The sequence below is a fragment of the Procambarus clarkii genome, chromosome 4, assembly GCF_040958095.1.
Source record: "Procambarus clarkii isolate CNS0578487 chromosome 4, FALCON_Pclarkii_2.0, whole genome shotgun sequence".
Taxonomy (NCBI): domain Eukaryota; kingdom Metazoa; phylum Arthropoda; class Malacostraca; order Decapoda; family Cambaridae; genus Procambarus; species Procambarus clarkii.
In genome coordinates, this window is record NC_091153.1 from 39,793,201 (window position 1) to 39,855,700 (window position 62,500).

Consider the following 62,500-nt stretch of genomic DNA (forward strand, 5'->3'; position numbering starts at 1 on the left):
ATGGTGATGGCGGGGAGGCTGGCAGGCAGGCAGGCAGGCAGGCTGGCAGGCAGGCGGGCGGGCAGGCAGGCAGGCAGGCAGGCAGGCAGGCAGGCAGGCAGGGAGGCAGGCAGGCAGGCAGGCTGGCTGGCTGGCTGGCAGGCAGGCAGGCAGGCAGGCGGGCAGGCAGACGGGCAGGCGGGCGGGCAGGCGGGCGGGCAGGCAGGCAGGCAGGCAGGCGGGCAGGCAGGTGGGCAGGCGGGCGGGCAGGCAGGCAGGCAAGCGGGCTGGCGGGCATGCAGGCAGGCAGGCGGGCAGGCAGGCAGGCAGGCAGGCGGGCGAGCATGCAGGCAGGCGGGCGGGCAGGCAGGTGGGCGGGCGGGCAGGCAGGCGGGCGGGCGGGCAGGCAGGCAGGCAGGCAGGCGGGCGGGCGGGCAGGCGGGCAGGCAGGCAGGCAGGCGGATAGGCGGGCGGGCGGGCAGGCGGGCAGGCAGGCGGGCAGGCGGGCAGACAGGCGGGTAGGCAGGCGGGCAGACGGGTAGGCGGGGCAGACGGGTAGGCAGGCAGGCAGGCAGGCAGGCAGGCAGGCAGGCAGGCAGGCAGGCGGGCGGGCGGGCAGGCAGGCAGGCGGGCAGGCAGGCAGGCGGGTAGGCAGGCAGGCGGGCAGCCAGGCAGGCAGGCGGGCAGCCGGGCAGGCAGGCGGGCGGGCGGGCAGGCAGGCAGGCAGGCAGGCAGGCAGGCAGGTGGGCGGGCAGGTGGGCAGGCAGGCTGGCAGGCTGGCAGGCAGGCAGGCAGGCAGGTGCGTAGGCAGGCAGGCAGGCAGGTGCGTAGGCAGGCAGGCAGGCAGGCAGGCAGGTGCGTAGGCAGGCAGGCAGGCAGGTGCGTAAGCGGGCAGGCAGGCAGGCAGGCAGGCAGGCAGGTGCGTAAGCGGGCAGGCAGGCTGGCAGGCAGGCAGGCAGGCAGGTGCGTAGGCAGGCAGGCAGGCAGGTGCGTAAGCGGGCAGGCAGGCAGGCAGGTGCGTAGGCAGGCAGGCAGGCAGGTGCGTAGGCAGGCAGGCAGGCAGGTGCGTAAGCGGGCAGGCAGGCAGGCAGGTGCGTAGGCAGGCAGGCAGGCAGGCAGGTGCGTAAGCGGGCAGGCAGGCAGGCAGGTGCGTAGGCAGGCAGGCAGGCAGGCAGGTGCGTAAGCGGGCAGGCAGGCAGGCAGGCAGGCAGGCAGGTGCGTAGGCAGGCAGGCAGGCAGGCAGGCAGGCAGGTGCGTAGGCAGGCAGGCAGGCAGGCAGGCAGGCAGGTGCGTAAGCGGGCAGGCAGGCAGGCAGGCAGGCAGGTGCGTAAGCGGGCAGGCAGGCAGGCAGGTCAAAAACAAACAAACACACATGATATAGCAAACAAAGCCAAGACCGAACCATAGCTACTCCAGTCACATCAGAAGGAAAACAACAGTGAAAGAACAGGTATTGAAACTTCGAACAGGCGAGGACAGGTATACAGAGAATGACAGAGAGGTGTGTGAGGAACTCAACAAGAGGTTCCAGGAGGTCTTCACAATAGAACAGGGTGAGGTCACTGTGCTAGGAGAAAGGGAGGTAAACCAGGCGGCCTTGGAGGAGTTCGAAATTACGAGAGAGGAGGTCAAGAGACACCTGCTGGATCTGGATGTTAGAAAGGCTGTTGGTCCAGATGGGATCTCACCATGGGTACTGAAAGAGTGTGCAGAGGCACTTTGCTTGCCACTCTCCATAGTGTATAGTAAGTCACTAGAGACGGGAGACCTACCAGAAATATGGAAGACGGCGAATGTGGTCCCAATATACAAAAAGGGCGACAGACAAGAGGCACTGAACTACAGGCCAGTTTCCTTGACTTGTATACCATGCAAGGTGATGGAGAAGATCGTGAGAAAAAACCTGGTAACACATCTGGAGAGAAGGGACTTCGTGACAAATCGCCAACATGGGTTCAGGGAGGGTAAATCTTGCCTTACAGGCTTGATAGAATTCTACGATCAGGTGACACAGATTAAGCAAGAAAGAGAGGGCTGGGCGGACTGCATTTTCTTGGATTGTCGGAAAGCCTTTGACACAGTACCGCATAAGAGGCTGGTACATAAGCTGGAGAGACAGGCAGGTGTAGCTGGTTAGGTGCTCCAGTGGATAAGGGAGTATCTAAGCAATAGGAAGCAGAGAGTTACGGTGAGGGGTGAGACCTCAGATTGGCGTGAAGTCACCAGTGGAGTCCCACAGGGCTCTGTACTCGGTCCTATCTTGTTTCTGATATATGTAAATGATCTCCCGGAGGGTATCGATTCATTTCTCTCAATGTTTGCGGACGATGCTAAAATTATGAGAAGGATTAAAACAGAAGAGGACTGTTTGAGGCTTCAAGAAGACCTAGACAAGCTGAAGGAATGGTCGAACAAATGGTTGTTAGAGTTTAACCCAACCAAATGTAATGTAATGAAGATAGGTGTAGGGAGCAGGAGGCCAGATACAAGGTATCATCTGGGAGTGGAAATTCTTCAGGAGTCAGAGAAGGAAAAAGACTTGGGGGTTGATATCACGCCAGACCTGTCTCCTGCAGCACATATCAAGCGGATAACATCAGCGGCATATGCCATGCTGGCCAGCATACGAACGGCATTCAGAAACTTGTGTAAAGAATCATTCAGAACTTTGTATACCACATATGTCAGGCCAATCCTGGAGTATGCAGCCCCAGCATGGAGTCCATATCTAGTCAAGGATAAGACTAAACTGGAAAAGGTTCAAAGGTTTGCCACCAGACTAGTACCCGAGCTGAGAGGTATGAGCTACGAGGAGAGACTACGGGAATTAAACCTCACTTCGCAGGAAGACAGAAGAGTTAGGGGGGACATGATCACCACATTCAAGATTCTGAAGGGAATTGATAGGGTAGATAAAGACAGTCTATTTAACACAAGGGGAACACGCACAAGGGGACACAGGTGGAAACTGAGTGCCCAAATGAGCCACAGAGATATTAGAAAGAACTTTTTAAGTGTCAGAGTGGTTGACAAATGGAATGCATTAGGAAGTGATGTGGTGGAGGCTGACTCCATACACAGTTTCAAATGTAGATATGACAGAGCCCGATAGGCTCAGGAATCTGTACACCTGTTGATTGACGGTTGAGAGGCGGGACCAAAGAGCCAGAGCTCAACCCCCGCAAACACAACTAGGTGAGTACAACTAGGTGAGTACACACACACACACACACACACACACACAGAGGCTGAGAAGAGAGAGGGAGACTGACATTCAGGAGTCAAATACGAATCTTCACTCCACCTTTGCCCCTCTACACCCTTGTCTCTCCCTCTCCTTGTCCTTCCCTTCCTCTTCCCTCCTTCTCTCCGCCCGTCCCCTCCTTCTACCCTTCCCTACCTCTCCTACCCACCTCTCCTACCCACCTCCTTCACAACTGGAAAAACTGACACACTTCTCCTCTGGATTTAATTGGATTTAATTAAGTAAAACAGTTTCCGAGTGCGTTCTTGAGGGCCCTTGAATCCTCTTCAAGTCGGATGGAGGATAAAGCCGAGAATTTGACCTCCCTAATTCAGGATAATGTTGGTTCACTGGCCTTTTGGCAGTGAGTTTCCCTCCCCAAAAATACTTGACTTTTTTAATATTATATATTTTTAGGCGGTTCACCGTTTTTGCTTATTATTTTCCTGTTTTGAAATGTTTGTTCGTTTAATTAAGACCAACACGGAAGTCAGTTTCGGTCTGAGGAAGAGATTTATGTGATGAAAAATGTGAAAAAAGTTAGCGTTGGTGTAATTATTAGGAGCCTGTTTTATGCCGCTAGTCTAGACTATGTGAACGGTTACATTGTGTCAACAGCTAGCTATATGATACTATATATTTGACTGCTATATCTGTCATTATGATGAGTTATATATGTGTGGGATGGTATCCACATAAATTATATGCTAATTTCTTCACTTTGTGTAGATGCCAGGGGCCAGATCCACGAAGCAGTTACGCAAGTACTTACGAACTTGAGGCGAGATTCACGAAGCAGTTACGCAAGTACTTACGAACGTGTACATCATTCCTCAGTCTTTGACGGCTTTGGTTACATTTATTAAACAGTTTACAAGCATGAAAACTTGCCAATCAACTGTTGTTATTGTTATAAACAGCCTCCTGGTGCTTCGGAGCTCATTAACTGTTTAATAATTGTAAACAAAGCCGCCAAAGATTGAGAAAAGATGGACAGGTTCGTAAGTGCTTGCGTAACTGCTTCGTGAATCTGGCCCCAGGTTCGTAAGTACTTGCGTAACTGCTTTGTGAATCTGGCCTCAGGTTCGTAAGTGCTTGCGTAATTGCTTCGTGAATCTGGCCTCAGGTTATTTATAACTGCTGTTACGAGGCTCGTGTTGAGTCCAGTGAGATGGCTCAGGGCTTCCCATTCTCACAGCTCATTATGCCTTACCACACTATTTTTCTCTTCAAACAAGACCCGCCATCCGCTTTACAACCAGATCCCCATTTACTGCTGGGTGAACAGGGGCGAACAGTTAACAATTGGTGCCCAAACACACTCCCCTGCCCAGGGGTCGAACCTAAATAGCTCGCGAAGCGAAGGTTTGCAACTGACGCAGTATAGCAGCGTCACCTGCAACCAAAGTCTCCTATCATGGTGGTATTTTACACAAGAAGCATAGCCCGAGGTCAGCCTCATCCTCTGTAGTGGGCAGGTGGCAGCTATAGATGACAGACCTGCCAACCTTTCCGTGTTGTCCTCCCGTCAGCTCCAGAGGCAACAACTCTCATCGAAATTTCAATACAACATTTAGGGAGCTTGTGTTCGCGCTGTCAGGTCAACCGCACCCCACCAACGCCATCTGTTGACGAGAGAATCATGCATGACGGCAGCGTTTCCAGCATATGTCGGTCTCTGGCGGGTTTTCTGGGAAAAGTGATATTCTCTCCATGTTTACTTTGCCCTAAATCGTTATATCACGGTAAAATAACACCAAGAACATGACTGCTGGGTTGATCCTACATTAAGATTCAGCATCACCTTAGGATGAGGAAGATACAAATGGATCAAGATGAGGAACACCAAATACTTTGGTGTTCCCCATTTGGTGTTAAGTTTAAGGTTATTAAGGCCACCACAACGGCTTACTGACCAACCTGGAAGTAGACTTTATCTCTCAACAAAATAACCTCTCAGAGTGTATTCTCGCAGGAATGAGGATACACCTCTTGGTGTACAATTCCCTTGTCGTTCATGACTCAGGATGAGTGGAATTCAGTTGGAGGGGGAGATACAGAACACAATACAGAGATACAGGGTTTAACACGACCCCGGTGCGCAAAGATTTGCGCATCTTGGCTACAGTTTTTCATCAAATCCTCGTGCATGTTTGGGTCGCGCTCTCTCTGTAAGTATACGGACCCCTTGAATGGTCACCAAGCCAGTAAATCACTATTGGAATTCTATGACCCAACCAGGATTCGAACTTTATACACACACACATTATATATATAAATGAAAACTCACACCCCAGAAGTGACTCGAACCCATACTGCCAGGAGCACTGCTGGCGTACAGGATCCCTTAACCGCTCGACCAACACGACCGGTCAACCCATACTGCTTCTGGCAGTATGGGTTCGAGTCACTTCTGGGGTGTGAGTTTTCAGTTGCATATAGTCCTGGGGACCATTCAGGCTTGTTCGCGCGCGCGCGCACACACACACACACACACACACACACACACATAGGGGCCTCGTAGCCTGGTGGATAGCGCGCAGGACTCGTAATTCTGTGGCGCGGGTTCGATTCCCGCACGAGGCAGAAACAAATGGGCAAAGTTTCTTTCACCCTAAGTGCCCCTGTTACCTAGCAGTAAATAGGTACCTGGGAGTTAGTCAGCTGTCACGGGCTGCTTCCTGGGGTGTGTGTGTGTGTGGTGTGGGAAAAAAAAAAAAAAAAAAAAAGAGTAGTTAGTAAACAGTTGATTGACAGTTGAGAGGCGGGCCGAAAGAGCAAAGCTCAACCCCCGCAAAAACACAACTAGTAATATATATATATATATATATATATATATATATATATATATATATATATATATATATATATATATATATATATATATATATATATCGTACCTAGTAGCCAGAACGCACTTCTCAGCCTACTATACATGGCCCGATTTGCCTAATAAGCCAAGTTTTCATGAATTAATATATTTTCTCTAATTTTTTTCTTATGAAATGATAAAGCTACCCATTTCATTATGTATGAGGTCAATTTTTTTTTATTTGAGTTAAAATTAACGTAGATATATGACCGAACCTAACCAACCCTACCTAACCTAACCTAACCTATCTTTATAGGTTAGGTTAGGTTAGGTAGCCGAAAAACTTAGGTTAGGTTAGGTTAGGTAGTCGAAAAACAATTAATTCATGAAAACTTGGCTTATTAGGCAAATCAGGCCTTGTATAGTAGGCTGAGAAGTGCGTTCTGGCTACTAGGTACGACATATATATATATATGTCGTACCTAGTAGCCAGAACGCACTTCTCAGCGTAATATGCAAGACCAAATTTGCCTAATAAGCCAAGTTTTCCTCAATTAATATATTTTCTCTAATTTTTTTCTTATGAAATGATAAAGCTACCCATTTCATTATGTATGATGTCAATTTGTTTTTATTGGAGTTAAAATTAACGTAGATATATGACCAAACCTAACCAACCCTACCTAACCTAACCTAACCTATCTTTATAGGTTAGGTTAGGTTAGGTAGCCGAAAAAGTTAGGTTAGGTTAGGTTAGGTAGGTTAGGTAGTCGAAAAACAATTAATTCATGAAAACTTGGCTTACTAGGCAAATTTGGCCTTGCATAGTAGGCTGAGAAGTGAGTTCTGGCTACTAGGTACGACATATATATATATATATATATATATATATATATATATATATATATATATATATATATATATATATATGTCGTACCTAGTAGCCAGAACTCACTTTTTGGCCTACTATTCAAGGCCCGATTTGCCTAATAAGCCAAGTTTTCCTGAATTAATATATTTTCTCTAATTTTTTTCTTATGAAATGATAAAGCTACCCATTTCATTATGTATGAGGTCAATTTTTTTTTATTGGAGTTAAAATTAACGTAGATATATGACCGAATCTAACCAACCCTACCTAACCTAACCTAACCTATATTTATAGGTAAGGTTAGGTTAGGTAGCCAAAAAAAGCTAGGTTAGGTTAGGTTAGGTAGGTTAGGTAGACGAAAAAACATTAATTCATGAAAACTTGGCTTATTAGGCAAATCGGGCCTTGAATAGTAGGTTGAGAAGTGCGTTCTGGCTATTAGGTACGACATATATATATATATATATATATATATATATATATATATATATATATATGTCGTACCTAGTAGCCAGAACTCACTTCTCAGCCTACTATTCAAGGCCCGATTTGCCTAATAAGCCAAGTTTTCCGGAATTAATATATTTACTATAATTTTTTTCTTATGAAATGATAAAGCTACCCTTTTCACTATGTATGAGGTCAATTTTTTTTATTGGAGTTAAAATTAACGTAGATATATGACCGAACCTAACCAACCCTACCTAACCTAACCTAACCTATATATATAGGTAAGGTTAGGTTAGGTAGCCAAAAAAAGCTAGGTTAGGTTAGGTTAGGTAGGTTAGGCAGACGAAAAAACATTAATTCATGAAAACTTGGCTTATTAGGCAAATCGGGCCCTGCATAGTAGGCTGAGAAGTGCGTTCTGGCTACTAGGTACGACATATATATATATATATATATATATATATATATATATATATATATATATATATATATATATATATATATATATATATATATATATATATATATATCCCTCAAACGAGACAGCAGGAGGTACAATTTATATGATCAGTGCAGAAAGTTGTGTTAAACATGTATGTGATCCATTAGCCCAGAGCTGTGATTAGCGTACAAATCAACGAGGTGGCCTGACACCCCCCACGCCCCAGTGCCAGTTAACATATTAGTTGTGCAAACATTAACTTATTGATAATTCTGACGGCCGAAACGTAGGCTCTAAGCCACGGATGCGCACGCCGTGTTTCAGAACATTCTCGCTCTTACACTCTCATTCATTCTCTATGTAATCCCATGTACAAATAATGTTACTTGGTTCCATTTAGATATGCAAATGAGGAGCTAGAGCGTTGGTAGTTTGTTATCAAGTCTTGTCATCTACATGTGACACGGCCCTACATGTAAGTGACACGGCCCTACATGTCAGTGACACACCCCTACATGTTAGTGACACGGCCCTACATGTAAGTGACACTTCCCTACATGTCAGTGACACAGCCCTACATGTTAGTGACACGGCCCTACATGTCAGTGACACAACCCTACATGTCAGTGACACAGCCCTACATGTTAGTGACACGGCCCTACATGTCAGTGACACAACCCTACATATAAGTGACACGGCCCTACATGTCAGTGACACACCCCTACATGTAAGTGACACACCCCTACATGTAAGTGACACACCCCTACATGTAAGTGACACACCCCTACATGTAAGTGACACACCCCTACATGTAAGTGACACGGCCCTACATGCCAATGACACGGAATATCTCACGGAACAAAAGTTATTTTACCCTTGTCGTTTCACAGATGAATTTAGACTCGTATGTATGTGTGTTGTCCTATAGACAGGTGTTGCCGTTGTCCTATAGACAGGTGTTCCTGTTGTCCTATAGACAGGTGTTCCTGTTGTCCTAGACAGGTGTTCCTGTTGTCCTAGACAGGTGTTTCTGTTGTCCTAGACAGGTGTTGCCGTTGTCCTATAGACAGGTGTTGCCGTTGTCCTATAGACAGGTGTTGCCGTTGTCCTATAGACAGGTGTTGCCGTTGTCCTATAGACAGGTGTTCCTGTTGTCCTATAGACAGGTGTTGCCGTTGTCCATCAGGTCCTGTACACTGTAGTCACTGTTGGCGGTGTTTGTAATGACAGGTAGAGCAAGCCGTGACTGTCATGCCTCTTGTGTCATGCCATCTGTTTATTGTCGGTGTTGTGCTGTGTTGGGTCCTTGTGGCTCTGTGGCTCACAGTCCTGTCTATAGCTGCCTGGCGTGTCGTCTCGTGCCACAGATCTCTGTGTCTCGTCTCAGAGAAGGTGTGTGTGTGTGTGTGTGTGTGTGTGTGTGTGTGTGTGTGTGTGTGTGTGTGTGTGTGTGTGTGTGTGTGTGTGTGTGTGTGTGTGTGTGTGTGTGTGTGTGTGTGTGTGTGTGTGTGTGTGTGTGTGTGTGTGTGTGTGTGTGTGTGTGTGTGTATGTGTGTGCGAACATTTACACTCTGTGACTGTGTTGTAAACATTGAACAAGATTATATAGACTTGTTTACAAAACCAGAAATACATAATAAATAGAATGTGGGTATGATATGATATCTGTTATTACTCAGAAAGATAAACATTAGAGAAAACGGCTTTGAGGATTGCAGGTGGAACTGAAGCATCTAGTTTGAGACCGGGACACGCATCAACCACTTCCTTCAACAATGTGACTATAAACAGGAATCGCTAAGCCACTACAACTACATACAACTCGTTCAACTTATAACACCGTACTTCCCATGCACGCGACACCAATTGCCACCACTGACAGCTTGATAACTCCATCCCTCCGTCCCCCTGTGTTGATCCCGCCTCCGAAGACACCACAAGAGAGCCTCTGACAGGTTAATAAGATCCTTCAACTACTTTAAACAACAGAGACGAGCAACAGACATGTTTGTGTATAGAGGGGCCTCGTAGCCTGGTGGATAGCGCGCAGGACTCGTAATTCTGTGGCGCGGGTTCGATTCCCGCACGAGGCAGAAACAAATGGGCAAAGTTTCTTTCACCCTGAATGCCCCTGTTACCTAACAGTAAATAGGTACCTGGGAGTTAGTCAGCTGTCACGGGCTGCTTCCTGGGGGTGGAGGCCTGGTCGAGGACCGGGCCGCGGGGACACTAAAACCCCAAAATCCTCTCAAGATAACCTCAAGAAGAGGGAGAGAGAGAGAGAGAGGGAGAGAGAGAGAGAGAGAGAGGGAGAGAGAGAGAGAGGGAGAGAGGAAAATAAAAGTGAGCATCGCTGCCCCGACTCGAAGCGGATTCTAGGTGACTGTTGGCTGTCGACGGGCCAGAGGAACCACCTCGCGCGTGTCTGGGAGCGGTCGGCTCCCACGCCGATACATTCAGACCAATGAGGCGTAGCGACTCTGATAAGAAGGGCGGAAATCAGAGATATTTACCTGGTTATTTATGCTGCTTGAAGATCACTCCCTCGCTTCTGCTTCGGACGGTGCCATTGTTATTCACGACCTGGGCGACGTTGGCTGTGGGGCAGAGGGGGAAAGGTAGCGAGGAAGGGGGAAGAGAGGTGGGGAGGAAGGGGAGAGGTGGGGAGGAAGGGGAGAGGTGGGGAGGAAGGGGAGAGGTGGGGAGGAAGGGGAGAGGTGGGGAGGAAGGGGAGAGGTGGGGAGGAAGGGGAGAGGTGGGGAGGAAGGGGAGAGGTGGGGAGGGAGAGGTGAGGTGGAAGGATGAGAGGTGAGGAGGATTCAGATTCAGATCAGAATCTGAATTCAGATCATAGATTCAGATCAATCACAGATTCATGGATTCAGATTCAGAATCTGATCACATACATAGATTCAGATTCAGATTAGCGAGAAGTGAAGGTTAGGTCCTTATTAACAACGTTGTCTCCTTAAGGGGTCGTTATCTGAATGTTCACTACATACATATACCCGTCATAACAAGGTGGGTTGGGGCTTACCTCCCGGGTCCCGCCTCGTAGCATTCATTAGGCTGGTGCACTTATTTAACAACTGTTAATCTGTTAACTATTAGTCTGTTAATCATAGTAAAGTGATTATAAAGTAAGCCTCCACTACTTGACTTTCTTGGTCATCCTAAAATGCCTTTTTAACGAATAAACTTATAATCATACGTTCATAACAATGAAATTCATTGTAAATATATACTTTTTTAATAATATAAATGTATTAGAACGTTGGCTAGAAATATATGGAAGAATATATATATTTGAAAATAAGACGGTTAAGCAAGTCCCAGCTGTGTCTGGGTACAAGTGACAGGATGAACAACCCAGCGGGTTTTCTTCCTATTGGGGAGTGTTGTACATGCTGCTATGGCGGTGTGTCCACTCACAGGATGAGTGGCGCTGCCCAATACTGTCACTATGGCGGTGTGTCCACTCACAGGATGAGTGACGCTGCCCAATACTGTCACTATGGCGGTGTGTCCACTCACAGGATGAGTGACGCTGCCCAATACTGTCACTATGGAGGTGTGTCCACTCACAGGATGAGTGACGCTGCCCAATACTGTCACTATGGCGGTGTGTCCACTCACAGGATGAGTGACGCTGCCCAATACTGTCACTATGGCGGTGTGTCCACTCACAGGATGAGTGGCGCTGCCCAATACTGTCACTATGGAGGTGTGTCCACTCACAGGATGAGTGACGCTGCCCAATACTGTCACTATGGCGGTGTGTCCACTCACAGGATGAGTGACGCTGCCCAATACTGTCACTATGGCGGTGTGTCCACTCACAGGATGAGTGACGCTGCCCAATACTGTCACTATGGTGGTGTGACCACTCACAGGATGAGTGGCGCTGCCCAATACTGTCACTATGGCGGTGTGTCCACTCTCAGGATGAGTGGCGCTGCCCAATACTGTCACTATGGCGGTGTGTCCACTCACAGGATGAGTGGCGCTGCCCAATACTATCACTATGGCGGTGTGTCCACTCACAGGATGAGTGGCGCTGCCCAATACTGTCACTATGGCGGTGTGTCCACTCACAGGATGAGTGACGCTGCCCAATACTGTCACTATGGCGGTGTGTCCACTCACAGGATGAGTGCCGCTGCCCAATACTGTCACTATGGCGGTGTGTCCACTCACAGGATGAGTGGCGCTGCCCAATACTGTCACTATGGCGGTGTGTCCACTCACAGGATGAGTAGCGCTGCCCAATACTGTCACTATGGCGGTGTGTCCACTCACAGGATGAGTGGCGCTGCCCAATACTGTCACTATGGCGGTGTGTCCACTCACAAGATGAGTGACGCTGCCCAATACTGTCACTATGGCGGTGTGTCCACTCTCAGGATGAGTGGCGCTGCCCAATACTGTCACTATGGAGGTGTGTCCACTCACAAGATGAGTGGCGCTGCCCAATACTGTCACTATGGCGGTGTGTCCACTCACAAGATGAGTGGCGCTGCCCAATATTGTCACTATGGCGGTGTGTCCACTCACAGGATGAGTGCCGCTGCCCAATACTGTCACTATGGCGGTGTGTCCACTCACAAGATGAGTGGCGCTGCCCAATACTGTCACTATGGCGGTGTGTCCACTCACAGGATGAGTGCCGCTGTCCAATACTGTCACTATGGAGGTGTGTCCACTCACAGGATGAGTGCAGCTGTCCAATACTGTCACTATGGAGGTGTGTCCACTCACAGGATGAGTGACGTTGCCCAATACTGTCACTATGGCGGTGTGTCCACTCACAGGATGAGTGGCGCTGCCCAATACTGTCACTATGGCGGTGTGTCCACTCACAGGATGAGTGGCGCTGCCCAATACTGTCACTATGGCGGTGTGTCCACTCACAGGATGAGTGGCGCTGCCCAATACTGTCCCTGTGGCGGTGTATCCACTCACAGGATGAGTGACGCTGCCCAATACTGTCGCTATGGCGGTGTGTCCACTCACAGGATGAGTGACGCTGCCCAATACTGTCACTATGGCGGTGTGTCCACTCACAGGATGAGAGACGCTGCCCAATACTGTCACTATGGCGGTGTGTCCACTCACAGGATGAGTGGCGCTGCCCAATACTATCACTATGGCGGTGTGTCCACTCACAGGATGAGTGGCGCTGCCCAATACTGTCACTATGGCGGTGTGTCCACTCACAGGATGAGAGACGCTGCCCAATACTATCACTATGGCGGTGTGTCCACTCACAGGATGAGTGGCGCTGCCCAATACTGTCACTATGGCGGTGTGTCCACTCACAGGATGAGTGACGCTGCCCAATACTGTCACTATGGCGGTGTGTCCACTCACAGGATGAGAGACGCTGCCCAATTCTGTCACTATGGCGGTGTATCCACTCACAGGATGAGTGACGCTGCCCAATACTGTCACTATGGCGGTGTGTCCACTCACAGGATGAGTGGCGCTGCCCAATACTGTCACTATGGCGGTGTGTCCACTCACAGGATGAGTAGCGCTGCCCAATACTGTCACTATGGCGGTGTGTCCACTCACAAGATGAGTAGCGCTGCCCAATACTGTCACTATGGCGGTGTGTCCACTCACAGGATGAGTGACGCTGCCCAATACTGTCACTATGGCGGTGTGTCCACTCACAGGGTGAGTGGCGCTGCCCAATACTGTCACTATGGCGGTGTGTCCACTCACAGGATGAGTGACGCTGCCCAATACTGTCACTATGGCGGTGTGTCCACTCACAGGATGAGTGACGCTGCCCAATACTGTCACTATGGCGGTGTGTCCACTCACAGGATGAGTGACGCTGCCCAATACTGTCACTATGGCGGTGTGTCCACTCACAGGATGAGTGGCGCTGCCCAATACTGTCACTATGGCGGTGTGTCCACTCAGGATGAGTGACGCTGCCCAATAAACTCGCCCCTCAGGGCAAACTTAACAAAAAATTAACAGTAGTTATAACATATTGGTACCCACAGTCCTGTAGTTATAACATATTGGTACCCACAGTCCTGTAGTTATAACATATTGGTACCCACAGTCCTGTAGTTATAACATATTGGTACCCACAGTCCTGTAGTTATAACATATTGGTACCCACAGTCCTGTAGTTATAACATATTGGTACCCACAGTCCTGTAGTTATAACATATTGGTACCCACAGTCCTGTAGTTATAACATATTGGTACCCACAGTCCTGTAGTTATAACATATTGGTACCCACAGTCCTGTAGTTATAACATATTGGTACCCACAGTCCTGTAGTTATAACATATTGGTACCCACAGTCCTGTACAACTGGGCAAAGAAGTTTTTCTTTTGAGTGTAAAGGGTTGAAATGAGCCCAGAACACGATTCGAGTACCTATGGATTCATCTGTTACACCACAACTCTAAAAGAATGTTTGTAGTTGTGGTTGTGCGTTATTCTGAGGATTCTAACTAGTAACATGTAGCCACGTTCCTTGGTCCGACTCTATCTCCTTTTGTCTAAGTAACGTCTTCCTGCTCTATTGTGAAGACGTCCTGGAAACTCCAGTTGAGTTCCTCACACACACTTCTCTGTCGTTCTCAGTGAATAAGTGCGCTCCAACCCTCAGTTTCATTCAGTATGGGTTGAGTCTTTCCTCTAACTACACTATAATTATCAAATTGCTTCTTAGCTTCTTACACCAACCCGCTCTCGCACAAGACAATACATATATGACTTATTGCTTGTAGTCACTATTAGGCTGATTAATAAGTACATATGTGGTATATGCCAAGTTATATTTTGTTTTTAAGGTACAAACTCTTCCTATAGATTTGCTAAACCAGTTTTCATATTAGGAATTTCTTTTTCAGTTTTATTAAACAATAGAGATTTTATATAATATTTGAAAATATCCTGAGTTACTTTACAATTTATTTAAATATTTTGGTTTGGTTTTATTATTTTTAAAAAACTGTAATATCAATATAGGTATAGGTTAAGTAATAATTGTAATTAAGAAGCAGTAAGATGCTTATCTTAACATACTAAGAAGGTTAGGTTAGGTCGGTGTTTTCTATTAAGCTTTTCAAGGTAAACTAAAATATTCACAATAAATTAGTATGTCACATATGCACTTATTAATAAGCCAATATTGACTATAAGCAAGTGCGAGAATGGGTTGCTTACACTGACATGTTCGTTATTGACTCTGGTGACGCTTCCCGCTCTTCGTTTGTTGTACATTTTCCAGTCCATCTTGTCTTAGCACTTTGCTTCCTTGCAGCCTTGGTTAATCCGTGAGACAGTACAGTGCCTCTCATCGTCTTCTCTCTGAAGAGGGATAAATTTACCATCTGTCTCGCAGCATTTCTCCTTGAAGAAGTCCATGATTTCCTGTGGGATCTTCCCCTCTGAGAAGAGATGAGGAAGGGAGGTGAAGACATGAGGAGGGGGCATGAGGGAATGAGAAGGTGAACAGGAGAGACAGTGGAGAGTGACTGATGTTTGACAGTTGTCTGTGAGAGACACAGGGAGGGACAATCTGTGAGAGATGTAGGTAAGATCTCTCGCCGTAAATCCAGGTGTAAGATCTGTCTCCATGAAGCCAGGTGTAAGATCTGTCTCCATGAAGCCAGGTGTAAGATCTCTCTCCATGAAGCCAGGTGTAAGATCTGTCTCCATGAAGCCAGGTGTAAGATCTGTCTCCATGAAGCCAGGTGTAAGATCTCTCTCACTGTACATCTGAGAGATGTCAAATCTCTAAATTTTCTCCTGAGATATTCCTGCGCGGGTCCTAAGCCTCTGGCTGGCCCGCTAAGTGTTAAATACTGGAGCAGTTTTCACTACAAGTACTGAAGCTTTCACCCTCGTATGTGGGATTTAAGTAGTTCTTCAAATGGTCGTTTACAGTGTTCAATGGCAGTTTAGGTCCGTTGTCCCCTTGTATTGGTTAGTGATGTGTTTGTCATCTGCCAGCGAGAGTTCCACGTTAGTTGACGGTAATTGGGTTCTGGTCTTGGTGTTCCCTGATGCCTCTGTTCACTCTGTTCTGTTTACACTTTGTTGGCACCCATTTTCCATTTCTTATCTGTGTTTCAGCCTCTTTACTTAGCTTATTTCTGTCTGTCTGTCTGTCTGTCTCTCTCTGTCTCTGTCTCTCTCTCTCTCTCTCTCTCTCTCTCTCTCTCTCTCTCTCTCTCTCTCTCTCTGTCTCTCTCTCTCTCTCTCTCTCTCTCTCTCTCTCTCTCTCTCTCTCTCTCTCTCTCTCTCTCTCTCTCTCTCTCTCTCTCTCTCTCTCTCTCTCTCTCTCTCTCTCTCTCTCTCTCTCTCTCTCTCTCTCTCTCTCTCTCTCTCTCTCTCTCTCTCTCTCTCTCTCTCGTTCCAATGCACTTTGAGACCTGTCATTCGCTTTGTCAATTTCCTCTGTCAATACTCTCCACGTTTTCTCCTCACATTCTTAAAATATCTTTTCCGTTTTACCCATTTTTACCCTTCCCGAACTATCCTCTCTACTCCAGGTGTATTTTATCTTTATCTTTGTCCTCTCCCTTCCCCCCCCTCTCTTTGTCCTCTCCCTTCCCCCCCTCTCTTTGTCCTCTCCCTTCCCCCCTCTCTTTGTCCTCTCCCTTCCCCCCCTCTCTTTGTCCTCTCCCTTCCCCCCCTCTCTTTGTCCTCTCCCTTCCCCCCCTCTCTTTGTCCTCTCCCTTCCCCCCTCTCTTTGTCCTCTCCCTTCCCCCCTCTCTTTGTCCTCTCCCTTCCCCCCCTCTCTTTGTCCTCTCCCTTCCCCCCCTCTCTTTGTCCTCTCCCTTCCCCCCCTCTCTTTGTCCACTCCCTTCCCCCCTCCTCTCTTTGTTCTCTCCCTTCCCCCTCTCTCTTTGTCCTCTCCCTTCCCCCCTCTCTTTGTCCTCTTCCTTCCCCCCTCTCTTTGTCCTCTCCCTTCCCCCCTCTCTTTGTCCTCTCCCTTCCCCCCTCTCTTTGTTCTCTCCCTTCCCCCCTCTCTTTGTCCTCTCCCTTCCCCCCCCTCTCTTTGTCCTCTCCCTTCCCCCCTCTCTTTGTCCTCTCCCTACCCCCCTCCTCTCTTTGTCCTCTCCCTACCCCCCTCTTTGTCCACTCCCTTTCCCCCTCTCTTTGTCCACTCCCTTCCCCCCTCTCTTTGTCCTCTCCCTTCCCCCCTCTCTTAGGAAGTACCTAAGCAAACATTAGTTGTGGGAGATTCCCAGATAAGGTATTTGGATAGAACGTTTTGTGCTAGAGATAGGGGGAACAGGTTAAGGGTTTGCTATCCCGGAGCTGGCATTGGTGATATTATAAGCAACATGAATGATATTATGGCTGGTAATGGGAACAATCCCATTATTTGCATTAGCGTGGGAGGAAATGATGTTGGTCGAGTCAGGAGTGAGGAACTGATTCAGAGGTATAAAACAGCCATAGAGTTAGTTAGGAGCAAGGGAGGAATCCCGATCATATGTGGCATTCTGTAACACGGGTTAGGTTCCTCTCTCTTTAACTCCCTTCTTTCTACTCCCTCTACCCGTATTCTTACTTTTATTTCTAAACCAAGGGACTCCAAAACTTTTAACAAAGCCAACTCCACGCCACGTGGTCCTAAGACGATTGACCGACTTAGGATTCTACACCCAGTATGACGTGACCTAAGCTCTGAACAAAACCCTAGAGTCACCTCTGCTGCCACCACCAGACCAGTAATACAAGAGCAATGATCGAGGTCTGGATCGATCACGCTAATTAATCAACCTAGGGGCTTGATCCCCACTATAAACGATGACCTTGAGTGTGGAATAAATTACACGGTAATGATAATTCCGATTCGATGTTAGAATCGGCGCACAATGCAACTCTGCCTCGTGTGGACCACGTGACCAGGACAAGTATACACATAAAACACATGGAAACAATAAAATGCAAATTAATAACAAATTTAATTTATTAAGGGAAAACTAAAAACAAAATCTAAATAGGTTCACTCCCTATCACTTTAACACTCCCTACTTGACCTGAGTGGCAAATGAGACTATTTCTATACTTAACAATAGCAACTATACCTTGGGCGACCACAGCTCTAGGTGTTGGGGGCTGTTCTTGGGGAGAGGTAAGATGTTGACCTCTTATCCCAGCTGCTTCCGTGACCACACTGCTTTTTCCCTTGTCTCGTCTCCCCCAGACAGAACATTGTATCCTTGCGCCTAGTCAAAGTTCTACCCAGTTACTAGCAAGGTTTAAGTTATAACAATTAAACTCGGTTGTACTTAATTGATCCAGACTGGTTGAATTATTTTACTGAAATAAATTACACAAGCCTCTAACGGCAGAGCTGTTCCCGATCACAAAAATGGTTATTAAAACTTTGAGAAATAGTAGACCTGTCAACCCCTGATGACCTATGACCGCCGGTCACTCCGCTTTAAAAGTTAGATCTGATTCGTGACGTCACTGATGGTGACTTAAACTCAATAATTAGAATACTCTTGATATTGTATCCAGTACTATTATACAATACAATTTTAATGCAAAATGAATAAAGGCTAATTTCTCTAAATTACTGAATACTATAGGATGATTTATTATACGCAGCTATGAACAAAGCGTTGGTTATTTCCACCGCGAATTCCCCTGGGGGTCAGGTCACCATGCGGCTCAGCTTCCCATTCTCTTTTGTCGATAAACCACTCTGGATAATTCTTACAACAGCCTAGTTTGTTACAACCCCCCCGCACAAGCACTTAGTAAACCTTGTTAATTTGTTAAAATTCACGAGGTTTAGTATCCAACCCACAATTCAACTCATGCCACAAACAAAAGCTAACCTAACTAATAAAATTTGACAAATAATAGTCCAACATCATAATGAACATGTTCATATTTCATAAATTTCTCAGCTGTCAACTGACAGCAATCCTCTAATATCAGGAAACATACATCCTATCCTTACTGACATAGCTAAATAACATGTCCCTACTCTACCATCAAAAACTAGCTATTAAACTCTCTTGGCTCTTCACTAGCCAAGTCCATGTGTCCTCTAGAGCCGGCCACACCGTGCTCAAACAAACATTAAAGTTATAAGTTCAGACTGAACTTTGTCATCCGGGAGCGTACTACGGAACTATCAAGTTCACATCCGTGTACTACCCACTCCCCATCAATGTCAACCTTGACATGTTAAGGAACACACCTAACGTTTATTACATGTATCTAAAAATATAAAAAAAAATTCCTATACTATATCACAGGTTTCAGCTGACTGTACAGCCAAGTGTTCTCACTCACTAGAAGTGTCAATGTTTATATTGGTCCGCCTCTCCTGTGTTCAAACATTCTGAAAAAAATAGCACAACATAATTTTCCATAACCGTTTGTTCTGGGCTGAGACAATTACACAGGGGCTTCGATTTTGATTACTGACCAATTTATAGTTAAATTTTCATATATTATACCAGAATTATTTTAAATCTGTTTTTCAACATTTAAAAAAATATTGTGATTCTAACTCTGTTTTTCAACATTTAACCAAAAGTGTCCAGATGTTCTTTACACAGATGTTCAGAGCCAACTTTGTTGTTTGTATCAATTGTTCATATTGAGTAATCGAAAAAAAAATCGATGCTGCTGGATGCTGAATGTAGTCGCTGACGATGACGGTGTCGATCTTGCTTCTTCTCATGTGTAGACATCAATACCTGGTCCTCTTGTACTCCCATCCGGTACTCCTGAATGACGACAGAGTGTAGTAGAGCTGAGTGCCAAGTGACAGCTGTAGAATACTGTTACTTCGGCCATTAATCTTGCTCTCGACAGTCCACACGCCTTCATATCAATCACAGTTCACACGGCAGTCTTGATGTTAAACTTGACGTCGCAGATGACCACAGCAGAGCAGAACTGGATGTACCAACAGTGTCTCTTAGCAGGAGTGGTGTCAGAAGGTCGTAGAGGCGGGTTGCTTGTTTGCAGAACAGGTGAATCTCGTCTTCCATCATTGCTCACGTCATCTCAGGCGTTTCTTGATGTCCCCAGGTTACTAGGCCGTAAACACCAACTGTGTATACCCTCGTACCGCCGACTTTAGGCCAAAGGAGACAATTTTGCGACCTTCTATTGGCGAGTCCCGGTACTCTGTAGGGAAACCGTGCCTTCCACCTGTGACCGCCTTACTTCTGCTTTCTTGTTACTTCAGATGACGTAATCATTAATCTTCCGGCGAAATTCTTGAGTACTGCTACGTGCTTTCCATTTCTTGACCTCTCCTCCAACACTGCTGGAATGGCTGCAGTCTTGATGACGCAGCAGGTGGGTATTGGTGATCTCGAGACAGCTACCCCGGCGTTGTATGGCACCTCCGGTGACTGCTATAATGTGGACAGCTTGCTGGCCCTGACAACCTCGTTAGTGACGTGAGGCGTCGGCCGGGTGACTCTTGGACAGTCACTCATCCCCAAAGTAACTGATGTATGGGTTACTGGGTCTAGTGGGGGGAGGGCTTTGTGTAACGTGCCTCCCCCCTCGGTCTTTACAGACAAGGGTTCACGTGTGGCTGGAACAACTGGGTCGGTGTACCAATCAGACCTGGGAACAGACAGACACAACACAGCGGAAGCATAGATATACTCTGGGTTTGGTGGAGGTGGAACCCCAGAGCACGGTAAAAGTTGCTACCTGAGTCAAGTATAGACATAGTACATCTCATTGCCTTTACAGGAAAATCTAATGAATACTAAATTATACTAACCAAGGAAGTTACTTTACTGTACAGCGCGAGATCTCGTCACCATAGGGTGGCGAGACTGCACCTGACTACTAATGAGCGATGACAGAGGGTCATCCTCATCTTCTGACTCGTCGGTGAAGCCATGAGTCAGCACTGCTGAGTCAGGAACTAGACCCGCTGAAGGCAGTTCTAATTCCTCTCTAGCATGATATTGTTTCAATTTATTTACGTGAATTGTCCTTTCCACCTGGTCCTCGAACACTCCTTTTATAACAAGATTAACCGGCCCCGCCCTTTTAATTACTCTATAGGGTCCTCGCCACCTCGGAGCTAGTTTCCTGCTCTGATTGGCGGGCGCAGCCTCATTCACTCTCAATACGAGGCTTCCTTCCTTCAACTCAAGAGGGCGCACTTTCTTGTCATAAAAATGAGCATACCGAGTCCGTGCCTTCTTGGACGCTTCAGCTGCAATATTCCATGCATTTCTCATTTTTCCAAGGACCTCTGAAGGATAGTCCTCCCCGTATGCAACATTATGTCTGTTAAGCAGACCTGAGGGGAAATTGCATGAATTACCAGTAAACAAATGAAGTGGTTGGGTGTTAATTGATTGGTGGATGGCAGTATTCAAGGCGAACTGAACATAGGGTAGGTGTTCATCCCAGGTGTTTGCATCATGTTCAGCAAGGATTGCAAGCATATCCTTGACTGAACGATTAGTCCGTTCCGTCATTCCGTTTGCTTGTGGGTGGTAGGCCGTTGTAAAAGCCGAAGTTGTCTCTAAAATCTTACAAACTTCTCTAAATATATTCCCATTGAATTCTTGACCCCGGTCAGAGACTAAAACTTTAGGAGGTCCGAATACAGTAACGAACCTACGCAAGAACGCATCTGCAACCGTACGAGAATCCTTCTGAGGTAATGCAACTAGTGTAGTGTATCTAGACAGATGGTCAACTAGCACCAACACATATCTGTTACCTGAATGACTGTGGTGTAAATCAATCAGATCGGCCCCCACACGATCTAACGGTTCACGAATTTCAGGAAATTCCTGAAGTGGGGCTTGTACCTTAAGGGTGCCTTTCCTCCTCTGGCAACGAGGGCACGACTTCACGAAATTGATTACCTCAGAAAGTAATCCTGGAAAATAAAATAGAGACTTTGCTTTTAAGTGCGTTTTAAAGATCCCCGGATGCCCTGCAATTTTTGAAGCATGCGCGAGCTTTAACGCTGATGACCGCAACGCGTCCGGAATAACTAGCTGAAATACTGCCCTATCATTCTGGCTATTAACATAATACAGGACGCCCTGTTTCATCTCAAAATCATGTATAGGTAAATTCTTTTTCTTTTTCGGGTATTTTCCTCCCTCTAAATACTCAATAATCTCTTTCCATCTCGGCTCGTTCATCTGGTAATCTCTCATTTTATCCGATGGAATGGTTTCAATATTTTCATTAATCTGCATTGCCGCTATATTTCTACTTAGCGTATCTGGCACAACATGGGCTGGACCAGGCTTGTACAAAATCTGGAATGAGTGGGCCGAAAGTTCGTGAGACCAGCGTGACATTCGTGGGCATTTTGTTCGCTTTTTAAATATGTGTGTTAACGCTCGATGGTCTGTGTAGATTACAAAATGCCGCTGAAATAGGTAAGGCTCGAAATACCTAACTGATTCTACTACTGCCAGTGCCTCCCGATCCGTAGCTGAATAACGAACTTCAGGTCCTTTGACCTTCCTACTGAAATAGGCTACTGGATGGGGTAAATTATCTGCGTCTCGCTGAATTAAGCACCCGCCAATAGCAATACCGCTGGCGTCAGTGTGCACTTCCCACTCTTTCTCAAAATCAGGAATAGCCAATACCGGTGTCGTGATTAGTTGGTCTTTCAGTTTGCGATAGGTAAAAACTGTGTTACAATTCTTCCAAGAAAGGGAGTGGGAAATGAATGGATATCGAGGGCACTTGGTGTCAATTGCCGGCTGGAAAGATATTGCAAATCAAATGCAATATCTTTCATAGACAACTGGGAACACTTCTATGGAAGAAATGAAATGTATGCTCGTGATGGGGTGCATCTATCGAGAGCTGGGGTTGTTGCTGTTGCGAACTCGCTAGAAGAAGTGGTTAGAGGTGTTTGTTTGGGTTTAAACTGTTAGTAGATAGAGGTATGGGAATTGATTTGGAGGAAGGAGGTAATAAAAGTATGTGTTTGTGGGAGAAAGGAATTGGCAAAACGATCAGGGAAAGAGAAGGTCCGCAAAATAACAATTCACTTAGGGTATATTACACTAACAGTAGAAGTCTAAGAAATAAAATTAACGAATTAAATGCTCTTGTCTGCACAGAAAAAATAGATATTATTGCACTTACCGAAACGTGGATGAATGTAGAAAATAGAGAACTATTAGCTGAATATCAAATATATGGATTTAAACTATTTCACACAGATAGATATATTAGACGAGGAGGTGGAGTAGCCATATATGTTAGGGACAATTTGAAATGTAGTCTCAAAGAGGGAATCAAAACAGAGCCACACACAGAAACTATTTGGATTGAATTAAACGAAAAAGCTAATAATATTATAATAGGAGTAATATATAGGCCACCAAATTTAGACAGAATGGAAGCAAAGCATCTATGGGATGAAATATCTAGAGCATCTAGATCTAACAGTATTTATGTCATGGGTGACTTTAATTTTAGCGGAATAAACTGGTTGAACAAAACAGGGAATAGTGAAGCAGAAGATTTTCTAGAATTAATTGACGATTGCTTTCTTACGCAACACATTAAGGAACCAACACGGGAAAATAATATTTTAGATTTAGTGTTAACTAACAGGGAAACGCAAATTAATGACATCGAAATAGGGAGTGAGCTAGGGAGCAGTGATCACAAAGAAATCAGATTTAGCATAGAATGGAATAGACCAGTAGGAGAAAATTCTGTTAAAGTGCCAGATTTTCGAAAAGCTGATTTTAATAGCCTAAGAAATTTTTTGGGTCAAATTGATTGGAAAGGCTTGGGTATGGGGTGTGGGCCGGTCTTGGAGCGAGACATGAACCCAGCGATAGGTGACTTAAATGGGGATTTCGATGTGGATTCAATATATAACTTATTTAAGAATATTCTAAACAAAGCACAGGAACGTAGTATACCATACAAATTGAATAGATCGTATACTAATGACCCAAAGTGGATAACAAAGAATTTGAAGAACCTTATAGGTAAAAAGAGAGCTTGGTACAAAAGGATTAAAAATGGGGAGGTCACTTTAGAACAGGAATTCGTACAACTGGTTAGAAATGTTAAAAAAGAGATAAGGAAAGCAAAAAGAAACTATGAAGTTCGCATAGCAGGGCAAGCAAAGACAAATCCTAAAGGGTTTTTTCAGTTATATCGTACTAAGACTAGGGAAAGGATAGGTCCATTAAAAACTGAGACAGGTCAAATAACAGATAGTGATGAAGAGATGAGTAGTATTTTTAATAAATATTTTGTATCTGTATTTACTAAAGAGGAACTTAACAATATGCCTTCAGCCGAACAAGTCTATGTGGGTGGGGACGAGGACAGGTTGACGAGTTTAGCAGTTACCAGGGAGGATGTTCTTAAACAAATAGTAAAACTCAAACCAAACAAATCCCCAGGGCCGGATGAAGTGTTTGCTAGGGTGCTTAAAGAATGCAAAGAGGAGCTTTGTGACCCACTGTCAACCATATTTAATAAATCAATAGAGTCAGGCAGAGTGCCAGAGTTTTGGAAAGTTGCTAATGTGATACCAGTTTTTAAGAAAGGAGATAGATCACTTGCGTCTAACTATCGACCAATTAGCCTAACGTCTATTGTGGGAAAGTTACTCGAATCTATAATAGCAAATAAAATTCGTCTTCATCTTGAAAAACATAAATTAATAATTGAGTCGCAACATGGTTTTATAAATGGCCGTTCATGTTTAACAAATTTGTTATCTTTTTATTCTAGCATTGTTGAGGCAGTTGATAGTGGTAAGGATTGCGATGTTGTATACCTTGACTTTAGCAAAGCTTTTGATACAGTGCCACATGAAAGACTGATTAAAAAAATAGAGTCTCATGGTATTGGGGGTGCTATATTAAGCTGGATTAGGGCATGGCTATACCAAAGGAAACAGAGAGTTAGTATAAATGGAATCAAGTCAGAGTGGGAAAATGTTGTAAGTGGAGTGCCTCAAGGCTCTGTCCTGGGACCTCTGTTGTTTATAATATATATAAATGATTTAGATTCAGGTTTGAGTAGCAACATTTGCAAATTTGCCGATGATACGAAAATCGGTAGGGAAATTAATTCGGAGGAGGACTCACTATCACTTCAAGTTGATCTAGATAGGGTTTTGAAATGGTCAAAGGATTGGCAGATGCAGTTTAATGCTGATAAATGTAAAGTTCTGAGGTTAGGTAATGATGATAGAGTTACAAGATACGAGCTAGATGGTGTTGTGATTGCGAAGTCGGATTGCGAAAGGGATCTGGGAGTTATGATTAGTAAGAATTTAAAACAAAAGGATCAATGCATAAATGTTCGTAATAAGGCAAATCGGACACTTGGATTTATTAATCGCAGCGTTAGTAACAAGACACCTGGTGTGGTTCTCAAGCTATATCTTGCTCTAGTTAGGCCCCATTTAGATTATGCAGTTCAGTTTTGGTCGCCATATTATAGAATGGATATAAATTCACTTGAACGTGTCCAGCGTAGGATGACTAAGTTAATTCCCCAAATTAGAAATCTTTCATATGAAGAAAGATTAACAAAGCTTAAGTTGCATTCACTGGAAAGGCGAAGAGTTAGGGGTGACATGATAGAGGTTTACAAGTGGATGAATGGACATAACCGGGGGGATATTAATAGGGTATTAAAAGTATCAACACAGGACAGAACACGAAACAATGGATATAAATTGGATAAGTTTAGATTTAGGAAAGACTTGGGTAAATACTGGTTCAGTAACAGGGTTGTTGATTTGTGGAACCAATTGCCGCGTAACATTGTGGAGGTGGGGTCCCTCGATTGTTTCAAGCACGGGTTGGACAAGTATATGAGTGGGATTGGGTGGTTATAGAATAGGAGCTGCCTCGTATGGGCCAATAGGCCTTCTGCAGTTACCTTTGTTCTTATGTTCTTATGTTCTTATGTTCCCCCCTCTCTTTGTCCTCTCCCTTCCCCCCCTCTCTTTGTCCTCTCCCTTCCCCCCCTCTCTTTGTCCTCTCCCTTCCCCCCTCTCTTTGTCCTCTCCCTTCCCCCCCTCTCTTTGTCCTCTCCCTTCCCCCCTCTCTTTGTCCTCTTCCTTCCCCCCTCTCTTTGTCCTCTCCCTTTCCCCCTCTCTTTGTCCTCTCCCTTCCCCCCTCTCTTTGTCCTCTCCCTTCCCCCCTCCTCTCTTTGTCCAATCCCTTCCCCCTCTCTCTTTGTCCTCTCCCAATCCCCCTCCTCTCTTTGTCCTCTCCCTTTCCCCCTCCTCTCTCTTTGTCCTCTCCCTTCCCCCTCCTCTCTTTGTCCACTCCCTTCCCCCCCTCTCTTTGTCCTCTCCCTTCCCCCCTCTCTTTGTCCACTCCCTTCCCCCCCTCTCTTTGTCCTCTCCCTTCCCCCCTCTCTTTGTCCACTCCCTTCCCCCCCTCTCTTTGTCCTTTCCCTTTCCTCTCTACCCGTACCTCCTCCCCTTGTGTTCCTCCTCTTGTTAATTTGCCTCCCTACCTTCCCTTATTTATGTCCATTTATCCCCTCTCTCTACATGAGGGGAGGCAGGGACACAGTGTCACTACCCTCACATTGTGTCCCCACCTGACCTCGGTGTGTGAGAGGAAGAAGGAGAGATTCACCGGAAGCTTGGTAGAAGTGAGGTACCTCCCTGAAAAAGGTCGTCTATTATGCAATTGAGAATAATTTACATGATGTCATCATTCATACCGACTCTAAATCTTCGCTACAGACATTGTTATCAAGCCAGCACAGACATAATATACAACTCATCACAGAAATCCTACATATAGGAAAAGAAGCCCATAATCTAGGGTTGTCAATCACCCTAAATTGAATACCAAGTCACATTGGCATAGATGGTAATGATAAGGCAGACTCACTAGCAAAAATTGCCACTGCTCTACCTGCTGTACAGGTTCAAATACCTCCAAGTTTTTCACAGATTAAGGAGCAAATCAAGAAGAAAATATTCTCATCTATCAAAAGTCGCCACAGAGCCAAAGTAGCGGAAGGCAGATCCACTGTGATATGGTACGAACAAGCCACTGGGAACTACTCTTTCACCCCTGACAAAAAGATATCCAGAGACATTGCAGTAGCCATACACAGACTCAGACTTGGTTACAAGTGCTGCTGGGAGGTAATGAACCCAATAGTTAAAGAGTGTCATATCTGTGGAACAGAAGCAGAGGCGCCACTATTGCACTACTTACTGGAATGTGAAGCTACTGAAGCCCTGCGCATCAAACTCTACATTAATCCAACGACAGCACCTGCATTAGATGCACATTCCACCGCCACTACAATGATTAGATAAGCAGTTGAGGAATGGGACACACTACTGAACATTCTGCTTCTACATCCGCCACCAAGATAATGTTATTAAAACAAGTGTGCTAAAACAGAAGCGAAAAAGAAACAGGGAAAATGGAGGAATCACCACCTCCATTTAAAACTTTGACCCAAATATCACAGTAACAAGAATATCGCAAATAACCAAACTCAATTACGGGCTCACCATAGCCCGTGCTACATGGACATCTCTTTCTGAGTAGCTAAATCTAAAACAACAACAACAACAACATCGCAGGATTCACTACGAGGGAGAGAGATTGAGGGGAAGGAGGGAATTATTAGGGAGAAGCACCAAGCCATAACGACTATACAGCACTGGGAAGAGGTCAGGATAAGGATTTGGGATGGGACGGCGGGAAGGAATGGTACCCAACCATTTGGACTGTCGGGATTGAACGCCGACCTGCATGAAGCGAGACCATCGCTCTACCGTCCAGCCCAAGTGGTTGGAGTCACACGGAGAGAGATATGGATTGAAGGGCCTCACAGGGAGAAAGAGAGTGAAGGGAGTCACAGGGAGAGAGAGAGAGTGGAGGGCCTCACAGGGATAAAGAGAGTGAAGGGCCTCACAGGGATAAAGAGAGTGAAGGGCCTCACAGGGATAAAGAGAGTGAAGGGCCTCTCAGGGATAAAGAGAGTGAAGGGCATCACAGGGATAAAGAGAGTGAAGGGCCTCACAGAGAGATAGTGAAGGGCCTCACAGAGAGAGAGTGAAGGGCCTCACAGGGATAAATAGAGTGAAGGGCCTCACAGAGAGAGAGTGAAGGGCCTCACAGGGATAAAGAGAGTGAAGGGCCTCACAGGGATAAAGAGAGTGAAGGGCCTCACAGGGATAAAGAGAGTGAAGGGCCTCACAGAGAGAGAGTGAAGGGCCTCACAGGGATAAAGAGAGTGAAGGGCCTCACAGAGAGAAAGAGAGTGAAGGGCCTCACAGGGATAAAGAGAGTGAAGGGCCTCACAGGGATAAAGAGAGTGAAGGGCCTCACAGAGAGAGAGTGAAGGGCCTCACAGGGATAAAGAGAGTGAAGGGCCTCACAGGGATAAAGAGAGTGAAGGGCCTCACAGAGAGAGAGTGAAGGGCCTCACAGGGATAAAGAGAGTGAAGGGCCTCACAGAGAGAGAGTGAAGGGCCTCACAGGGATAAAGAGAGTGAAGGGCCTCACAGAGAGAAAGAGAGTGAAGGGCCTCACAGGGATAAAGAGAGTGAAGGGCCTCACAGGGATAAAGAGAGTGAAGGGCCTCACAGAGAGAGAGTGAAGGGCCTCACAGGGATAAAGAGAGTGAAGGGCCTCACAGAGAGAAAGAGAGTGAAGGGCCTCACAGAGATAAAGAGAGTGAAGGGCCTCACAGGGATAAAGAGAGTGAAGGGCCTCACAGGGATAAAGAGAGTGAAGGGCCTCACAGGGATAAAGAGAGTGAAGGGCCTCACAGGGATAAAGAGAGTGAAGGGCCTCACAGAGAGGGAGTCAGAAGGAAAACAATTCTCAGCCCCACCAATATAATTCATCTATAACTTGACAGTCCTCGCCGGTCGTCTTCCGTCGGTCAAGAGTGTCGTCCACTTTAGGGGCTGTCATATACGGCACAAACAAGTCTCCCGACCTTCGGAACACGCCAACACTTTCCTTGTTTAAACAGTCACAAACGACCCTTTACATCACCATTTTTGAGAATCCGGATACGAGAGATTCTCCAGGATTTCTGGAAATCCAAGACACATGTGTTTATGTGTATATTAATACTTGTTCTTATTGCTGAAATATTCTTGTGGTCTAATGTTTACCCTCTACACCCTGTGGTCTACACCCTGTGGTCTACACTCTGTGGTCTACACCATGTGGTCTACACCCTGTGGTCTACAACCTGTGGTCTACACCCTGTGGTCTACACCATGTGGTCTACACCATGTGGTCTACACCCTGTGGTCTACACTGTGGTCAACACTGTGGTCTACACCCTGTGGTCTACACTGTGGTCTACACTGTGGTCTACACTGTGGTCTACACCCTGTGGTCTACACCCTGTGGTCTACACCATGTGGTCTACACCCTGTGGTCTACACCCTGTGGTCTACACCATGTGGTCTACACCATGTGGTCTACACCCTGTGGTCTACACTGTGGTCTACACTGTGGTCTACACCCTGTGGTCTACACTGTGGTCTACACTGTGGTCTACACTGTGGTCTACACCCTGTGGTCTACACCCTGTGGTCTACACCATGTGGTCTACACCCTGTGGTCTACACCCTGTGGTCTACACCATGTGGTCTACACCCTGTGGTCTACACCCTGTGGTCTACACTGTGGTCTACACTGTGGTCTACACCCTGTGGTCTACACTGTGGTCTACACTGTGGTCTACACTGTGGTCTACACCCTGTGGTCTACACCCTGTGGTCTACACCATGTGGTCTACACCCTGTGGTCTACACCCTGTGGTCTACACCATGTGGTCTACACCCTGTGGTCTACAACCTGTGGTCTACACTGTGGTCTACACTGTGGTCTACACTGTGGTCTACACCCTGTGGTCTACACCCTGGGGTCTACACCCTGTGGTCTACACCATGTGGTCTACACCCTGTGGTCTACACCCTGTGGTCTACACCATGTGGTCTACACCCTGTGGTCTACACCCTGTGGTCTACACTGTGGTCTACACTGTGGTCTACACCCTGTGGTCTACACCCTGGGGTCTACACCCTGTGATCTACACCCTGTGGTCTACACCCTGTGGTCTACACTCTGTGGTCTACACCCTGTGGTCCACACCCTGTGGTCTACACCCTGTGGTCTACACCCTGTGGTCTACACCCTGTGGTCCACACCCTGTGGTCTACACCATGTGGTCTACACCCTGTGGTCCACACCCTGTGGTCTACACCATGTGGTCTACACCCTGTGGTCCACACCCTGTGGTCTACACCCTGTGCTCTACAACCTGTGGTCTACACTGTGGTCTACAACCTGTGGTCTACACTGTGGTCTACACCCTGTGCTCTACAACCTGTGGTCTACACTGTGGTCTACACCCTATGGTCTACACCCTGTGGTCTACACCCTATGGTCTACACCCTGTGGTCTACACCCTGTGGTCTACACCCTGTGGTCCACACCCTGTGGTCTACACCCTGTGCTCTACAACCTGTGGTCTACACTGTGGTCTACAACCTGTGGTCTACACTGTGGTCTACACCCTGTGCTCTACAACCTGTGGTCTACACTGTGGTCTACACCCTATGGTCTACACCCTGTGGTCTACACCCTGTGGTCTACACCATGTGGTCTACACCCTGTGGTCCACACCCTGTGGTCTACACCCTGTGCTCTACAACCTGTGGTCTACACTGTGGTCTACACCCTGTGCTCTACAACCTGTGGTCTACACTGTGGTCTACACCCTATGGTCTACACCCTGTGGTCTACACCCTGTGGTCTACACCATGTGGTCTACACCCTGTGGTCCACACCCTGTGGTCTACACCCTGTGCTCTACAACCTGTGGTCTACACTGTGGTCTACAACCTGTGGTCTACACCCTGTGGTCTACACCCTGTGGTCTACACCCTGTGGTCTACACCCTGTGGTCCACACCTTGTGGTCTACACTCTGTGGTCTACACCCTGTGGTCTACACTGTGGTCTACACCCTGTGCTCTACACCTTGTGCTATACACCCTCTCCTGTGCTCTACAAAGAACTAGAGGGGTATCCAGCGGTTCCCAGGTCTGTGCATGTCCCTTCATATCTCTCATTTCTCTTCCTCTTCCTACTTCGTTCCTTCCTCCTCGGGTTGTCGTTGTTGTTGTTTTAGATTTAGCAACTCAGAACGAAGTGTCCATGTAGCACCGGCTATGGTGAGCCCGTAATTGAGTTCGGTTATTCGCGATAACCTTGTTACTGTGATAATTGGGGTCAAAGTTATAAATGGAGGTGGGGTTTCCTCCTTTTTCCCTGTTTCTTTTCCGCTTCTGATTTAGTGCACTGGTTTTAGTCTTGTTTTAATAACATTGTCATGATGGCGGATGTTGGTGTAGAATGTTCACTAGTGAGTCCCATTCTTCAACTGCTTATCTAATCATTGTAGTGGCTGTGGAATGTGCATGTAATGCAGCTGCTGTCGTTGGATTAATGTTGAGTTTGATGCGCAGGGCTTCAGTAGCTTCACATTCCAGTAAGTAGTGCAATAGTGGCGCCTCTGCTTCTGTTCCACAGATATGACACTCTTTAACTATTGGGTTCATTACCTCCCAGCAGCACTTGTAACCAAGTCTGAGTCTGTGTATGGCTACTGCAATGTCTCTGGATATCTTTTTGCCAGGGGTGAAAGAGTAGTTCCCAGTGGCTTGTTCATACCAAGTGACGCTGGGCTAATAGACATTCTGCAATTTCTTTAATTCTTATGTTCAATGAGCAATCTTTAATTAGTCCCTGAAACATGGATGGTACTATTAATGAATCATAAACTATACCCTGAAAATTATTTGGTATAAGTCAGCAATCTTTGAATAGACACAGAAAAATATTTGCCGACTACAACCATGTGCCGCAGAAGTTTATTAAAAATATAAGCCTTCGACGAAGCATCGTCGAGGCTTCTAAACATTCTCCGTCGACTGAGACTGAGCACCGCCCGAACACCGAAAAATATTTGCGACCAAGACGAAGCGTCGCAAAAACCCCCAAACTCTTCATCACAGTCGCATTTTACACTACTTCTCTCCCATCAACTTTCCCGGCTTCCCCCTCTCGTAATCTTCCATCTCCACTACATACTACGTTCACTACATACTATGTTCACTACATACTATGTTCACTACATACTACGTTCACTACATACTATGTTCACTACATACTATGTTCACTACATACTACGTTCACTACATACTATGTTCACTACATACTATGTTCACTACATACTACGTTCACTACATACTAATGTTCACTACATACTATGTTCACTACATACTATGTTCACTACATACTATGTTCACTACATACTATGTTCACTACATACTAATGTTCACTACATACTATGTTCACTACATACTATGTTCACTACATACTATGTTCACTACATACTATGTTCACTACATACTATGTTCACTACATACTATGTTCACTACATACTATGTTCACTACATACTATGTTCACTACATACTATGTTCACAACATACTATGTTCACAACATACTATGTTCACTACATACTAATGTTCACTACATACTATGTTCACTACATACTACGTTCACTACATACTATGTTCACTACATACTATGTTCACTACATACTATGTTCACTACATACTATGTTCACTACATACTAATGTTCACTACATACTATCTTCACTGAATGCATTATTGTCATTGTCATAACCATCTTCACTACTCATTATCTCCATCACTGTTTTCCGAATTAATTCAGTTCATTGTTTTCAAGTGCATCATGAAATGTGCGGGTAAACGGCGGGAGTAGCTTCAAAACACTGGAAAACACATCTTTGATTTCATTTCAGACTTCATGAAATGGGTGGGAAGGGGGGCGGGGGGGCTAAAGGGCCTTTATATTTTGTAAAGTGTGGCACTGGAGCTGGCCACGATGAGCCTATGTCTACACCCTACCCAAGACCATTCCCCCCTCAAAGTTGAGTGAGACTAGCCCCAAGCATCTATGAAGATATTACTCATACATGATTAAACAATATTATATTATCCCAAATCTTTCTTGCACACCCCTTAGCATGCTCCAGGAATGTTCTCACTAATGAACAAATTCACAAGGGCCGTGACGAGGATTCGAACCAACGTCCGAGATCATCCCAGACGCTGCCTTTATCGACTGAGTCTGGGATGCTCCCGGACGTAGGTTCGAATCCTCGTCACGGCCCTTGTAGATTTGTTCATTTGATGCATCACACTATTGTGATTTCTGTGTGCAATATTCTCACTTCTTGAAGGAACAAAACGCAGTACCACTATTGTATTGTAAATATTACTAGTTCCACAGCCACTGCTGTCTCTCACTCTACCACAATACACTTAACGCTGTGCAGCTCTGTTGCTAAGACGAATTAAAATATGATTAGGGTTGTGAGTATGTGAGTAAGTAGGCTTTTGTGGGGATGATTGATAACAAATTAAGCCACCCAAGAGGTGGCACGGGCATGAGTAGCCCGTAAATGTTGTGAGTGTCTACCTGCCTAGAGGGCAGGTAGACACTCACTGACCAAAGGCTCACCCCGAGGGAGGGAGGCTAGTGACAAAGTGAGAGGGAATCATAGCAAGAGAGAGAGAAGAGAGAGAGAGAGGGAGAGGGAGAGGGAGGGAGGGAGGGGGGGGGCGTGAGGTAGAGGGAGGGAGAGAGAAGCAGGAGGGAGGGGAAGTGATGGCTGCCGTTGCAGGAGGCTTTTGTCAGCAGACTAAGTTAGGGGAATCGGTATATCGCGCACTCCATAACACGCCGGATGTCTGGTAAACTTGGGGCAGGCGCTGTGGGGCAAGGGGAGGATGGGGGAGGCGTTGTGGGGCAAGGGGAGAATGGGGGAGGCGCTGTGGGGCAAGGGAAGGATGGGGGAGGCGCTGTGAGGCAAGGGAATGATGGGGGAGGCGCTGTGGGGCAAGGGAAGGATGGGGGAGGCGCTGTGGGGCAAGGGAATGATGGGGGAGGCGCTGTGGGGCAAGGGAAGGATGGGGGAGGCGCTGTGGGGCAAGGGAATTATGGGGGAGGCGCTGTGGGGCAAGGGAAGGATGGGGGAGGCGCTGTGGGGCAAGGGAATGATGGGGGAGGCGCTGTGGGGCAAGGGAAGGATGGGGGAGGCGCTGTGGGGCAAGGGAATTATGGGGGAGGCGCTGTGGGGCAAGGGAAGGATGGGGGAGGCGCTGTGGGGCAAGGGAAGGATGGGGGAGGCGCTGTGGGGCAAGGGAATTATGGGGGAGGCGCTGTGGGGCAAGGGAAGGATGGGGGAGGCGCTGTGGGGCAAGGGAAGGATGGGGGAGGCGCTGTGGGGCAAGGGAATTATGGGGGAGGCGCTGTGGGGCAAGGGAAGGATGGGGGAGGCGCTGTGGGGCAAGGGAAGGATGGGGGAGGCGCTGTGGGGCAAGGGGAGGATGGGGGAGGCGCTGTGGGGCAAGGGAAGGATGGGGGAGGCGCTGTGGGGCAAGGGAAGGATGGGGGAGGCGCTGTGGGGCAAGGGGAGGATGGGGGAGGCGCTGTGGGGCAAGGGAAGGATGGGGGAGGCGCTGTGGGGCAAGGAAAGGATGGGGGAGGCGCTGTGAGGCAAGGGGAGGATGGGGGAGGCGCTGTGGGGCAAGGGGAGGATGGGGGAGGCGCTGTGGGGCAAGGGAAGGATGGGGGAGGCGCTGTGGGGCAAGGGGAGGACGGGGGAGGCGCTGTGGGGCAAGGGAAGGATGGGGCAGGCGCTGTGGGGCAAGGGAAGCATGGGGGAGGCGCTGTGGGGGCAAGGGAAGGATGGGGGAGGCGCTGTGGGGCAAGGGGAGGATGGGGGAGGCGCTGTGGGGCAAGGGAAGGATGGGGCAGGCGCTGTGGGGGCAAGGGAAGGATGGGGCAGGCGCTGTGGGGGCAAGGGAAGGATGGGGGAGGCGCTGTGGGGCAAGGGGAGGATGGGGGAGGCGCTGTGGGGCAAGGGAAGGATGGGGGAGGCGCTGTGGGGCAAGGGAAGGATGGGGGCGGGGGTAATGGGGCAACCCGCCCTCCTAATAGAACGTCGCATTTCGACGTATACTCCACCTAAGTCCCAACAATCGTCGTACTAGAAAATGGAAGCGGCTCGCGAAATTAACCTACTGTCCCGTTTTCTATTTTGGGTCCTCTGGTAGGTTAGGATAAGGGCACTTTAGCACGACAGTTTCTTGACGTTGGGGAACCTTAGACGGGCTGGTTTTGTGAGGGAGTGAGGAGGGCTGAGGGAGGGAGAGAGGGAGGGAGGTAGAGAGGGAGAGAGGGAGAGAGGGAGAGAGGGAGGGAGGGAGATGGAGTGTCAGAGGGCGGGTCTGGAGTAAGGGGGGTGGGGGCGGGATAGCTGGAAGTTGACCTGCCTCATCTAGTATATTTGTGGCGCAACAAATCACCCAACTATTCAATGGGTGTATTGAAGACAGACCCAAACAAGGCGGAGAGAATTGGCCTTAAGTCAGGGGGCCAGATAAGGCTTCACGTCACCACGTATTTGGTCGTGATCTATCCCCTATTTAATCACGATTATCGGCTTTATATTTTTTTGTCTCCAGCTCTTCTCTTTCTCTCTCTCTATCTCTTTCTCACGTCGTTTATTCGGCTATCTTTCCACCTCATATCTTAGCTTATTTTTGTCCGTGTTTTCATCGTTCTTTTCTAAATTAAGAGGCTTAGTTCTAGGAGTTTGTTGGTGGGGGGACGTACCTCAGAGTGCCTACGGGGGTGGAGCTCTAGCTCTTCATACCCCGCCTTCTGGTCTTGTGTGTGTCTCTTGCATTACAACTTAACTATTTTGACGTTCCAATTCTTGTTTGGGTCTGGTGTTAAAGCTGTGGATGGAGGTGGCTTCCACAACTTATGCCACTGTATTCCACTAGTTGGTCACCTGTACAGGGTTCGAGTACTTCCTCAAGTCTCTTGTTCAATTGTTTGTGTTTTCGGCTTCCACTTGTGTCCTCTTGTCTTAATTTCTCACAATTTGAAGAGACTATCCTTGTAGACCTTGTAGATGTAGGACTATCCTTGTAGACCTTGTAGATGTAGGACTATCCTTGTAGACCTTGTAGATGTAGGACTATCCTTGTAGACCTTGTAGATGTAGGACTATCCTTGTAGACCTTGTAGATGTAGGACTATCCTTGTAGACCTTGTAGATGTAGGACTATCCTTGTAGACCTTGTAGATGTAGGACTATCCTTGTAGACCTTGTAGATGTAGGACTATCCTTGTAGACCTTGTAGATGTAGGACTATCCTTGTAGACCTTGTAGATGTAGGACTATCCTTGTAGACCTTGTAGATGTAGGACTATCCTTGTAGACCTTGTAGATGTAGGACTATCCTTGTAGACCTTGTAGATGTAGGACTATCCTTGTAGACCTTGTAGATGTAGGACTATCCTTGTAGACCTTGTAGATGTAGGACTATCCTTGTAGACCTTGTAGATGTAGGACTATCCTTGTAGACCTTGTAGATGTAGGACTATCCTTGTAGACCTAAGACCTGATAGTCTTATTAGACTATCCTTTAATAAGGTCTATTAAACGATATCAAACTTAGCGATATCTTCATTACCTTACACTTGCTGGGACTGAATTCCAACAACCATTTGATTACTGGAGTTTGTAATGGTTTTATTACTTCCAGCAACTCTCCTCTGTGTTTACATTCATCAGCTTTGCGTCTGTGCAAGTACCAACATGTACGAACTCACTCCGTTTGGTAGGTCGTTCGCATCAATTAGGAACAGGAGTGGTCCCAGGATAGAGCCTTGTGGGACCCGGCTTGTTACACTTCTCCAGCTTGAAACCTCCTCTCTCACTGTGACACTGTGCTTTCTGTCCATGGTGATGGTGTTGATGATGGTAATAGTGATATGGTGACACCATTAATGGTTGCAACGATGGTGGTAATAACAGAGAAGTTGATAATAGAATTTGTGGTTGTGAATTTGTTGATTGTAGTGATAAGTGATTGTAATGATAACAGTGAATGTGATGATAACATGGATTGTGATGATGAAAAGTGATGGTGATGAATTTAAGAATAAAGTTGATGTAGATTAGTGTTGATAATATTGATGATTCTCTCTCTCTCTTTCTCTCTCTCTCTCTCTCTCTCTCTCTCTCTCTCTCTCTCTCTCTCTCTCTCTCTCTCTCTCTCTCTCTCTCTCTCTCTCTCTCTCTCTCTCTCTCTCTCTCTCTCTCTCTCTCTCTCTCTCTCTCTCCCACACATTCTCAGACAGCCTTCAAGACAACACATCTACTATCTTAATCCTGGGATTTTTTCCCTCATTAAGCGCTTGCCCCGCTCCCACAATAAGCGCTTGTCCTGCTCCCACATTAAGCGCTTGCCTCGCTCCCACATTAAGCGCTTGCCCCGCTCCCACATTAAGCGCTTGCCTCGCTCCCACATTAAGCGCTTGCCTCGCTCCCACATTAAGTGCTTGCCCTGCTCCCACATTAAGCGCTTGCCTCGCTCCCACATTAAGCGCTTGCCTCGCTCCCACATTAAGCGCTTGCCCCGCTCCCACATTAAGCGCTTGCCTCGCTCCCACATTAAGCGCTTGCCCCGCTCCCACATTAAGCGCTTGTCCTGCTCCCACATTAAGCGCTTGCCTCGCTCCCACATTAAGCGCTTGCCTCGCTCCCACATTAAGCGCTTGCCTCGCTCCCACATTAAGCGCTTGCCCCGCTCCCACATTAAGCGCTTGTCCTGCTCCCACATTAAGCGCTTGCCCCGCTCCCACATTAAGCGCTTGTCCTGCTCCCACATTAAGTGCTTGCCTCGCTCCCACATTAAGCGCTTGCCTCGCTCCCACATTAAGCGCTTGCCTCGCTCCCACATTAAGCGCTTGCCCCGCTCCCACATTAAGCGCTTGCCCCGCTCCCACATTAAGCGCTTGTCCTGCTCCCACATTAAGCGCTTGCCCCGCTCCCACATTAAGCGCTTGCCCCGCTCCCACATTAAGCGCTTGCCTCGCTCCCACATTAAGCACTTGTCCTGCTCCCACATTAAGCGCTTGCCTCGCTCCCACATTAAGCGCTTGCCCCGCTCCCACATTAAGCGCTTGTCCAGCTCCCACATTAAGCGCTTGCCTCGCTCCCACATTAAGCGCTTGCCCTGCTCCCACATTAAGCGCTTGCCCCGCTCCCACATCAAGCGCTTGCCCCGCTCCCACATTAAGCGCTTGTCCTGCTCCCACATTAAGCGCTTGCCCCGCTCCCACATTAAGCGCTTGCCCCGCTCCCACATTAAGCACTTGTCCTGCTCCCACATTAAGCGCTTGTCCTGCTCCCACATTAAGCGCTTGTCCTGCTCCCACATTAAGCGCTTGCCCCGCTCCCACATTAAGCGCTTGCCCCGCTCCCACATTAAGCACTTGTCCTGCTCCCACATTAAGCACTTGTCCTGCTCCCACATTAAGCGCTTGCCTCGCTCCCACATTAAGCGCTTGTCCTGCTCCCACATTAAGCGCTTGCCTCGCTCCCACATTAAGCGCTTGTCCTGCTCCCACATTAAGCGCTTGTCCTGCTCCCACATTAAGCGCTTGTCCAGCTCCCACATTAAGCGCTTGCCCTGCTCCCACATTAAGCGCTTGTCCAGCTCCCACATTAAGCGCTTGCCCTGCTCCCACATTAAGCGCTTGACCCGCTCCCACATTAAGCGCTTGCCCCGCTCCCACATTAAGCGCTTGACCCGCTTCCACATTAAGTGCTTGCCCCGCTCCCACATTAAGCGCTTGCCCTGCTCCCACATTAAGTGCTTGTCCTGCTCCCACATTAAGCGCTTGTCCTGCTCCCACATTAAGCGCTTGCCCTGCTCCCACATTAAGTGCTTGCCCCGCTCCCACATTAAGCGCTTGCCCTGCTCCCACATTAAGTGCTTGTCCTGCTCCCACATTAAGCGCTTGTCCTGCTCCCACATTAAGCGCTTGCCCTGCTCCCACATTAAGTGCTTGCCCTGCTCCCACATTAAGCACTTGTCCCGCTCCCACATTAAGCGCTTGTCCCGCTCCCACATTAAGCGCTTGTCCTGCTCCCACATTAAGCGCTTGCCCTGCTCCCACATTAAGTGCTTGCCCTGCTCCCACATTAAGCGCTTGTCCCGCTCCCACATTAAGCACTTGTCCCGCTCCCACATTAAGCGCTTGCCCTGCTCCCACATTAAGCGCTTGTCCTGCTCCCACATTAAGCGCTTGCCCCGCTCCCACATTAAGCGCTTGTCCTGCTCCCACATTAAGCACTTGTCCCGCTCCCACATTAAGCACTTGTCCCGCTCCCACATTAAGCGCTTGTCCCGCTCCCACATTAAGCGCTTGCCCCACTCCCACATTAAGCGCTTGCCCCGCTCCCACATTAAGCGCTTGCCCTGCTCCCACATTAAGTGCTTGTCCTGCTCCCACATTAAGCGCTTGTCCTGCTCCCACATTAAGCGCTTGCCCTGCTCCCACATTAAGTGCTTGCCCTGCTCCCACATTAAGCACTTGTCCCGCTCCCACATTAAGCGCTTGTCCCGCTCCCACATTAAGCGCTTGTCCTGCTCCCACATTAAGCGCTTGCCCTGCTCCCACATTAAGTGCTTGCCCTGCTCCCACATTAAGCGCTTGTCCCGCTCCCACATTAAGCACTTGTCCTGCTCCCACATTAAGTGCTTGTCCTGCTCCCACATTAAGAGCTTGTCCTGCTCCCACATTAAGCGCTTGTCCTGCTCCCACATTAAGCGCTTGCCCTGCTCCCACATTAAGTACTTGTCCAGCTCCCACATTAAGAGCTTGTCCTGCTCCCACATTAAGCGCTTGTCCTGCTCCCACATTAAGTGCTTGTCCTGCTCCCACATTAAGAGCTTGTCCTGCTCCCACATTAAGCGCTTGTCCTGCTCCCACATTAAGAGCTTGTCCTGCTCCCACATTAAGCGCTTGCCCTGCTCCCACATTAAGAGCTTGTCCTGCTCCCACATTAAGCGCTTGCCCCGCTCCCACATTAAGAGCTTGTCCTGCTCCCACATTAAGCGCTTGCCCTGCTCCCACATTAAGCGCTTGCCCTGCTCCCACATTAAGAGCTTGTCCTGCTCCCACATTAAGTGCTTGTCCTGCTCCCACATTAAGCGCTTGCCCCGCTCCCACATTAAGAGCTTGTCCTGCTCCCACATTAAGTGCTTGTCCTGCTCCCACATTAAGCGCTTGTCCTGCTCCCACATTAAGTGCTTGTCCTGCTCCCACATTAAGAGCTTGTCCTGCTCCCACATTAAGCGCTTGTCCTGCTCCCACATTAAGAGCTTGTCCTGCTCCCACATTAAGCGCTTGCCCCGCTCCCACATTAAGCGCTTGTCCTGCTCCCACATTAAGTGCTTGCCCCGCTCCCATGCTGTGGTAGTGCTTCTAAGTGTTTTATCCTCGCCTGGTCTTAATTAAGGACGTTGTTTTCATTCTTAAAAGCTTGCTAAGTATGTGGGGCTTATACGTGTGTATTATCATACATTATGTATTTTGTGTTGTGTAATGTGTAACCTGTATTATCATAGATTATGTACTGTGAAACTTGTATTATCATACATTATGTATTATATAGTATAATGTACGATAATACGAGCTAATAATAACGATATTATTGGCTCGCTTAACGATATTATTGGCTCGCTTAACGATATTATTGGCTCGTTTAACGATATTATTGGCTCGTTTAACAATATTATTGGCTCGCTTAACGTAGCTCGCTCAATGATATTATTGTCTCCCTCAACGATTAACGCTTGAGAGCTTGACGATAAGTGCTCGCGAGCTAATATTGTTAGCTCGCTCAACAATGTTATTGGCCCGCTTAACGATGTTATTGGCCCGCTTAACTATAATATTGGCTCCCTTAACGATATTATTGGCTCGTTTAACAATATTATTGGCTCACTTAACGATATTATTGGCTCGCTTAACGATATTATTGGCTCGCTTAACGATATTATTGGCTCGCTTAACGATATTATTGGCTCGCTTAACGATATTATTGGCTCGCTTAACGATATTATTGGCTCGTTTAACAATATTATTGGCTCACTTAACGATATTATTGGCTCACTTAACGATATTATTGGCTCGCTTAACGATATTATTGGCTCACTTAACAATATAAGTGGCTCCCTTAACAATATAAGTGGCTCACTTAACGATATAAGTAGCTCACTTAAATAATATAAATGCTCACGTAGAGATACTCATTAAGGATATAAGTGCCCACGTAAGAATATAACGGTCTCCTAAATTATTTAAGTACTCGCTGACGATATATATGCTCGCTTAATGACATAAGTGTACTCATATTGTTGAGAGTGCACAAATATATCGTGAAAAGTGCATGTTTAACAATACAAGTCCGTAGTTAACGATATAAATGCATACTTAACGATATAAATGCATACTTAACGATATAAATGCATACTTAACGATATAAATGCATACTTAACGATATAAATACATACTTAACGACCTAAATACACACTTAACGACATAAATACACACTTAAGGATAAAAGTGTGCACTGCTACAAGGGTCTTCTTCTCACCGACGTGATGAGCTAAGTCAACCCAATAATTTCACACTAAAACACACTTAAGAATGATGAGTAATCTCCCTCAGCTCGCGATGAATCCCAAGACCGTGGAAGGATGCTGCTTCTCGCTTCATCTCTCTGGGTCGCAGCATCATCCGCCAGGATGGGGGGGGGGGTTATCAGGTGAAAGCGCCAAGCCATTATGGCTATATAGCCCTTGGAAGGGCTCAGGATAAGGATTTGGAATGGGACGGGGGGAAAGAATGGTGCCTAGTCACTTATGGACGGTCGGGGATTGAACGCAGACCTGCATGAAGGCATCTGCCAGGAATGTGAACCTTGTCAGAACATATTATCCTCCTAGATCGCCGCGTGGAAGTAGCTTAAGTAAGTTTTACACCATTTGCTTGAATAATGTACAGGACGAACAACCCAGCGGGTTTTCTTCCTATTGGGGAGTGTTGTACATGCTGCTATGGCGGTGTGTCCACTCACAGGATGAGTGGCGCTGCCCAATACTGTCACTATGGCGGTGTGTCCACTCACAAGATGAGTGGCGCTGTCCAATACTGTCACTATGGCGGTATGTCCACTCACAGGATGAGTGACGCTGCCCAATACTGTCACTATGGCGGTGTGTCCACTCACAGGATGAGTGACGCTGCCCAATACTGTCACTATGGCGGTGTGTCCACTCACAGGATGAGTGGCGCTGTCCAATACTGTCACTATGGCGGTATGTCCACTCACAGGATGAGTGACGCTGCCCAATACTGTCACTATGGCGGTGTGTCCACTCACAGGATGAGTGGCGCTGCCCAATACTGTCACTATGGCGGTGTGTCCACTCACAGGATGAGTGACGCCGCCCAATACTGTCACTATGGCGGTGTGTCCACTCACAGGATGAGTGGCGCTGCCCAATACTGTCACTATGGCGGTGTGTCCACTCACAAGATGAGTGACGCTGCCCAATACTGTCACTATGGCGGTGTGTCCACTCACAGGATGAGTGACGCTGCCGAATACTGTCACTATGGCGGTGTGTCCACTCACAGGATGAGTGGCGCTGCCCAATACTGTCACTATGGCGGTGTGACCACTCACAGGATGAGTGGCGCTGCCCAATACTGTCACTATGGCGGTGTGTCCACTCACAGGATGAGTGGCGCTGCCCAATACTATCACTATGGCGGTGTGTCCACTCACAGGATGAGTGGCGCTGCCCAATACTATCACTATGGCGGTGTGTCCACTCACAGGATGAGTGGCGCTGCCCAATACTGTCACTATGGCGGTGTGTCCACTCACAGGATGAGTGGCGCTGCCCAATACTATCACTATGGCGGTGTGTCCACTCACAGGATGAGTGGCGCTGCCCAATACTATCACTATGGCGGTGTGTCCACTCACAGGATGAGTGACGCTGCCCAATACTGTCACTATGGCGGTGTGTCCACTCACAGGATGAGTGGCGCTGCCCAATACTGTCACTATGGCGGTGTGTTCACTCACAGGATGAGTGACGCTGCCCAATACTGTCACTATGGCGGTGTGTACACTCACAGGATGAGTGACGCTGCCCAATTCTGTCACTATGGCGGTGTGTCCACCCACAGGATGAGTGGCGCTGCCCAATACTGTCACTATGGCGGTGTGTCCACTCACAGGATGAGTGGCGCTGCCCAATACTGTCACTATGGCGGTGTGTCCGCTCACAGGATGAGTGGCGCTGCCCAATACTGTCACTATGGCGGTGTGTCCACTCACAGGATGAGTGGCGCTGCCCAATACTGTCACTATGGCGGTGTGTCCACTCACAGGATGAGTAGCGCTGCCCAATACTGTCACTATGGCGGTGTGTCCACTCATAGGATGAGTGGCGCTGCCCAATACTGTCACTATGGTGGTGTGTCCACTCACAGGATGAGAGACGCTGCCCAATACTGTCACTATGGCGGTGTGTCCACTCACAGGATGAGTGGCGCTGCCCAATACTGTCACTATGGCGGTGTGTCCACTCACAGGATGAGTGGCGCTGCCCAATACTGTCACTATGGCGGTGTGTCCACTCACAGGATGAGTGGCGCTGCCCAATACTGTCACTATGGCGGTGTGTTCACTCACAGGATGAGTGACGCTGCCCAATACTGTCACTATGGCGGTGTGTACACTCACAGGATGAGTGACGCTGCCCAATACTGTCACTATGGCGGTGTGTCCACTCACAGGATGAGTGACGCTGCCCAATACTGTCACTATGGCGGTGTGTCCACTCACAGGATGAGTGACGCTGCCCAATACTGTCACTATGGCGGTGTGTCCACTCACAGGTCGAGTGCCGCTGCCCAATACTGTCACTATGGCGGTGTGTCCACTCACAGGATGAGTGCCGCTGCCCAATACTGTCACTATGGCGGTGTGTCCACTCACAGGATGAGTTGCGCTGGCCAATACTGTCACTATGGCGGTGTGTCCACTCACAGGATGAGTGGCGCTGCCCAATACTGTCACTATGGCGGTGTGTCCACTCACAGGATGAGTGGCGCTGCCCAATACTGTCACTATGGCGGTGTGTCCACTCACAGGATGAGTGGCGCTGCCCAATACTGTCACTATGGCGGTGTGTCCACTCACAGGATGAATGACGCTGCCCAATACTGTCACTATGGCGTTGTGTCCACTCACTGGATGAGTGGCGCTGCCCAATACTGTCACTATGGCGGTGTGTCCACTCACAGGATGAGTGCCGCTGCCCAATACTGTCACTATGGCGGTGTGTCCACTCACAGGATGAGTGCCGCTGCCCAATACTGTCACTATGGCGGTGTGTCCACTCACAGGATGATTGCCGCTGCCCAATACTGTCACTATGGCGGTGTGTCCACTCACAGGATGAGTGACGCTGCCCAATACTGTCACTATGGAGGTGTGTCCACTCACAGGATGAGTGGCGCTGCCCAATACCGTCACTATGGCGGTGTGTCCACTCACAGGATGAGTGACGCTGCCCAATACCGTCACTATGGCGGTGTGTCCACTCACAGGATGAGTGACGCTGCCCAATACTGTCACTATGGCGGTGTGTCCACTCACAGGATGAGTGCCGCTGCCCAATACTGTCACTATGGCGGTGTGTCCACTCACAGGATGAGTGACGCTGCCCAATGCTGTCACTTTGGCGGTGTGTCCACTCACAGGATGAGTGGCGCTGCCCAATACTGTCACTATGGCGGTGTGTCCACTCACAGGATGAGTGGCGCTGCCCAATACTGTCACTATGGCGGTGTGTCCACTCACAGGATGAGTGGCGCTGGCCAATACTGTCACTATGGCAGTGTGTCCACTCACAGGATGAGTGACGCTGCCCAATGCTGTCACTTTGGCGGTGTGTCCACTCACAGGATGAGTGGCGCTGCCCAATGCTGTCACTTTGGCGGTGTGTCCACTCACAGGATGAGTGGCGCTGCCCAATACTGTCACTATGGCGGTGTGTCCACTCACAGGATGAGTGGCGCTGCCCAATACTGTCACTATGGCGGTGTGTCCACTCACAGGATGAGTGACGCTGCCCAATGCTGTCACTTTGGCGGTGTGTCCACTCACAGGATGAGTGGCGCTGCCCAATGCTGTCACTTTGGCGGTGTGTCCACTCACAGGATGAGTGGCGCTGCCCAATACTGTCACTATGGCGGTGTGTTCACTCACAGGATGAGTGACGCTGCCCAATACTGTCACTATGGCGGTGTGTACACTCACAGGATGAGTGACGCTGCCCAATACTGTCACTATGGCGGTGTGTTCACTCACAGGATGAGTGGCGCTGCCCAATACTGTCACTATGGCGGTGTGTCCACTCACAGGATGAGTGACGCTGCCCAATACTGTCACTATGGCGGTGTGTCCACTCACAGGATGAGTGGCGCTGCCCAATACTGTCACTATGGCGGTGTGTCCACTCACAAGATGAGTGACGCTGGCCAATACTGTCACTATGGCGGTGTGTCCACTCACAAGATGAGTGACGCTGGCCAATACTGTCACTATGGCGGTGTGTCCACTCACAGGATGAGTGGCGCTGCCCAATAAACTCGCCCCTCGGGGCAAAACACGATGTTCACGTGTTCTGTTGCCTGTCAGATCGTCTGTCAGTCACCAGGTCACGCTACACAGACATCTCTGTGTCACCCTGAGACTATTGGTGTCCCTGGCGGTCCTCGAGTGCTTGTAATCATAGACAAGTGAGCATCAGCGTCCTAACAGCTGCCTAATGTATTATTCGCCTCAATATTTTGCCCCAAATTCCTCCCCCTCCCCCCCCTGCCAGACGCTAATTGGCAGTTAATTATATTTATGAAGCGGGTAATTTAGGTATGAGTAATGAGGACTTGTACTCATGGCTCACCAACCCCTCCCTTCACACTCATTATATATGCATACTCACTCACACATTTGTAAATATATGAGCTTTGACCTCGCACACACTTGGGTCAACGGTTCAAGTCTACTAGTGCCCAGGCGAATGTAATTACACATGTAATTAGTTCTGACATGGAAAGAATATTTAAAATATCTAACGATTCTTGTATGGACATTATAATATGGGTCATTGTTTGGGCATTATAATTTATTTCATTATCCCACCCCTTGTCACAGTCCGTCCAAATCCTGTATAGTCAAATTTATTTAAGTCTACCTCTTAATATTTCCCGTTTTCTCACATTGTCAATAATAAGAAAATAGGAAAATAAAACAACGTTGAACTAAATCACAAACCATAGAAGCGGATTTTTGTTTACCCTTCACCTGCTCACGCGTGAAAAATGCAATTTTCAATAAATTCGACACCATGATCTGCATCGTCCATTGTGCAATATTGGTAGATAATTGCAACTTCCTTTGAGGTGTGAGCGGCCGTGGGAAAATGCGCCCAAGACGCGTCCTGATCATGACTAACTCTCTCATTTTCACCTGCCTCAGGTATTGGGTTTTGTCGACGAGTACAGACTATTGGGGAGCACCCTGCCTGCCTCTCGCGTGACGGTTGGGCACGAGCCCTGGCCTCTAGTCTAGTGCCTCTAGTCTAGTGCCTCCAGCCTGGTGCCTCTAGCCTGGTGACTCTAGCTTGGTGTCTCTAGCCTGGTGCCTCTAGTCTGGTGTCTCTAGCCTGGTGCCTCTAGTCTAGTGCCTCTAGCCTGGTGTCTCTAACCTGCTGCCTCTAGTCTAGTGCCTCTAGCGTGGTGCCTCTAGCCTAGTGCCTCTAGCCTGGTGTCTGTAGCCTGGTGCCTCTAGTCTAGTGCCTCTAGCGTGGTGCCTCTAGCCTAGTGCCTCTAGCCTGGTGTCTGTAGCCTGGTGCCTCTAGCCTAGTGCCTCTAGCCTGGTGCCTGTAGCCTGGTGACTCTAGCCTGGTGCCTCTAGCTTGGTGTCTCTAGCCTGGTGCCTCTAGCCTGGTGTCTCTAGTCTAGTGCCTCTAGCCTGGTGCCTCTAGCCTGGTGCCTCTAGTCTAGTGCCTCTTGTCTAGTGCCTCTAGCGTGGTGCCTCTTGCCTAGTGCCTCTAGCGTGGTGCCTCTTGCCTAGTGCCTCTAGCCTAGTGCCTCTAGCCTGGTGCCTCTAGCCTAGTGCCTCTAGCCTGGTGCCTCTAGCCTAGTGCCTCTAGCCTGGTGCCTCTAGCCTGGAGCCTCTTGCCTAGTGCCTCTAGCCTGGTGCCTCTAGCCTGGTGCCTCTAGCCTGGTGCCTCTAGCCTGGTGCCTCAAGTCTAGTGCCTCTAGCTTGGTGACTCTAGCCTAGTGCCTCTAGCCTAGTGCCTCTAGCCTAGTGCCTCTAGAGTGGTGCCTCTTGCCTACTGCCTCTAGCCTGGGGCCTCTAGCCTGGTGCCTCTAGCCTAGTGTCTCTAGCCTGGTGCCTCTAGCCTGGTGCCTCTAGCCTGGTGCCTCTAGCCTAGTGCTAGAGGCACTAGTGTGCTCTAGCACACTAGTACTCTGTGCCTTGGTGTACTCACCTAGTTGTACTCGCCTATTTGTACTCATTTGTACTCCTGACACATGATCTATGGCACTAAAGGTCAATTCTCGATACATAATTATAGGGTATAAGTTCCTATGCTTCAAACTGTTTTTGTTAATCCTCTCTGTTCTCCTGATATATTGTATGTCGTGATCATGTCTCCTCTCGTTCTATTCCTTTTCAGTTCCTCTGGTGCCTGGTTTCTGTACCTGGTATTCGGCCTCTGGTACCTGGTATCCGGCCTCTGGTACCTGGTATCCGCCCTATTGTACATTGTATCCGGCCTATTGTACCTGGTATCCGGCCTCTGGCACCTGGTATCCGTCCTCTGGCACCTGGTATCCGTCCTCTGGCACCTGGTATCCGGCTTCTAGTACCTAGTATCCGGCTTCTAGTACCTAGTATCCGGCCTCTGGTACCTGGTATCCGGTCTGTGGTACCTGGTATCCGGCCTCTGGTATCCTGCCTCCCAGCTCTATCGCTAGGCAATAGCCCTGTCGAACCAGCCATAATTGAAAAAAAAACTTGAAAATAAAATTACAATTAAAACTCTAGTTATTGTGAAATGTTCCATAGATTAACAGGAACTGCAATGAAAAATCCACAAATTAATTAATAACGTGAAATAACGAAATATGCGACGTTTGATGTGAACAACAAAAGCTTGTGCTTTTGTGGTAGTTATAATAATGCCTTTTAATGAGTCTTTTTAGTCCACAGATTTGGGCTCTGAACTTTGCCCCAATTGGGTCATAATTTAAGCTAATGTATGAACTTTTTTTGACCTTTCAGTGTAGGATGGTTTAATATGTAGGGTTTGGACGGGTTTTATATGTGTTCTTTTGTCTCTTTTATGTTTTGTTCATTTGAACTTAGTTTAGTTTGTATATTGTAATGAAGATGGATTGACTTGGATTAGGTTTAAATGGATTTGTGTCGTAGTTTATGTCTTCTGGGAACAATCTATATAGTGTGTGTGTGCGTGTGTGTGGGGCATGTGTGTGTGTGCGCTCATGCGCTACGGAAAAATTGAAAATATAAAAACAGGAACCACGTACAAAACGCAGGCAAATCATAACATAGAACGAAAAGGCAATGTAAAGGACCTGGGTGTACTCATGTCGGAAGACCTTACCTTTAAAGAACACAATAAAGTAGCCGTCACAACTGCAAGAAAAATGACAGGTTGGATAACAAAAACTTTTCACACTAGAGATGCTATACCGATGATGATACTTTTCAAAACGCTTGTGCTATCTAGAGTGGAGTACTGCTGCACAATGACAGCCCCTTTCAAAGCTGGAGAAATTGCTGACCTAGAGAGCGTGCAGAGATCCTTTACTGCTAGAATCCACTCAGTAAAACATCTAAATTACTGGGACCGACTAAAGAGACTAAATCTGTACTCCCTTGAGCGCAGGCGGGAGAGATACATAATAATTTACACGTGGAAAATAATTGAAGGGCTGGTCCCAAACCTGCACACAGAAATAACACCACATGAGACCAGAAGACATGGCAGGATGTGCAGAATACCCCCGTTGAAAAGCAGAGGTGCAACAGGTACTCTGAGAGAGAACTCTATCAACATCAGAGGCCCGAGACTGTTCAACACGCTTCCACTACACATAAGGGGCATAACTGGCAAACCCCTCACAGTGTTCAAGAGAGAACTGGATAAGCACCTCCAAAGGATACCTGATCAACCAGGCTGTGACTCATACGTCAGGCTGCGAGCAGCCGCGTCTAACAGCCTGGTTGATCAGTCCAGCAACCAGGAGGCCTGGTCGACGACCGGGCCGCGGGGACACTAAGCCCCGGAAGCACCTCAAGGTAGCCTCAAGGTGTGTGTGTGTGTGTGTGTGTGTGTGTGTGTGTGTGTGTGTGTATGCGTGCAAATGCGTGATGTTGTTTTAAATTCAGCTACTCGGAACTAAAAGTTGCAAGTAGCACGGGCTATGGTGAGCCCGTAGTGGACTTACCTGGCACAGGAGCGGGGCAAGTAGCACGGGCTATGGTGAGCCCGTAGTGGACTTACCTGGCACAGGAGCGGGGCAAGTAGCACGGGCTATGGTGAGCCCGTAGTGGACTTACCTGGCACAGGAGCGGGGCAAGTAGCACGGGCTATGGTGAGCCCGTAGTGGACTTACCTGGCACAGGAGCGGTGCAAGTAGCACGGGCTATGGTGAGCCCGTAGTGGACTTACCTGGCACAGGAGCGGTGCAAGTAGCACGGGCTATGGTGAGCCCGTAGTGGACTTACCTGCCACAGGAGCGGGGCAAGTAGCACGGGCTATGGTGAGCCCGTAGTGGACTTACCTGCCACAGTAGCGGGGCAAGTAGCACGGGCTATGGTGAGCCCGTAGTGGACTTACCTGCCACAGGAGCGGGGCAAGTAGCACGGGCTATGGTGAGCCCGTAGTGGACTTACCTGCCACAGGAGCGGGGCAAGTAGCACGGGCTATGGTGAGCCCGTAGTGGACTTACCTGGCACAGGAGCGGGACAAGTAGCACGGGCTATGGTGAGCCCGTAGTGGACTTACCTGGCACAGGAGCGGGACAAGTAGCACGGGCTATGGTGAGCCCGTAGTGGACTTACCTAGCACAGGAGCGGGGCAAGTAGCACGGGCTATGGTGAGCCCGTAGTGGCCTTACCTGGCACAGGAGCGGGACAAGTAGCACGGGCTATGGTGAGCCCGTAGTGGACTTACCTGGCACAGGAGCGGGGCAAGTAGCACGGGCTATGGTGAGCCCGTAGTGGACTTACCCGGCACAGGAGCGGGGCAAGTAGCACGGGCTATGGTGAGCCCGTAGTGGACTTACCTGGCACAGGAGCGGGGCAAGTAGCACGGGCTATGGTGAGCCCGTAGTGGACTTACCTGGCACAGGAGCGGGGCAAGTAGCACGGGCTATGGTGAGCCCGTAGTGGACTTACCTGGCACAGGAGCGGGGCAAGTAGCACGGGCTATGGTGAGCCCGTAGTGGACTTACCTGGCACAGGAGCGGGGCAAGTAGCACGGGCTATGGTGAGCCCGTAGTGGACTTACCTGGCACAGGAGCGGGGCAAGTAGCACGGGCTATGGTGAGCCCGTAGTGGACTTACCTGGCACAGGAGCAGGGCAAGTAGCACGGGCTATGGTGAGCCCGTAGTGGACTTACCTGGCACAGGAGCGGGGCAAGTAGCACGGGCTATGGTGAGCCCGTAGTGGACTTACCTGGCACAGGAGCGGGGCAAATAGCACGGGCTATGGTGAGCCCGTAGTGGACTTACCTGGCACAGGAGCGGGGCAAGTAGCACGGGCTATGGTGAGCCCGTAGTGGACTTACCTGGCACAGGAGTGGGGCAAGTAGCACGGGCTATGGTGAACCCGTAGTGGACTTACCTGGCACAGGAGCGGGGCAAGTAGCACGGGCTATGGTGAGCCCGTAGTGGACTTACTTGGCACAGGAGCGGGGCAAGTAGCACGGGCTATGGTGAGCCTGTAGTGGACTTACCTGGCACAGGAGCGGGGCAAGTAGCACGGGCTATGGTGAGCCCGTAGTGGACTTACCTGGCACAGGAGCGGGGCAAGTAGCACGGGCTATGGTGAGCCCCTAGTGTGTTCCTCGCATGATAAAAGTGTAGCCAGCGTGACCAAGATAACACTGCCGGCGAGAAGACAACCTCAAGTCTCCTCGCTACACCACATCAGGCCAATCATTAACCTTTAGAACACCTTCGGTAACAAAATTACCGAAGCCATCTGGAGGGAATTCCTTACCCGAGCGTCGCTGGCTATTGGTCCAGAAGCAGCCAATCAACAAGAAAATTAAATAACCTATACCAAGAGCGTCAACTGGATCCCATTCTCTGTGGGTAAGTGGTGATGCGTGCCGCCACAGTCCAATAGATGGCGCTAGTGTCGAAGCCGCCAGGCTGGTAAATGGACTCTCAATTGATTATTTGCTCCCAACTGAAGTTTTCCCCGCCTGCCACAAGGTCAATGATGCCTTGATACCTCCTCTGTCCCGTGTTGGGTCATGTGGTCGTGATCATTCACACTGTTATTGCTGGTCTTTATCTTATTAAGAGTCATTCAGGTTTCTGGTGGTTATTGGTAACCCAGTTGGTCTCTTGGGTAATTACTGTAATTACCGTTAATATTGACGCCACAATTATCGTAATGTTAGTTTCATTGTTAATGTGAAACTACCGTGACTGTTGTTAACATTATTTACTTCACCTTCAATTATCACAATTATGTTTATGATTACAATTGTGAGAAATTAATAGTGAAGTCCCCTTGTCCCCCCCCCCTCCTCACTATTTTCATGGAGTCAAGTGTGAAATGTGGTGTGTGATTACCGTGGAGTGTCGAGTCTTTTACGTCCTAATAAACGGTTAAATATTTTATTTATATCTATAAACAAGAGTTGTTACATTCTTGTACAGCCACCAGCACGCGTAGCGTTGCGGCCAGGTCCTGAATCCTAATGTGTTCCCTGGAATACGACCCGCCAAATTGTTTAACAACCAGGTACCAGATTCACGAAAGCACTTACGCAAGCACTTACGAACCTGGGGCCAGATTCACGAAAGCACTTACGCAAGCACTTACGAACCTGGGGCCAGATTCACGAAAGCAGTTACGCAAGCACTTACGAACCTGTACATCTTTTCTCAATCTTTGCATGCTTTGTTTACAATTATTAAACAGTTAATGAGCCCCGAAGCACCAGGAGGCTGTTTATAACAATAACAACAGTTGATTGGCAAGTTTTCATGCTTGTAAACTGTTTAATAAAGGTAACCAAAGCCGTCAAAGACTGAGGAAAGATGTACACTCTCGCAAGTGCTTGCGTAAGTGCTTTCGTGAATCTGGACCCTGGTACCTATTCACTGTTGGGTGAACAGGAGCTCCAGTTAACGATTGGCGCCAAGTCAATCCTCCCCGGCCAGGATACGAACCCCCAAGCCAAAGCGCTCGCGAAGCGCAGGGCGAGTGCTTTACCACTGCGCCATGGGGGAATACAATATAATTTCTTAAGATATAGATACATTGGCTTCAGAGCTTTTTAATAATATGAACAAATCCACAAGGGCCGTGACGAGGATTCGAACCTGCGTCCGGGAGCATCCCAGACACTGCCTTAATCGACTGAGCTACGACAGGGTAAAAGGGTTGAAACCGAAGTTCTACTGAACTTACTGGATCCCGTAGCCTTTCCGAGGCACAAACCAGGATTTCAACTCTTTTTACCCTGTCGTAGCTCAGTCGATTAAGGCAGTGTCTGGGATGCTCCCGGACGCAGGTTCGAATCCTCGTCACGGTCCTTGTGGATTTGTTCATTTGATGCATCACGCTATTGTGATCTCTGTGTGTTCTTAATAATATAATTTATGAGAATAGGAAGGGGGGGGGAGGGAGAGGGAAGGGTCGAAAAGGAAGATTGGATAGATAAATGAACACGTTGATGGACACATGGATAACTAGATGGATAAATGTATGAATTAATAGGTAGATAGATATATGAATTAATAGATGGATATATAGATTGTTAGGCGATAGATCGATAAATGAACAGTTCGCTGAATGGACTGATGGATGAATGGATACATAGGCACATAAATACATGTATACATAGATGAACAGACGGAAGACACAGACAGACAGACGCAGACAATACCGGTCACCCATAGCAGAAAATAAACGGACTTTGCACAGAATGCAATTAACCGTTCACATGTGCGAACACCTTTGCGTTATCTGAAGCAAGTATTTCTTTAAACACATCCAACTGTTCGATTTTCCATGATTTTATATTTTGGGAAAAGGGAAGGGTGGGGAGGACGAGGGAATGGGGCAAAGGGAGGGGGTGTACGAAGGGTGAGGACAAGGGAAGGGGTGGAAAGGGGGGAAGGCTAGGGGTAGGAAGGGTGGAAAGGACGAAGGGATAGGGGGAAGGGAGGACGAGGAGAGAAGGTTAGTTAAAAGTAACATGATTAACGTTACTTTCTGGGATTGTATTTTCAAAGGAAGAGAGACTGCGGTACCCGGGCACCGCCGGGTACCTCCACGTATAAATATAGAATACTCAGGATATATAAAACAGATACACTATTACGTGGAAAGGGCGGGTTAAGGTGGCCAAAATGCTGCCATTTTACAGGGGAGGAAACTAATTAGGATGACAGTGACGTCTCTAAAGGGATGACGAGACAGGTTGGGCAACAAGACCCACATTTCCCACTTCACAGGACACGTTGGTTATGGCAATAGAAGAGTTGGGGGGGAGGGAACTATATAGCACTTGGAAGGGGTCAGGAAAAGGATTTGGGATGGGACGGGGGAAAGGAATAGTGCCCAACCACTTGGTGGACGGTCGGGGATTGAACGCCGACCTGCATGACGCTCTACCGACCAGCGAATGCTACTTTAAACTCGGGCATGGCTGGTAGCTCCCAACCCTCCTATGACACTCCACACACACTTACCCTTCACTATGCAAAGTTTTGCCAGGCTAATCTCAGCCGTCTGGCTTCCAATCTCGAATAGACAGCCACAGAAATAGACATTCTATCTTATACAATAGATAGATATTGAGGAACAATAGAATCAGAGAAATATATGCATTTATTTTCCAAAACATCATTTTAGACAATATATTCAAGTGCTAAAAAATAACACACAATTACTTGACAAAAATTATTTAAAAAATATAACTAATTAGTTCAGGTTCGTGAATATTAATATAAATTATAAGACAAAGAAAATAGAAGCCTAACTTGATATATAATATATATATAACAAAAATATAAAATAACTCACAGACCCAACAACATGCTTATAAAACACAAATTAGTGAATGAAAATGAGTCTAGGATTCGGGGGGTCGCATTTTGGCGATGTTAACAGATTCCAAGATGGAGAGGCTTCGTCGCTGAAAATTGGAAGTCAGTAGAGTGAAATTGTTGTGAGAGAATGTCTCGTGACTCCTCAGTGATCTCTTATACCAGAGGAGACAACTGTGAGACCCACCTTGTTGGGGGAAGGATTCAATCACTTGCGACTCAGCTGATGAGTTCCGTCATAGGGAAAATTTGATGTTGGAATCGCTTATGTTTTTTTTTTTTCATGTTTTGGAGTTGATGGTGTTACAGATGATGTGCATGTGATGGGCAGGGTATATCTCTCTGTCTCTCTCTCTCTCTCTCTCTCTCTCTCTGTCTCTGTCTCTCTCTCTCTCTCTCTCTCTCTCTCTCTCTCTCTCTCTCTCTCTCTCTGTCTGTTTACTAGTTGTGTTTTTACGGGGGTTGAGCTTTTGCTCTTTCGGCCCGCCTCTCAACTGTCAATCAACTGTTTACTAACTACTTTTTTTTCCCCACACCACACACACACCCCAGGAAGCAGCCCGTGACAGCTGACTAACTCCCAGGTACCTATTTACTGCTAGGTAACAGGGGCACTTAGGGTGAAATAAACTTTGCCCATTTGTTTCTGCCTCGTGCGGGAATCGAACCCGCGCCACAGAATTACGAATCCTGCGCGCTATCCACCAGGCTACGAGGCCCCCCTCGTATGTCTGTCTGTCTGTCTGTCTGTCTGTCTCTCTTTCTCTCTCTCTCTTTCTCTCTCTGTCTCTCTCTTTCTCTCTCTTTCTCTCTCTCTCTCTGTCTCTCTCTTTTTCTCTCTCTCTGTCTCTCTCTTTCTAACTAACTAACCAGGCCTCCTTTTTGTTACACCCCCCCCCCAGGAAGCAGGCTGGTGAAGCTGTCTAACTCCCAGGTACCTATTTACTGAAAGATTTCCTGAAAGATGGCTTTCAGGAAGGGACGTCATGCCTAACGAACCTATTAGAGAATGTCAAGATCGTAAAACAGCACAGAACAGGTTGGGCAGATTGCTTATTTCCGAACTCCCAGAAATACTTTGACACAGTTCCACACAAAAAGTAACTTTACAAAGTTCAGAAGTTTGCAACGATGCTCGTCCCAGATTTCCGAGGGATGAGGGTATGCAGAGACTCAAAGAACGCGACCTAGCGAGGCTAGAAAACAGGACAGAGAGGAGATATGATTGAAACGTATAAATTACATTGCAGGATTGAGAGTGGAAAAAAAATCAATCCTGCTGGAAAAATAGGCGAACGACTCACACTCACTACCTCAAATTTTCAAACACACTCAAATTTTCAAGTAAACACACACACACATACACACAAAGAGCCAAAGAGGACCAAAGAGCCAAAGCTCAACCCCCGCAAGCACAATTAGGTGAGTACACACACACACACAGCGAGGCTGAATCCATACACAGTTTCAAATGTAGATATGATAGAGCCCAATAGGCTCAGGAACCTGTACACCAGTTGATTGACAGTTGAGAGGCGGGACCAAAGAGCCAGAGCTCAACCCCCGCAAACACAACTAGGTGAGTACAAGTGCATGCACCTGTGTGTGTACCTGAAACACACATGCACACATATCCTGTTCCTAATATATGTACACTATCTAAAACAGGAAGCAAGCTCATTCATATCCATGTTTGCTGACGATGCTAAGTTAATGAGGAGAATCAGAACTGACGAGGACTGAAGTACATTACAAGATGAACCAGACAATATCCAGAAATAATCTGAGAACTGGCTGCTAAACTTTAACCCTGATAAATGCAAGGTTATAAGAGTTGAAGCAAGAAAACTTCAAATACAGTACAGGATGAAGAGAAAACAAATTTCAACTTCTGAAAAACAGAAAGAAAAACAGGTGGAAGCTGGAAACACAAATGAGTAGTAGAAGAAATATACAAAAATACTTGTACCCTGTACACGTATTGAACTAATGGAATGCACTCGTAGAAGAAGCTGTAGGAACCACCTCTATCTCACAAATTTAAGGACAATTTCGACAAAGATTTTGGTCGTTGGAGTTATATGAGTCACAATAACGTGGCTGAAGTATGTTGACCTGACAACACACTAGAGAGTGAAGGGACGACGACGTTTCCGTCCGTCCTGGACCATTCTCAAGTCGATTGTGATTGTGATTTCACAATCACAATCAATTCACACGTTGATTGTCCCTTCACTTTCTAGTGTTTGGTCTGGTCAACGTCGTTGGAGTTGTTAAGCTATAACGCAACAGATATAAAGCTATTAGGCAGGCCATAAAGAGCTAGATCTCACTCTTCTGTAGACACTGTTAGGTAAGTACTGTTAGGTAATTAGGGAGGGAGGCAGGAAGGGAGGGAGGGGAGGATGGAAGGGGAAAGTGAGGGCAAAATGTGCTGGGTGTTTCCCCTTTCCCTCAGCGACGATGACTTGTGAGCCACACACACGCACGGGGAGAGTGAGAGAGAGTGTGAGAGAGAGGGAGAGTGAGAGTGACAGAGAGAACTCATCATCACCCCTACTCTCCCCCACCCATCATCACCCCTACTCTCCCCCACCCATCATCACCCCTACTCTCCCCCACCCATCATCACCACTACTCTCCCCCACCCATCATCACCCCTACTCTCCCCCACCCATCATCACCCCTACTCTCCCCCACCCATCATCACCCCTACTCTCCCCCACCCATCATCACCCCTACTCTCCCCCACCCATCATCACCACTACTCTCCCCCATCCATCATCACCCCTACTCTCCCCCACCCATCATCACCACTACTCTCCCCCACCCATCATCACCCCTACTCTCCCCCACCCATCATCACCCCTACTCTCCCCCACCCATCATCACCCTACTCTCCCCCACCCATCATCACCCCTACTCTCCCCTACCCATCATCACCCCTACTCTTCCCCACCCATCATCACCCCTACTCTCCCCCACCCATCATCACCCCTACTCTCCCTACCCATCATCACCCCTACTCTCCCCCACCCATCATCACCCCTACTCTCCCCCATCCATCATCACCCCTACTCTCCCCCACCCATCATCACCCCTACTCTCCCTACCCATCATCACCCCTACTCTCCCCCACCCATCATCACCCCTACTCTCCCTACCCATCATCACCCCTACTCTCCCCCACCCATCATCACCCCTACTCTCCCCCACCCATCATCACCCCTACTCTCCCTACCCATCATCACCCCTACTCTCCCCCACCCATCATCACCCCTACTCTCCCTACCCATCATCACCCCTACTCTCCCCCACCCATCATCACCCCTACTCTCCCTACCCATCATCACCCCTACTCTCCCCCACCCATCATCACCCCTACTCTCCCTACCCATCATCACCCCTACTCTCCCCCACCCATCATCACCCCTACTCTCCCTACCCATCATCACCCCTACTCTCCCCCACCCATCATCACCCCTACTCTCCCTACCCATCATCACCCCTACTCTCCCCCACCCATCATCACCCCTACTCTCCCCCACCCATCATCACCCCCTACTCTCCCTACCCATCATCACCCCTACTCTCCCCCACCCATCATCACCCCCTACTCTCCCTATGCATCATCACCCCTACTCTCCCCCACCCATCATCACCCCTACTCTCCCTACCCATCATCACCCCTACTCTCCCTACCCATCATCACCCCTACTCTCCCCCACCCATCATCACCCCCTACTCTCCCTATGCATCATCACCCCTACTCTCCCCCACCCATCATCACCCCCTACTCTCCCCCACCCATCATCACCCCTACTCTCCCTACCCATCATCACCCCTACTCTCCCCCACCCATCATCACCCCTACTCTCCCCCACCCATCATCACCCCTACTCTCCCTACCCATCATCACCCCTACTCTCCCCCACCCATCATCACCCCTACTCTCCCCCACCCATCATCACTCCTACTCTCCCTACCCATCATCACCCCTACTCTCCCCCACCCATCATCACCCCCTACTCTCCCTATGCATCATCACCCCTACTCTCCCCCACCCATCATCACCCCTACTCTCCCCCACCCATCATCACCCCTACTCTCCCAACCCATCATCACCCCTACTCTCCCCCACCCATCATCACCCCTACTCTCCCTACCCATCATCACCCCCTACTCTCCCCCACCCATCATCACCCCTACTCTCCCTACCCATCATCACCCCCTACTCTCCCCCACCCATCATCACCCCCTACTCTCCCTATGCATCACCACCACTACTCTCCCCCACCCATCATCACCCCCTACTCTCCCCCACTGCTGGCAACTTCAAGAAAACCAATCACGAAATATGCTCTTGAAATGTTCAAAACAAATTCGAACAAAACAGACGAGACAGAAAAAACATAGGAAACAGATCCAGATAAAATAGCAGTCATAGAGACAAAACTACTAGGAATGCTAAAACCCGTGGAACTATTCCCAGAGTTGACATATAACAGGATACGGGAGAATTCAGAGGACAGGAGTATGACTGGCACTGCTGCTAAACAGAAACTTGAGATTGAGCTGAGTGAAGGGTGAGAGACATGCGCATATGTACTCACACCCATCTGCCCCTTTTTCCCTTTAACAAATGGATACCAGCCACGTATGTGATAACAACGAGTCACGCATACCTGGTTGATGGGGTTCTGGGAGTTCTCCTACTCCCCAAGCCCGGCCCGAGGCCAGGCTTGACTTGTGAGAGTTTGGTCCACCAGGCTGTTGCTTGGAGCGGCCCGAGGCCAGGCTTGACTTGTGAGAGTTTGGTCCACCAGGCTGTTGCTTGGAGCGGCCCGAGGCCAGGCTTGACTTGTGAGAGTTTGGTCCACCAGGCTGTTGCTTGGAGCGATCCGAGGCCAGGCTTGACTTGTGAGAGTTTGGTCCACCAGGCTGTTGCTTGGAGCGGCCCGCAGGCCAGGCTTGACTTGTGAGAGTTAGGTCCACCAGGCTGTTGCTTGGAGCGATCCGAGGCCAGGCTTGACTTGTGAGAGTTTGGTCCACCAGGCTGTTGCTTGGAGCGGCCCGCAGGCCTACATACCCACCACAGCCCGGTTGGTCCGGCACTCATTGAAGAAAATTATCCAGGATGATATTTAGAGAGCAGCAACGACAGCTCAAAGTACGAGGGAAAACTACTGGTCATGGGGGACCTAAATCATGGAGAGATTGACTGGGAATTGAGGAAACCCCAGAGTGGGGAAGAAATGTGGAGATAACAAACTTCTTAAAACACATTGTGAAGGTAAAAGAAAGAGGAAAAAGAGAAATGTTCACAATGAACACCCATAGAACAACGGGACATGGGTGGAAGCCTGGGACGCAGGCGAGTCATAGAGATGCTAAAAAGTTAACATTAACAAAGTAGTGGGAAAATAGAACAAACTGAAGGAGCAGGTTGTAGAGGCTAACTCCATACTTTTAAAAGCAGATAGGAAATAGGACAGGAGTTATTGCTCAAGACAACCGCTGGCTAGAAAGGCGGGATCCAAGAGCTATTGCTTGATCCTGCAGGCACAAATAGGCACACATACACACACACACACACACACACACGGTGGCTGAGTGGACAACACACTGAGCAAGTAATCCTGTGGTCTGGGGTTCGATTCCCGGCGCCGGCGAGAAACAATGGGCAGAGTTTCTTTCACCCTGATGTCCCCTGTTACCTAGCAGTAAATTTCCTGGGAGTTAAATAGCTGTTACGGGCTGCTTCCTGTGTGTGTGTGAAAAAAAATATTAGTGACAGTTGATTGATTAACAGTTGAGAGGCGGGCCGAAAGAGCCAGAGCTCAACCCCCGCAAGCACAACTAGGTGAGTACACACACACAGACACACACACACACACACACACACACACACACACACACACACACACACACACACACACACACACACACACACACACACACACACACACACACACACACACAAAAGCACACACACTCAAGGAGCTAAATAAGAACAAAGCAGTTGGTCCAGATGGAGTTTCACCATGGGTTCTGAGAGAATGTGCACCTGAGCTCAGCATTCCTCTTCAACTGATTTTTCAGGCATCCCTGTGTACAGGAGTTGTAGCTGATGTGTGGAAAAAGGCTAACATAGTTCCAATCTACAAAAGTGGAAGCAGGGAAGACCCCCTTAATTATAGACCGGTATCATTGACAAGTGTAATAGTCAAAATATTGGAAAAAATAATTAAATCTAAATGGGTAGAACACCTGGAGAGAAATGATATAATATCAGACAGACAGTATGGTTTTCGATCTGGAAGATCCTGTGTATCAAATTTACTCAGTTTCTATGATCGAGCAACAGAGATATTACAGGAAAGAGATGGTTGGGTTGACTGCATCTATCTGGACCTAAAAAAGGCTTTCGACAGAGTTCCACATAAGAGGTTGTTCTGGAAACTGGAAAATATTGGAGGAGTGACAGGTACGCTTCTAACATGGATGAAAAATTTTCTGACTGATAGAAAAATGAGGGCTGTGATCAGAGGCAATGTATCGGAATGGAGAAATGTCACAAGTGGAGTTCCACAGGGTTCAGTTCTTGCACCAGTGATGTTTATTGTCTACATAAATGATCTACCAGTTGGTATACAGAATTATATGAACATGTTTGCTGATGATGCTAATAGGAAGGATAAGAAACTTAGATGATTGTCATGCCCTTCAAGAAGACCTGGACAAAATAAGTACATGGAGCGCCACATGGCAAATGGAATTTAATGTTAATAAATGCCATGTTATGGAATGTGGAATAGGAGAATATAGACCCCACACAACCTATATATTATGTGAGAAATCTTTAAAGAATTCTGATAAAGAAAGAGACCTAGGGGTGGTTCTAGATAGAAAACTATCACCTGAGGACCACATAAAGAATATTGTGCGAGGAGCCTATGCCACGCTTTCTAACTTCAGAATTGCTTTTAAATACATGGATGGCGATATACTAAAGAAATTGTTCACGACTTTTGTTAGGCCAAAGCTAGAATATGCAGCAGTTGTGTGGTGCCCATATCTTAAGAAGCACATCAACAAACTGGAAAAGGTGCAAAGACATGCTACTAAGTGGCTCCCAGAACTGAAGGGCAAGAGCTACGAGGAGAGGTTAGAGGCATTAAATATGCCAAAACTAGAAGACAGAAGAAAAAGAGGTGATATGATCACTACATACAAAATAGTAACAGGAATTGATAAAATCAATAGGGAAGATTTCCTGAGACCTGGAACTTTAAGAACAAGAGGTCATAGATATAAACTAGCTAAACACAGATGCCGAAGAAATATAAGAAAATTCACTTTCGCAAACAGAGTGGTAGACGGTTGGAACAAGTTAGGTGAGGTGGTGGTGGAGGCCAAGACCGTCAGTAGTTTCAAAGCGTTATATGACAAAGAGTGCTGGGAAGACGGGACACCACGAGCGTAGCTCTCATCCTGTAACTACACTTAGGTAATTACACACACCCACACACACACACACACACACACACACACACACACACACACACACACACACACACAAATACACCCACCCACCCACACACACACACACACACACACACACACACACACACACACACACACACACACACACACACACACACACACACACACACACACACACACACACACACACACTATCTGAAGTTCGGGTTGAAGTTCAACCCGAGTAAATGCAAAGTAATGAAACTAGGCAGTGGAAACAGGAGGCCAGGCACAGGATACAGAATAGGAGATGAAGTACTTAATGAAACAGACAGAGAGAAAGATCTAGGAGTTGATATCACACCAAACCTGTCTCCTGAAGCCCACATAAAGAGAATAACGTCTGCGGCATATGCGAGGCTGGCTAACATCAGAACGGCGTTCAGGAACCTGTGTAAGGAATCATTCAGAATCTTGTACACCACATATGTAAGACCAATCCTGGAGTATGCGGCCCCAGCATGGAGCCCGTACCTTGTCAAGCACAAGACGAAGCTGGAAAAAGTCCAAAGGTATGCTACTAGACTAGTCCCAGAACTAAGAGGCATGAGTTATGAGGAAAGGCTGCGGGAAATGCACCTCACGACACTGGAAGACAGAAGAGTAAGGGGGGACATGATCACAACCTACAAAATCCTCAGGGGAATCGACCGGGTAAACAAGGATGAACTTTTCAACACTGGTGGGACGCGAACAAGGGGACACAGGTGGAAGCTGAGTACCCAAATGAGCCACAGAGACGTT

The 62,500-nt window shown here is 48.0% G+C and overlaps 1 protein-coding gene across 1 annotated transcript; it reads right to left on the minus strand.

The window, feature by feature from the left end:
* Positions 1-37,100: 37,100 nt before the first annotated feature.
* LOC123747980 (golgin subfamily A member 6-like protein 25) lies at positions 37,101-40,154 on the minus strand. Its single transcript, XM_069335936.1, has one exon. The coding sequence runs from the start codon at positions 40,152-40,154 to the stop codon at positions 37,101-37,103; it is 3,054 nt and encodes a 1,017-aa protein (XP_069192037.1).
* Between the last annotated feature and the right edge of the window lie 22,346 nt (positions 40,155-62,500).

Coding starts and splice junctions, on each gene's coding strand:
- LOC123747980 (XM_069335936.1), bottom strand. CDS start 40,154: ATGTGGGAGCGGGGCAAGCGCTTAATGTGGGAGCAGGACAAGCTCTTA.